Raw genomic sequence first — 72,089 nt, 5'->3', positions numbered from 1 at the left:
ACCACAGTGGGTCAGTGATAGTGTTTTGATTTGCAGCGCCGTGTCCAAGAAATTCTGTTTCAAACCAGCAACTCGTTTTGAAGGAAACACAATGTCGCCCCCGTTACGTTTTTATCAGCATAATGTGGAAAAGTTGTTAATTAACGTATCTGGCAATTGCAGAAATCAATCCAAGCTAGTAAAATGTTACTTAATAAGTATTTCATTTATTTTTTGGGCAAAATTCTCAAAGTCGCAACACAATATCTGCACGTAATGAATTTCCTTATTAAACCTTTTCATGGTTATGTTAAGGCACTGGCAGCACTAGATATATGGTCTGGTTTAGTACAAGCAGAGACTGGAGACACAACATCTTAAACCCATAACACTAGCTTGTGTTGCCTTAAGTTATGTGAAACCAGGACTCTGGTGTCAGAGTTATCGTATCAGTTCTCTGATCATAATCCAGCCACATCATGTTTCTCATTGTATATTTGAATTGTAAAAGTATTGGGCTGTATAAATATAATTTCTTTAAAACAGGGCTGGGATCTGGGATTTCTGTACTTTGGTTCCAGCTTTATCCAGGCAAATTTGAACGTTTCGCAAATAGCACACAGTGTCCACCCCCGCAGGAGTTTCCTCTCATTTCACATGATTCAAATACCTTTGAAAGACTGTGGTGTTTGATTGACACCTCCCTCACACTCCTTGTTCTCGTTATTGCACCTGTTAGGGCGGGACAAATCACACCTTTATCTACCTTAATACCAAACGACCCTCACATGATTCAAGTCTGAACAGATGTCTGTTCAGAAAGAGTTTCTGGAAACACCTGTGAAGGTGTGCAGAGCATTATATTTGTATTTTAGCCAAACATTGGATATTTTGGATTTGTTCATAGCCACAGTATTAGGAGATTTTTAATTCTAATTGGATATCAAAACATTTGATTTGTCTTTTGTCATTCTAAAATGTTCAATTTAATTCAACCTTACAGACCCATTTGGATTTCTGTCCTCTGCTGCACAGATTTTGTGTAGTATTTCTAGAGCCACAGTACTCATATGATTAACAGTAATATTACATATAATTACAAAGCAATCTTAAAACAAAGATAAACCAGAAAACAAGTGAAAACATAGACAGAAAAGTAATCTCATGAAACCTTCCTATTATGGCCTTGTTGCTTTATCACTCAGGGGTTTATCTAATCACCAGTTGTATATTAATAACATTCGTCTGTGCTGCTGAAGCTCTCCACCCTGTGACCTGTGGAGCTGAAGGTGCTGCCGCTCCTCTGGGGTCACTGGAGGTGCAGCAGGAGAACAGTGGCCTCTACTGGCAGGCCATGAAGAGGATTTGTTTACGTGTCTTAACAAGCCTTCACGTTGAGCAGCTTGAATCCCTCTAATGCAGCAATAAATGAAGGTTTAACAAGCTCAGCCTGAAATGCTGCTCGTGCAGGAAACGTGAATGCAAATTCAAATATACAAATGTTCTCATTAATGACCAATTACAAAAACAGCTCATTCCTTAGGACAAAAAACATAATTAATATCATAATGAAATGTCTTCAGTAACCAAAACTGTAAGTAAATTTTTAACAAAACATTTCACTGATGAAAAAGATCAGGTAAAAAACAGGAGATTTGGTTGGAATAATCTCTTTTCTGAGAGCACGTTTACTATTATATTAATGTTAAGTACAATGCATTTTACATTTATTGCCCAAGATACACAGGTACAAAAGTATTACCAGCAAAATGTACTTAAAGTTAATGTTACTTTAGGTTAAGGTTGGCATATCATTCATGATGCTTTAATATGTATGTTAAACGTTTCTGTTGGAAAACTCTGTATCATTGGCACATTGATATATTTAATATATTGATCCTGTGTTTTGTTTGCAAAATCTTAACGTGTAAATTAACTCCAGCTGTGAAATAAAGTAACAGTTAAGTAGCTTGACATTTTAATATTAAATTCCAGTAAAAGTAGATTTGTAGTTTGTACTGAAGTATAGTTGACCATGGTAAATGTAGCCTACTTAGTTCCTTTCAAGCGTTGAGATGTATATATTTAAAATCCAGCTACAGATGTGTCAAGAGCTACAAAAAATGCCTTCTTCTTTTTATGTCTTGTTTTACTTGCGGCTAAAATGAAGATGAAATTCCCTTCTCCCATCATTTTACATCCCAGATTGTTTTCTAATGAAGGCATGTTTGAAATCCAGAATTGTTTGCTTGACATTTATGTGCCTGTAAATAAATAGCGTGTCTCCAAAGCAGCCCTGGAGTCGAGGGTTATTGCTGCTCGGTGTCAGTCATATTTAGCTCTTGCCCAATAGGAATCGGGTGACCTCTGCATATTTTGCACTCAGCGGGGTCACCGGCTACGCCTCAGGGGAACCGTTCTGCTCTGCGTCTCCTCTCACGCTGGGAAGTGGAGTTCCCAAGCATTTCCCCCGACTGTGGTCCAGAACAATCCCATGTCGTCGCCCAATCAGGACACTGGACATCATGACGCATGGCCGAGACAATAGGAGGATACAGAGGCGTGCTGTATGGGTGCAGATACCCCCATTTGTCTTGACAACAGGGCTGTATAACAGTGTAGTGTCAATATCCGGAATTTTATGTTGTGACACCTCAAGCCAGCTGTTAGGAATGATGACCAAAGTATGGAGCTCTAACCCCCTAATATCTAAAATGTGTTGCCTGTGGATCAGATCCACGGATGTCACGCTATTAAAACTAACCAGAGAGCCGAGCGTCTCTGTTGCCAGTGTGTCGTGACATCTGTTGAAATCATAGCCCCGTTTTCAGCAGGACCCTGTCCCGCCCTGTTTGCAGTTGTCATGGTGACGGGTCAGTGTGCTGGGACTGAAGAGGAGGCGGCGGTTTGGACGGGATGGACCGCTTTCAGTTCCAGGGCTTTCCAGAACCTCCCAGGGGCTTCATTAAAACAAAAGGACAAGAATGAGGAGGAGGAGAAGGGGGTGGGACTTCCTGTTGGATATTACGGACCAACTGTGACCCCAAAGGACCCTCAACTTTTAATGTGGACAGAAGGTCTACAGTCACACTGCAGTAATATCATGCGGATCTATTACAGAGGTTCTCCATCATGCAACCGCCTGTGTCATCTATTCTGAGCAATTTACTGCAACTCAAACCTGCTGCCAGATAATCCTCTACTCAAGTAACACGTGACCAATACTGGCCACTACTGGTGACCAAGAGGAACTGCAAAAACATCCCATTAGCTGTCCCATTAGCCAGGTTTCCATCGAAATGTTGCCAAGATTTGACAGCACTGTCAAAAAACCACCCAAAGAAGATGCTAATTAATGCTTGTTTCCGTCCATCCAATATTAGGAGTTGGTTCATCGAGATAAACAGCTGTTTGTGGTAGTTCTTCAGTCGGTTGCCATTAAACCCGTGCTAATGGAAGGATGGAACGAGATGACAAGAGTTAAAAGATCCAAACCTCAAGCATGTAAATCCATGTTAAAACTTGATGGGAACTCCCCATAGATCTGATGTTTCTTTGTCTCATTAGTGGAAATGTATGCCACATGATTTGTTCACCAAGTCTGTTCCAGTTTTTTGCGTTTTGCTTCTACAGATAGACTTTCTATCTATCTTTAAAATGACATTCCCTAACTCACCATTCTGTATTGTCAATTACTGGATGATCCCGGCTTACAGAGATGTGAAGCATGACAGAGAAGATGCCCTGATGCATAGTGTAGTGGAAATGTCTTCATCAACATTCATTCAAGCTAGATTTCTGAATAATCAAATTAAGAAGGTAAGAATTTCTGATTAACACTATCTGCTAACATTAAGGTAAAATTAAGTCAAGGAAGGATCAAAAATCTTGGAGTGTACAGTACAGTTCTTCTAAGCCCAATTAAAGAGCATCATCTCTTTCTGATTGGACAAGGGAATAAATGCATCGAGCTGCTCTCAATTCTTAATAAGGAGACAATTACTCGAGAAACGACAACTGCAATGCTCTCAACCAATGAGAGATTGCAACAATCTTATAGAGTTAGCAAAGCTAACACTGAGCTATATAATACATCGTAAGGTCGTAATTGGCATAATGAATGTCTTTTATCTCAGTACTAACTTTTTCTGTTAGTTACAGTGGGTTTATTAGAGATTTCAGCTGCCTGGAAACAACCCTTCTGAGAGCGAAAAACTAAAACAATGAGCTGAAAGTCTCTAAGGCACTTGGTCAAGAACTGTGGTTCATTACTTTACAGATAGTTTATCCGTCAGTCGAATCGGTGCAGTCCATCATCCAGCAGGAAGAAAGAGTGATGTTCTTAGTCTGAAACAAGAGACCGAGGCAGGAGCTGGTGTGGGACGACTGCACTTAGATCAGAGTGTTCCATAACACTGACTTACATTCACATTTTAAAGAGTTTAAGGTGACACTCAAGAACACGCTGATAATGTTCCTGTGATCAGAGAACAATGAGCGAGAGACATTACAGGAACATAAATCAAATAATGGATATATAATGTCATATAGAGATTGTTGTAAGAATTTAAAAAAATATGTTCATGATTAAAGTTTTACAAAACGTTCGGATAAGACCACTTATTGACTTATTCTCTGATGTTCTAATATAACTAATAAATTGACTTTTTATACACAACAGAGTAAACTAAATTGAATGCAAAGATCTTCTGTAAACTCTAAATATTGTACTTTCAGACAAAGAGTAAGATGTTAACATAAACTTGTGATCTTGGCTTGGTAAACAATGTGCTGATCTGAATAAATAAGCTCTTAATAAATAAACTCATTTAAATTACAAATATTTGCCAAGTGTACAAACAACAGCTGCAGCTGTTTATTTTTTATTGTTCATTAATAAATAAAATCTTTCTGGGTAAGTTGCCCAAAACCATTTATAAACACTACATACTGAATAATGGAACTATAGAAAGTTACAAACTACACGTTACATGTGGCCTCAGATTTAATTCTGGTTTATTGGAAACGTGTTTTTAGAAATTGGTTAGAAATATGAACTAGACAAATTATTTCAATGCATTCTTTAAAAGTAAAAAAATGATATATGCAATATTTGTACAGTCCTATACATCAAAATGAAATGTATTGTGAAAATCTTGGTAACTAAGGAAGATGAATCTCTCCTTTCACTGCGAGGCTCTGCTGTACACCACATGTTAGCATGATGTGCATTTTTCATCTTATATGTTCTGTAGTTTTACAGAAGAGAGAATAAACATTTCAAAAGAGGATTTTTGGACTGCTTTCTAGTCTTTCCACTAGCACAAGCTTCAGTGCTGACAGCCCAAGGTTCACAAACTGAAACAAATCCTTTTTCTTGTCTTAACCGATCCACAACAAGCTTGGTATGGGTACAAAAATGAATCATCCTTCTTTTACAGCAATAACTTAGACTTGTAAGTTGTAACATAAATGGCTCGGATCTACTTAAGTGTCCAGTAAGCCATGACAGTTACCTCATTCACACCAGAGCCATATACTGATTCACACCAACGGTGTTTCAGGGCCGGTTCGGAGCTGGAGCTTGAAAAGCACCGGGTTTTCCTGTTCACACCGCAGCGGAGCAGCCTCTTAGTTCTGGAATCCGGTTCGTTTCAAGCACCAAAAAATTGTCCGGCCAGAGCAAAAGCACCGCATACGTCACGCTTACATAGAGGCGGGGCCAGGGGCGGGATCAACTCCTGAACAACAACAAAAAGCCCGCGTTTTATCCAGTTTGTACACAACGATGGAGAAACTTAACAAGCAGCAGTGGTCCACTGAAGAGACCAGCAACCTACTGGGAATCTGGTCTTCCGAAGAGGTACAGAGGAAGCTGGAGCACAATCGGCCATTGTTGTTGTTGTCGGTGTCAGCTGTGAGGGGTTTCCGCGCGGTTTGGCTTTATGAAGCAGGCACGCAAACGGTTACGTCATGACGCAAACGATGACGCAATGACGCAGCACCAGTCGGACTCTGGGCAGTGTGAAAAGAGCCGGAGCTAAACCGAAGAACCGGTTCTGAACCTGAAAAGCTCTAGCACGGAGCTTAAACCGGAGTTGCGTTGGTGTGAATGAGGTAAGTGAGCCTGCCATACCAGGACAGTCAGTCAATATTTCAAAGAACAAGAACTCAGTTTAAAATGTAATCGTGTATGGAAACATCATTTTATAGGATGCCGTAAGGTCCTGATATGAATATAAAAAGACTTTCTGCATGATTGGTTTTCCTATCCTATACTGGGGCGTAATGCACAATGATTTTCATTCTGAATTTATAATGTATACACATGTTTTTTTGTACTCCTTGTGATTTAAAATAGAAGGATCTCTAATCACAACATCCGAGGTATTTTTAAAAAGTGTAGATGTAAGTGTAAATTGCTGTAACCATGTGCTGTGATCACACAGCTCCATTTTCCTTCTTAATGGATTGTTACTCAACCGGGTCGTGTTTATCTTCCAGCTGATTGATCCTTTAGAAGACGCTGATTACAATCAACTAATTACACAACTCTAAGAGAGAGGGAAAACACACACAAACACACACACAAACAGTTAAAGGAGGAAAGAGTTGACAGCAAAATGGATTTCCATTTTTAACGTAGGCTAGGTAAAGTTTTCGTTGGGCATAATGGTCCCTTTCAGAAAGTGATATTGTTTTATGGAAAATCTTAATACTGATGCTTAACACATAAACAGTAAAGCTGCAAAGTAACATGACACTTAACTTAAGTTGAAGTACCTTAAAATTGTACATAAGAAAAGTACTTGAGTATTTGAGTATCACTACTGGACAAATCTACCTCCATAATGCAAAAACACAAATATGTGCACACCTGTAGAAAAATAAGCAAAAATGTGTAATTTAACACACACATACGTAAAGGCTTAACACACACAAAATACAAACATGCACAGTATCTACACACACACTCAGGCATGGGTATGTATACACAATGTCCTTGCCTTGTTCTCACACCCACACAAACACTAACACACACATTCCTGGGATCCAGCTCGTGTTGGGTGTGTTTCCATGCAACCATCACTTCGTGGTCTGGCACGAGGCATCGAAAATGATCAGAAAACGGACCAACAAAAGGCCCGGGCCAAGCCGGAGAGTAATAAGTAATACATCTATCCCACATCAGCAGAACGTTTCACTGTAAACACACTCTTTAAAAAACAAACTGGTTGTGGTGTCCCGTGTGGATGGGAAGATGGCCGACATTCCTGCTGTTCTCCACAAGAAAGAGCAGCGATAGAAAAAGAGCCGTGAGTTTACAGGGTTTTGGCCAGTTTCTTTCAGAGCATCTGGTGGCTTTAATCACAACAAAACACAATTAGTCTTCGTCAAAGAGACCGAGAGGAGATGGGAGAATTGTGCAGGATTTACAACGTGTGAGAAAGAGGAGAGAGGAAGAGCGGCTGTTTGTACCCTGATGAACATCTGTTTATCTTGGGCCTTCAATGAGAGTTAATGACAAGTACATTTATATCAAACACACTGTACACTGACAACTTTCTGACGGAATCATCTGATGTGTGTGGTTAATAATAAAAAAAGATCAGAAACAGCATGTTGTGAAGAATCTACAGTAGGAGTCACTTTGATCTATGTTTGTGAAAAGTTTCAAAAACGTTTTTTTAATTCTTTTATTTCCCATGGTGTTGAAAACAGCAAGAACGAGAGGAAGCATGTTTTAGGCGGGGAAACACATTTTTGGCAAGCCAATGGCCCTTCCCTGCTTTATTTTCCCTTTTCTACTTTCCTAGGGTTATGTGATTCTTCACAATACAAATTCAAATGAAATTGAGATTTGGAAAATATATGCAACTATTCATACATGATGAACATGTTTTTATCTGACAGGTTTCTATCTACCTCCTTTAGAGCACCAATATAGCAGAATATGCTGTGTTAAGATATAGTGCAGTAATATCACCCATGCAACCGCGAGGCAGTAATTCAGATTTGCAATACAAAATTATTATTGTAAATGTAAGCTTAATTAAAGGGGACCTATCATGCAAAATGCACTTTTTGATGTCTTTTATACATACTCACGCAGCGTCAGAAAATAAAACCCTTTCTCTTTTCCTCCGTACCCAAATCTTTTAAAAACGGGGGTACAGCAATCGGATACAGATTTGCTGCCGATATGACGTCAAATCGGGGGCGGACCCACAGAAAGTTGCTATCAGAAACAATGACGTAATCTCGTCTTTGTTTACATTGGCAACCCTCGCTAACACTCAGAGCTAACCTGTACTGGATAGCACATGTAATTTTAAAAAAAGGAACTCACCTTTTGATAAAGAGAAAAAGCATTTGAGCTCCATACTGTTTCAAAAATAATCCTTGATGTGGAATTTAACTTTATCTCCGGTAGAATTCTGATCAGGCATTAGCTCCGCCTCCTCTTTTTTTTTTTTTTAAGCTAAGGACCCAAAATCTGCGTTTCTCTAACAGGGCTGCAAAAGAGGGGTATGAGCAGTATGAGGCATGGCTACAATGGGTGATCTGTTTGGTATTTTAAGCAAAAAAATTCACAGACATGTTTTGTATAGGTATGGCCCTACAATATATGTTTCCAATATAGCATAATAGGTCCACTTTAATGCAACCTTCCAATCAAAATCACTAAAAGTAATTTACTTATATTATTTTTTTAATGATCAGTGTTTATTGTGACCTTTAAAGGGAGACTATTCATAATACTGTCAGAAATTCGATGTTTGCTTTTGTTGCTGCTAATCTTCAGAAGAACCTCCTGCAAAAGCATTTTTTTAATGTCAAACATTGTCTAACTATTGTTTTAAAAAGTACTAGTTTACTTCATACTTTAGTCACTCGGATAACATATAACAAATAAATGTTTCCCCTGTGTGTCCCCAAAGCAGATTCCAGAGGTCGCACATAAGCATAGCGATCACTTTACTGGTCAACATCAGGTCCATTTTATAGAGAAGGGAAGAAGCTGGGATTTGTGGGGGAGTTTGAAACTGATCCGTCTCTCCCTTGTAAAAGTTGCACACTTAACTGGACGCATGCACGGAGGTGAAATTGATCGTAGCAGAGTGGGTGTGAAATATATGCACGGCTCTCGGCCACCTGGAGGTGCACGTGTGTGCATGTGCATGAAAATGTGTGTGACATCTAAGACACCATGTAGGTCCTACGCACCATTGAAAGCTGGAGGTAAAGCGAGGAGCAATAACCCCAATAACTTCTACGGCTCAAATTAGCACTGCTTTTTAAAAGAGGCCTCCCACAAAGCCTTCACCACGGTCACCACCAAGACCCTCATCATCAGCTCCGAGACCCCGGGTTCACTCCGAAGACTGAAGCTCGTATGCCATCGGCAGACAGTCGGCCACACCTCCCGCTTAAGAATGAGAACACTATCATAAAAGGCCTTGATGACATAAAACAAAGCGATTGGCTTTGACATAGGAGGAGACTTTAGCTCATTTGGGATTTTTCAAAAAAGGGAACCAGTTCTGAATTGATCCTGTGCTTTATGGCCTGCTTCCCCCTCTGAGCTAGGTCGCTGGATTTATTTCTGCGTCTGCACAGCAGGACATAAATCATCCTCGGACTCGCTTTCTTCTGCTCCTTCTTTCTTTTTTTCCCCCCTCTTCCCTCTTTTTCTCTCCCTCTGAAGCGAGGGATGTGGCTGTCTGCAGGACAGAGTCCGGCTCTCTCCCCTCCGGAAGAATTAGACCCGCAGACATTACCACATTGTATTTTGCGGTGCATAGTTTTCAAAAGGGGGAACCAGTCCTGGCTCCGCTAGAGTCCCACTGCTGCAGGCCCCTCGGGCCTCTTTCCCTCACTCTCTAATTAGATTAGCCAGGTCCCCAATCTGGCAACCCAGGCCTCCAATCTGGCAACATGGCTACCTTTGCGGCAGAGCAATATCTGTTCTTAAGGGGAGGAAATTACCTAAATGTTGGTCAGTATGGTATTCTGTTACGCTCAATGGTGTGCTGACAAAACGACTTGGGTAATGAAGACGTTAGAGGAGAAGGAGAGAGAAGGGAAAAAGAAAATTTACAGCCGAGCTCTACGAAAAGTGCTGGGCCAACCGAAAGCTTGTGGTCGGGGCAGCCATTTTGGGAGGAGTGCTGGCAGCTGAGGGAGCCATCGCAGGTCGGGTCAGTTCCAAAACAGCCAATTAGGCGCTAAGGGGCTGTTGCATATCAATAAATATCATCCAAGCATGTCGCTACTTGGAGGCCGAAGTTTAATTTGCAATAGAAGGGTAAAAGTGGATCTTTCAGTCAGGATGAATGCTGAAGTCACTAAAATATTACTGACCACTTTCTGTCTCTCTACTGTCTACTCTTGTGTTTCAGCATTTTCAAGTGTCTCAGCAGAAGGCTGTTAAATGAAACAGGAAGTCGTCAAACATACCGATTAGGCCAAAATTCAAAGCCAACGTTTTTCAAAACAGTTTAGGAGCCTGAGAGTCTTACAGGACGCTGTATTTCTGTCAGTACGAATGCCTTACTGTCTGCCAAAGACATGATTAAGAAATATAAAGAAAACACAAAGTCAGGCTAAGCATAAAAAAGAAAAAATATGCGTTAAAACTGAACGAGGACGGTCAAACGGGATCAGAACTTCCCGCAGCGAAACACATGTGCAGACAAGAGTAATCCAGCCGTGCACTAAATTCCACAGCCAGCCATCTAGATGGGACGTGACAGTATAAAACAGAGGAGGACGTCTGGAGATTTCACTGACAGGAAGTGAGCGCTGTGAATGATTCGGCCTCATAAATCATTTTTGGGGGAAAGACGCAGGGAGCTTCCAGAACCCTGAGTCTTTTCATGCACAACTGATGAGTTGATCCCTCAAAGGTTGCTGCTGAAATCTGTGTGTGCGTGTGTGTGTGTGTGTGTGTGTGCGTTGCAGCTCCCACGCTATCACAAATCAAGATGTTATGGCAGGTTGTGATGACTAACTTGCTGTTGTTGTGTTTTAGGTTATCGTTGTGGAGAAAATAGCTACAATGCTTCACCGTGGCTCAGAGGGAGCTGAGGCTCGGGCCGGAGTCCTGAGTCAGATTCATGGGAACGATCAACTGGGGATTTGTCTCTACGGTGTACTTAGTCTGTGAATGTGTGTGCGTGCGTGTGTGTAGTGAAAAAGGCAGCAGAGTTTGAGTCTATATTCGCAGCAATTCAGTTAAATTTGTTTTGGCATTCACATTTTCACCCAGCCTTGTCTCATGTTGAGGTTTTTTTTTTCAAACACTGATATGACTTTTATTGTCGACCTTCACTTCAAGTTCTTAAATGGATGCTTGAGACTGGATTCATTAAAAAGCTTAAACAACATTCAAGACATCTTTTTGCATATTGCATATGCATATTGTTTATTATTTCACGAATTTTATTTGTAAAATTTCTTATCTGTTTTATTGCTATAGTAGTTTATTCTTGTTTATTTTTTGTATTATTTAGGGTCTGATTCTTCTGCCATGGTAAGCACTTTGTTTTTGAAAATACATTGTATTTTATTATACATCACACTAAATGTAACATGTCATATGTTCATGTCTAGAGACTCCTAAATAGGCAGCTTTTATCACACATTCCTGCAAGTTTACCAACCAGCTGATGTACACAGGCAGTCACCAAACTTATATTGACACAAGGAAGAGGATTGAAATGCAGACAAACACACAGAAAAATAACTAGATTTATGGTCAGGAACAGGCTTAGAGGTTGGCAACAGGTGACAAGGGACAGGTAGAAGGCTGGTAACGCCATGTGTAACACTACATTTACAATATGGCAATGTATGTGTGGAACTGTACTGGTATACTGTGAGCCTAATGAGAGAGATGGAGAACAGGTGAGAAGCAGGGGGGGATACATTTCTGCAGTGGAGGAGGTGGGAATGTGGCTGACGGGAAGAAATGGCAACAAAATAACCCAACTGAGGCAGATCCTGTGACACTGCAGCTCTGGTAAAGTTTCAACAGAAAATAAAGTACACTTGGTATGACTCACAATTATCACTGAGCACATCGTTTTTTTTATTGCACAACATCTTCTAATTTCATTCTTTGCATTGAGCCTGGTTCGCTCAACTTTTGGAATAAAACAAAACCGATCAACAGTAATAGAGCAAAGCTAATCAAACATGTATTCATATGGAAATGTTGCAGTTCATTTATTTTGCAGACCGGAACAGCAGTCCACAGTGTTTGTGTGGGTGTGAGCTGTAATGTATGGACGTCCTGTCTCGCCTGCTGGAGGTGGGCTGTGATTGAACGGCGCCGGAGGAGTTGTGGAGCAGAGAAAAGAAGAGAGAAGCAGCCAGAATGGACGCAGAGAAGAGGTCTGCTGATATTTCATCGTCTGACTCAAACAGAGCTGCAACATGGACCCACGTCCAAACTCACAGCTGCTTCCGACCAGCTCCTCTTTCTGAGTTTCAACTCTATTCAATAAACTTCTTTGGCAAGAAAGTTGAAGGAAAATATTTCACAACTTCAGTGTTTTAAAAGACATCAGTGTTTTAAATCTTAATTTAATCTTCTATCAGTGAGTGGTTCAGTAGCTGAATGGGGCTTCTTTCTTTCATCATTAATGTTCGCTACACGTCCACTTTCTTCGTTTGATCTTTCATGTTTACACTTCTTCCTTCCTACTTCCTAAATTCACTTGTTTATTTTCTTTCTTTTCTTCCTTTCCTAAACCTGTTTGAATCCCTCTTTCCTTCCTTTGCTCATGTATCCCCCTTTGTCTCTCTACAGTTTCCATTTTCAAACATATTGCAGAATAAATGTTTTTCACATTCTTTCTTCACTTTAATGCTCCATACTGTCTCATATGATGTGCTTTTGGGACATCCTCTATTTATAAAGCCTATTCTGGCATAAACTCAAAGGAGAAACCTCACACAGACACACTTTCACCTCCAGATGAGTCATTCCCTCCTGTTCTCCTGCGATGATGGAGCACCCATTAACCCACAGCACCCGGCCGCCTCCAAACACAAATAATCAGCTCTGATGTGCCATCGTGTCCTCCCTCTGCCATAATTGTAGATAATTGTTGGGCCTAATTTGGACCAATTCATCCTATTACTAAACTCTCTCTTACATGTAATCCACTTCTTTGGCACCGGTAATGTAGACAAGGTTTGGATCTCAGTGCTGCTGAATGGATGAGTCCACAATAATTACAAAACCAGGAACTCTTCTAGTGTTAGACTTTGTATGCAGAGGTGAAAAGTACTGTAATCAATTACATTAGTCGGGTTTATTTTTTAAATATCCATCATTAAGTATTGTTATGGTAGCATTAAATGTGTATCTCGTAATAACTGACCACATGCTCCAAACAAATACGGGGCAGCTTTTTATCTCGACTGTTGGTATACTCAAGGTTATCGCTATAGCAACTTGAATTCAGCAAGCGGTATCCCCTCGTTTCTGTCCCTTTAGATGAAATCCATTAAACAAACTATCAAAATGCATACATGTAGCTCCACTTTTTGTCCTCTCATGTTGGGCTAACGGCAGACTGGACGCTGCAGTGACTCAGTATCGCTTCTTGGGGAACAAGTGGTATTTCAAGACAGGACATGCCTCATTTTAGTAATATTTATGCTAATACATTGACGTCTTCACCACAAGGTCAGCTTTTCTGGCCATATCTTACAAATTGCACTATTAAATATGATGTGAAAGCATTCAAACCCACTGTTTATCCTAGCTTTAGCTACTTTACGCCTGTTGCTTTAGTTTTATTGCAAATGTACTGTTTTGGTTCAGTCTCAGTCATCAACCTTGTCTCAAGCAATATCAACTGTTGTTAGCAACCACGCATTGATAATAAGCATTACCAAACAGCGGACAGACAATGTTAGCAAAACGTTGGTTAACATAAAAAATGTTTTTATATATATTTAAAAAAAGGCTGGTTGATATAAGTGGCTATAAAGAAAAACACATGACAGATAATGCTGTCTTGTTTCTAATATATTGATGTGTAGTTATTCTGCCCTCTTGTGGCCAACAATAAATTAATTCTGCTTTAAAGTGGACCTATCATGCTATATTTGAACAATATATTGTAGGGCCATACCTATATAAAGTATATACATATAGTTTTTTTTTCAAAATACCAAACAGATCCTGCATTTTAGCCATGCCTCATTTCGCTCTATTTACTCTTTCCAGCCCTGTTTTTGCAGGGGCTGATTCTGTGACGTAGCTTTAATGCAAATGAGCTGCAGCTGACCACGCCCCCCTGCAGGAGAGGACAGCGTGCTTTGAGATCAGCTGCTGGGCTGTCAGAAGAGGGGGAGAAAAAGAGATCTCCGTCCTCTGTGTTTTATTCTTATATGAATATATAGTCATTATTAATTTGTTTTAAAGCTCAATAAATAACACAGAAGACCTTTGACCGGCACTTTTCTAATTTTGTCCGGAAGATTTTAACTTTACGGACATGTTGACCGGCAAAAACAAATCTAAAAAAAAAAAACTGAAACTCTGCCACACGGTCCCCTCGTTCCTTGGAAGAGGCGGAGAGGTGGGTGTTTGTCATCTACTGGTGGCAAACCGGAGAGAATTACAGTGCTTGCCTCGACGGGGAGGGATTGCATTGAATTACAGCAGCAGGAGGCGCAAACGCTTGCCTCGGGGAGGGAGAAAAAGAGCCACAGCGGAGAATAAACAGAAGGGCAACCATGCGCGGGAAGTCTTCTTCGCTGCTTTTGTGGCAGACTACAGCGTCACCTACAGGCCTGGCATATGCACTACAGCGTCTCCAGCGCTTTCGAGCGGCAATGGCCGGCCGTGGCCCAACCCCACATTTGCCTGATAGGTGGAGAGTTGGCCACAGGGGCGGCGGGTACTGTAGGCTAGGGAAGGCTAAGGCTTCCCAAATATTTTTGTCACTGCATCCTGGTAAAATAAAAAGTAATAATATGATGATAAGTGCGACACGCTGGCGTCTTCTCTGCATACGGCAGTTTAAACTGTATTTCCTTTATCCTGTAATGTGACTTGATATATTTAAACTCCGCACACTGAGCTCTGATTGGCAGGGGCGGTTATAGGGGGGGCCAGGGGGGGCCAGTGCCCCCCTAACCAGTGGCGTTTTCTCCTGGAGGCCAAGGGAAGCCAGGCTTCGCCTGTTTTTTCGGATTGTAGTTATAATTTTAATAAATAAATAAAAACACTTCGTTTAGTTTCGGAAATTCTTTGTTGTGTGTTGCTGCTGGCCCGTCAATTTAGTGTTGCAAACCCGGAAGTAAGCTGCGCTCGGTTTCCCTCGACAAAAAAGCAATGGGATTTCTCCATAGGATTTTGCAAAATAGCTCGAAATAAGGTCAGTAGAAAACGAAGCTGTTAGATAAATGCACGTTGTGTTCAGTCGTATAATATCCACATGTCTACCCTACTTTTATAATTTTCGAATCATAAATCTAATCGATAGAAGATAGATAGCGCCACTGCACCACTCTCACCGCCGTTAGAAAGTAGCAAGCAATTGAAGCAAGTGCAATTATGGAGGATGGAGATTTGGAGTATTTAATCAAAAATAATTGTACTAAACTTCCGCTACAGCAGCAACAACAAATAAAATCTGATGACAGGCTAATGCCCAAACTAGAGCTGTGTACAGCGAGGAAAAAAGGAGCGAATCGGACGTAAAACGTTAAAGGTCTCCTGATTTAGTTTGTGAATGAATACTTATTAGAGGTTCGGCTGGAGAGTGCGTGCGGACCTGTCGGTTAGATAACAGGCGTGTGTAAGTACAAATGTGTGTAAAATTATACCGGGTGCTGTAATCACTCATCTGGTTACGTTATTACATTGACCACCACACCCCCGACCCAAAAAAAAGGACGTATTATTGGCTTCCCCTAATTTTTTTCCCACGCCACGCTTTTTTTTTTTTAAATGTATATTTTCTGGTACTCGGTTTGCCAAAAACCGCAGGATTTTGTTGCTGTAATGTGAGACTGTGCAGACACCCTTATGTAAAGTAGAGATGTAACTGTTCATTGCCTTTATTTTTATATAAATATGGTGTTAGTGCAAACATTGCACTATAACTTAAGCTGAAGCTAACAGTAATAACTATAAGATTTATCTGAATAAATAATAAATAAATAAGTGTACTGAAACAAATACCAATAACTGTATTGCATTGTTTTCTTATGCGCAATTACTTAATACTGTCTAGTTCTCTTTTTCGTCCTGCATTTATTGTGCCCCCCTCAGAAAATAACTGGCCCCCCAGTGGCCCCCCCAGTCAAATTGGTCTAGAACCGCCACTGCTGATTGGTCAGCAGGAGGTGCTTTCACTGAGTTGATCTCCTTTCTATAGACGCCGGAGGCGGGCAGCGTCAGGTAAAAATAAGTTATTTAGCCTTCCAATACCTGAGTCTCACGCGCCGCCTATGGTTGGCCATATATGCGGAGCTCCTCGTTCCTGACGTCAGATAATTTTCAAATCTGTATCAGCCTGTATCAGATCCGTTGCAGCCCCGTTTTTAGAGATTTGGGTATGGAGGAAAATAGAGAGGGTTGTGTTTTCTGACACTTGGTGAGTTCCCTGACACACCGGGCGGGGACACATATTCATGTATAAAAGACGTACAAAAGTGCATTTTGCATGATAGGTCCCCTTTAAGTAAGTTAGTTTAGAGATATTTCACATGGTCATTTGTACTTTGAAAGACGTTTTACTTATGTACTGTGCTTTTTTACATTTACTTACTATATTTGTCTGGCAAGCTAGTTACTTTAATTCTCATGTATTTTTAAGTGGATTCTGTGAATGTTTATTTCATTTGAATTAAGTAAGAAACCATAATGAAAGACCGTGACATGTAATGGAGTAGGCCTACTTCATTTATGGTTGTATCCCTTCATGAGACAAAAGGGTAATATAATAATATAATACTTCCTCCACCACCAGACAGCAGGACATTTCATTTGAAGCTACTAAATAAACCCTGCCTTCATTTGCTACGACCTGCAGCATATCTTCACAACAATGCCACTCAACACAAGGCAGCACATTTATACAGTCTATGGGCAGCACCCACACAGCTGTGGTTCACCACCGCACCACACGGAGGCCCCGGGGCCGATGAGGCTTCACACTGACTGACTACCTGACTGGCCGGTCGGTCGACTGAATCTCCATTTTCAGACGGAGCTGTCAGCGAGAGTCCTGCTGAGTCTCATTTATAAGGAGAGCCTCAGCTGTGTGTGGAGCCGTGACAGCTCAGGAGGGGAGAAATGAGTAATTCATTTGGCTCGTTGGGGATGGAATACATATGTGGGTGTGTGTACGGGGGCCGAAGAATACGGAACAATAATACATATTTGATTTCTACAGTTGTTTGGTATTTGCACACAACCACGCAATACTAAATGAAAGTTATTCCCAACAGTGTTAATTCCATCTTCTACCCTGCACTAAGAAGTATTTCACCCATGCCTTAAACTAGAAATTAGGCTATATGATTATAATTGCAAATAAAAAAATATACTCCTGGATTCTGTGATTGTGTCATCAAATCCCCAACATTTCTTCCAGCTTGTCTCGTGGTGGAGATATCTTGATTTGGGGACTCGACAAAATCACTGGCATACAAAGAAGCCAAATATACTTTTAAAGTCTAACATATTCGTAGTAAAGAACTTGATTTTATCCATACAGGTCATATTTTGTGACTTTATAAAGACACCGGACCCAGACTTTTGCTTATTTTCACTAAAGGTGTTTTAGTTATTTTTAGCTTACTCTTGTTTCGTGTGTATAGATATATTGTACTATGTGTTTCTTTCTTAGTTTCGTTTTGTTCGTAATAGACATTCTTTATTTGTTTGAAAAGGAAAGGACTCTGAATAAGCCTTTCAGAATTCCTTCCTCCTATACTGTAATTTATGTGTTTCCCCTTTTATATGTATTGTAAAAGTGTTTTATGTGTTTCTCCTTTATTGGGTTAATAAACTAAACTTATGAAAAGTAATTGTGCATTTGGTGTTAACATTTTTTTAAACTCACAGCAGGATGTTACATGAGGTGTGAAGCAAGAGGAGCATGTGTCATTACATTTCTCCCTTCTTGGATTTTCCCATACTGACTTGCTCTATAAACCTCATCCAGACCACCAGAATCACTCCTTAAACCCCCCCAAATTCTGTATAAACTAATTTCTCCAGACACTGACATCATTTTCAACATGTTTACACTGCAGCTTCTCTGGACTGTTTGCTTCAACATCCATCTGTTGTTGTAGTCTCATGAAGGGGAAGTTCAATCTGAATTTTACAGCACCTATTATTGCAGTAATTGTGTCTGAATGTGTGTCAGTTGATTTTGTGGTTTGACTGTTGAGTATTTGTTTTAAATCCACCATGAAAGACAAGCATAATCTCCACCAGATGGCACCATTGCCACAGATGTTCCTCCTTGAATTCAGAGGACAATTGTGGGGCGCTTTAATCAGAAGAGACTGCAAACATTTAATTGTTAGCATTGGTGGGAATCCATGAAAATCAAACCCTGAAAGCATTTGTGCTACATCGACACAAACAAACTTTAAATCATTGATGTCCAACAACATCAGAATGAGTTTCAGAATCCAGGATAGCAGACAATGTGGGCTCACAATGACTTCATGAGGTCAAATTCCTGGACACCTTCCCTCCTGTATGCATGGCTGCGTTATTGTACTTGGCATCCCACCTCTCAGAGCTTCCTGACCTGCCCAAAGTCCTCATATTCTTAGTCTGCTCTTTTGACCTTCTCGCTGTGTTTGTTTTGTAGTCTCCAGGAAGAAGTGCTTTTTTGTGGATTCTCTCAGTTAGTTAGGCGTTGCTGGCATAGACGTTCAGCTTTTATTGTGATCCAGATTTGGGAATCCTTCGGCTATGAAACCAGGGGCCTCAGGGATCTAAATGTAGGGTTGTCACAATGGTTTCAAACCCAAGAAAACTACAGTGAATGTGCTTGTATGGAAAGGCACACACTCCAAGGCCGTAATCAGAGCTGTGGTTGGCTGGTCGGGGTGACGACGTGCCGTCTGAGTCTGGCAGACCTACAGACAGTCAAACTGTGGGATCTGGCTTCAGTCTCCTTCCCTGCAGCACCAGCTGTGGCACTATCTAAACAGGACCTGGTCTGAGGTATTATCCAAAGGCCCGTGGCTCTGGTTAGCATTAAGCTAGGTTGGCTCAGAGTAAAGACATTGCAGCAGCTAGAACATCCAGGTCTGGACCATTTAGCTGCACCTACAACAATAGCATTTAAAAGAAGAGTAGGCTGTTCTTTTTTTGGCTCATCTGCAAAAAATTACATAATAATCTTTCAGCATGTTGCAATTCAAGTGCTCTGGGAAGACTTCTGCAACTCTTCTTGGCTCTGTTTGCAGGTCTAGAAAAGCTAGCCCATGACAGGTTTTGGCATATATTTCAGAGAGAGGCACATATTGGATGGTCTCTAAATGCAGATACACATGCAAATCCCTTGAGAGGGTGAAAACCTGAATCAGAGGCAGAAATTCCTGCGAAAAAGTTTCTATTGCAGTTTTGAAACAATTGTCTACAATGCAACGCAAGCCCAAACGAGTGAGTTATCAAAAAGAATCCCACGGCAGCGGTTAGCAGAAGAGACACCATTTTTCTTCTCTCATTCTGAAACACTTTGCTCATATTGTACCTCGCCAGTCTAAATTAAACCTCAGAAGGCTTCAGGGGCCTACGGGTTTACAAAGAAAATGAAAAGAACGGTAACTCTTATTATATTCTCATAGAATAATAATCGTTTTGTGAACATGTATGCATTTATATATATTCAGCATTGCAATTAATTGTCCTTCTGTAAAATTATTCTGTATTTTATTGGAAAGTGTGTTGATCCATGGTGATTCTTAACACTAATGGTATTTCAATTGTTTATGAAATGAAAAGATAAAACCTAATTGGCAGATTGCTTTTAGCCCCACAAGTATTTGAAAGCCAATTAATTCAGGAATGAGTTTTACAAGAGAAGCATGTGAACTCAAAAGTGCTACAATATTCAGTATAGTTACTACGCATACTGTTGCATTGCATCCATATTATATGTAGCTTTGGACTCAATCTCACCAAATCATTATCCAAAAAAAACACAAGGAGCAGTAGAACTTGCAGTCCCTGTACAGACCGACCCATATCCAATATAGCCACCTGGTGGAGAAAGAATGAATATCACTTACACCAGATATATTAACCATGATGTCCACTAGGTGGCACTGTAGTACAATAAATAAATCATGCTCTCATCTTCACCACAACCTCTCTCTGTGAATTAATCCAGGCAAGTGGATAGCATTGACAAAATTCTTCCATCCAGAAATATATTTGAATGTATCAGTGAATTGTAAGAATCACGCCAAGACTTCTTGGAAACCTAAAACCTGTATTTAAATGATGTCCTAGTCACAACACCGGTTTCACCCGAGCCTCCCCCAGTGTTTTGTTTTGGCTGATGCACCTATGTTAAAAAACAAAAGGAAACATCCGGTTTTCTGCATTCTGTCCTGCTTCCACAAATTCACTTTAGAGCATCACATGTTTATTAATTGGCTACTGAAAATAGTCCTTGATAAACATTTTACATTATAATACTTGATCTTTCTGCCCAGTCATTTAATGATGATCTGTTCTGTTCATCTTTAAATATGACAGAAGGGGTAAATCAAAGGGAATGAAAAAGAGAATAAGAAATCAAATACATTCATAAAAGTTTCAGGATATTCAGATGAAATAAGAAGAATCCTATGTGAGTGAATACAAAAAACAACAAATGTATGCTTGCAATCACTTTATATTATAAGTTGCTTGCAGCGCTCATCATATACCACTGTGGGTTACGTTCTCCAGAGAAATCCCTGAAATATAAGCGTATGTGTGAGGAGTTCATTTCAGGAATCTGAAGATGCCCGAGGCGGCTTTCTATCAACACTTGGAATTCCACTGAGCTGCAGAGGACCGCAGGAAACTGGAGATGTTGGAAGTTTGAGAAGTGTACACAGAGCGACAAAGCCTTTGTGGTCATCTTAGGAATGTTCCGGCATCAACACTTTTAAGACTCTTTGATGTGCACAACTGTTTTCCCTCCTTTCCTGTGACAAATACACGATCCTGGGGACGGAAAATACTTAACAAAAAGGTAAACTTTCCCAGACATTTGGTTATGCTTCACCAGAGATGGAGAGGACAGTTCTGTTGTAATTTCCTTTCTTTGCCTAACAGAGAACACATATTTCACTGTTATTCTGCAACTTAATATTTAACATTAGATAACTATTGCCGTTGGTTTTGGCCATGACAAACTAAGAAGGCAAGAATGTATATGCAAGAAGATTTCTAGTAAGTAAAGGTAAGTAAGAGTTTGGCTGTAGCACTATAACAGCTTAGCAGTATAAATCACCTAGCAGAGAGTGACTGAAAGCTGTCCTCTGTGTGTAATGAGACAGATGAAGATGAAGATGATGAGGGTCAGCAGAGACAGGAGAATGGTCAGGTGATCTCCAGAGGAGGGCTACTCACAAAAGGAGAGGAGAAGCATCATTGGAATAAGTCCAGAGCCTCATTCACAAAAAACAAAGTTTAAGTTGAGAGCAAATTTTCACAAAAGTAATTTTACTTGTCAAATGAGGAAGAGCACAGGTGTAAATTATGAAAATAGGTTTGGCTGTATTCTATAGTTGCTTTGATTTAAGGGTCCTACCACCATGAATACAAAGCCATCATTAGAGTAACTGTTTATTGTTTTAAATAAGCAGATTTTATAGAGTAAAAATATATATAAACCATTTTATAACATATTAGCGTCAGTCATGAGCAACTTTATCCAGTGGTACAAGCAGTAGTTATCATGATTCATGTCACAATACAGTAGATTAACTCCAAACGCTTCACATTCTCTTAACTTGAAGAGGCACAGGTTGCATTAAAGCCTTCTGTGAACACCGCATACAAACATCATTTTTCCACTTTCTGGTGATTATAAAAACATGGTCTCTAGACCCTCTAGCCAAGGGACCCACACTTAGGACTGTTCTGCTTACATTTTGTCATTTCTCTTTTAAGGTGGTCCTGAAAGTCCCCATGCTTTGTGAAACAGCTGTACTTAATGGTGGGAGTATCCCTTTAAACTCGCTGTAATTGGTAAAGAAGGCTAAAATAAAGCCAACTGTCTTATCCCTGCTATGTTCATGAGTCATGGTGAGGGGGTTTTCTGTCCATGCTGCTTCTCTTCATGCCTGCAGAAGCTGTCCCACCAGGGCGGGGCTCCTGTCCCGGATCAGGGCTGACGTGATCTCAGCGACCCTCGACACGGACCTCTCCCAACGCTGGGTGTCCTGAGAGAGAGAGAGGGAGGGAGGGGAGGAGGAGAGACAGGGAGGGCATCTGGTAAATGACATCAAATGACAGACTCTCGTGAGCTCAGTAGTAGAGGATCCTGCAATGAGAACAACAAATCCCAGAGCAGATTCACATTTGTTCACGTTTATCTTTCCTCCCACTAGTCACGACTCCATCTGAGTCATCCTAATGTTTGTAAACCAGCAGGACCGCCAGCAGCATCTAGTGAGTGTTAGCAGCCAGTTCAAACCGGCTGGAATTTAAAGGTTGCTCCACTTATAGTAATGGCAAAAGCAAGGAATAGGCCTGATGTGAAGGAGATACACAATCATTGGGTTGTGGTGGTCGTAGATGTACTCAGATATTTGACCTTTACCTAAGTATTATTTTATTGTGTACTAAGTATAAGTAGCGATACCACAATGAAGAATTACTCAGGTAATAGTCCTGCCTTCAAACTCTTACTTAAGTCCAATTACAAAAGTATAAGCAATTATTATGCATAATGGTCGGTTTCAGAATTATACTTAATGATTGAATTTACTAACTACAACTATTTACGAAGAAAAATGTTGCCATAATACTGGCTGTTGTCTGGATTTAACAATCCTAAAAGGTTTGTCCTCATCGAGGAGAATCTAGTTGGAGTCAGCTGTGAAGACAAATAAACACAGCATATAATGAATAGCAATCAAAATTCATCACATTTAGTTTGATTGTAAGAATCACAACATCTGGTGGAGGATCTTCTGTTTACACAGAATCCACAGAATTAAACACCACAAATGTGTGTTGATTTCAAGTCCTCTGAAGCTTGTGAATCAATAAGGCCTACAGACAGATCTATGCTAAACCACACGGAGAGACCAAACGTTCTCTCATTCAGTCAGTGCGTATCATTTACTGCCCAACTCCAGTGGTGTGGTTGTTTTTGCTTCGGTGATTCCTCTTTTCTGTATCTATTTCTTCTTATTTTTGTTCTGGAAACTGCCTGCAAAATGCACTTTTAATGATTTTCACTCCCTAACTCCATTCCTCACTCTACGGCAACTTCCTGCTTTGATTTCGTTTCTTGATGAGGCCTCAAAATGACCTGATGTTCATATTATTAAAGGCACTGAAGCAAAAGGAGCTAACTTGTTCCTCATGTAGATGTATGCTTCATGCTCTACCTGATCTTCTACATTCATCCATCGTGGACTTTCAAGAAGCTTATGACACTGCTTTTGATGTAGCAGCATGAAGGAGAACATGTAAAAAAATCAATTCTAGAAACGTTTATAAAGGTATATATTATATACAACTTAGAACACAAATAAGGATGTTTAACTACAGAAAAGAGAACAAATAAAGGCCTGGGACAGTTTGGTTCCTGCAATAAGAATAAGTCTGTTTGTATATCCTGGATCTTACTTTTATAGTTTTGGCCAACCTGATTGGTTGCTAAGCCCTACCTTCCCTTAGTTACTGTTGCTATGCCTGCCAATATTTTAGTTTTTGCACAGCGCGATACATTTAAAATCAATATGGTGGCATGTTCACTATTGAAATTAAATGTTTGAATCTGAACATAAAAGGATGAAAGAACAGCAGTTCAGATGTGATGCAGGTAGACTGAACTGTGAGTGTTTTTTCAGCAAACAGTTCAGGTAATAATTTGACAGTTTTTTTCTCTTTCTTAACCACCTGTAAAACTTTTCTTTTGTTGCAATATTTTCATAATCTTACATTTTTGGCAAAAGCCTTCAGGGCCAAGTCACAGGAAGTGCGTACGTGTTACTAATGACATTAACGATTGTTCTTTTCGGTGTTGAAGTTAGCCGTGACAGTGAGCAAGGATTCACAACTGCAACACCTAATATGAAGTAAGCTTTTATGACTTGTTCTGCCAAGAGAAATCTAAATGTCTGTTGTGAAAAAGGCCTTCAACTTTGGAAAGTATAATGTAATCAAACAGCCAAAAACAAAGGTTCCAAGTAAGTTGTAATAAATCGTAATATCCTTTAAAACAGAATTGGATCTGAAGTGAATTAATTTATTGTCAAATAACGCTTTCTGTTTTGGGTTTATAACCAACTTCATCAGCCAGCTCTCAAAGGGCAGGTTAGCTTGGAGGGAAATCAAACTATTTAAGATGGCTTTGCACAAAGATTTTAATTTCCTAGCATCCACAAAGAGGAACATAAAACTATATTAAAAACATTTCCCACTTAAATGACAAAAAAACATGATTTGTGATCTGGAACTTCCCATTTAACATATATTCAGATCTGGCTTCCAAAGGCATTTAGCTAACTATGTGTCAGCAGTTAAACACAAGTGAAAGATCAACAGGAGAAAAATAAGCTTTCTTTTACTCTGTTCTTTATCTCAATGCCTAGCTTCACCGGCCAGCTCCTCTCAGCACAGTTTGTTCAGGATCTGGACGGGAATGTGACGAGGTGTGAGAGCGATGAGCGTGGAATCGGGCCTGACCGTGGTTAATGGGAGCGAGGGACCCGGCATCAGAGCTCCGAGTGCTCCTCTCTAATCTAAACCAGCGAGGGGGGAGTCAGATGACATGGATTTTCCACACTAAACCAACTGAAGGGGGGATTGGGGTACAGATCAGCAACTCCAACCTCCTCATTGATTAAAGAGAGTCAAAAAAGAAATGATGAAATCCAAATATGATAGTTTTGAATGAGCTCCAGAGGCATTCTGTGTCAGCTTCAACAATCTTTCCTTAATATGCTTTTAGATCTAAGATTGGATAAATCTTTGAAGAATCAAAAGGGAAAGAAAAACGGTGGGGCTTTTATGTTTTTCTGGGGGGGGGTTGTACGATGTACGCAAGTCATTGTTCTGTGGTTTAATCACAACATCTGTAAGCAGTCAGCAGAGAGCAGCTGATAGCACAACATTTTTCACATTTCCTATATGTGTAGCTCCATCAATGATTAGCCAGGAGCTCCTAGAAATCAAAGATCCAAGTACAAATCTAATAGCATCTTTCATTGTTTACACCATAAGCAATCAGATCAAAGCATTCCTCCAATTGTTATCTAAAAGCAATTACATCTTTGCACGGAAAGTATTTGAGACGTTACATGTGTTCAGAGGAGCTCAAAGGCTGCGGGGAAGATAAATGTGATGAGCGTGATCACTGGTCTGTTACTATCCAAGTGAGTTGACAAGTTCGATGGGAAAGTCACGAGAACTCCTGAGGCCTGTACTACGAAGCCGGATTTTTGCTTAGCGAGCTAACTTCAGGGAAAACTCTGGGTTTCCGGTCCTACGACGCTGGTTCTCTTTTTAGCAGGCTAGATCTCCATGGTAACTTATGCTAAGCGGCTAACCTGCCCCGGAGCAGGTTAGGTTGCAGGCTAAGAGCTCAACTCAGTGAAAGCACTGCCTGCTGACCAATCAGAGCTCAGTGTGCGGAGTTTAAAGCGATCAAGTCATATTACAGGAGAAAGGAAATACAGAAAAGCTGCCGTCGCAGGAAAGACGGCCGGCAAAAATCACCGACTGTGTGAACGTGAACATTAATAGAATATCACCTCCCATCTTCAGAGCAATCTGACTATTATAACATTAGCGTTAAGAAAGCTTACTTAAATATCTGCCACAAGTTAACATAAGTAACCCGAGCAAAGTAACATTACGTACAGTCCACGGCACTGTGAGTGCAGACGTCGATGTGACATTATCATTCATATCACATCATAATGTATCATATATTTCCTTATCTGAGTCAGCTGAGCCGTATCTGGCCCTGCAACACTCAGTGTCACATACTGTATGCAGAAGTATTATTTTAAGCAACACATTAAGTTGACGAAACACTCGAGTCAAATGTAATTAAAGTGAGATCGTGTCTTAGACGGGGCAGTGATATCATAAACCTGTTAATGTACGCATTCAAACACTTTTCCTTTTGCCAGCTGTATTCACCTTGCAGGTGCAGCTATGTGGTTGAACTGGATTCGTAGTACAGGACTCTGGTGCCTCGGCATATTGAAGACAGTCATCAAACCACAGCAAATTATAGACTGGTCTGTTTTGCTTATAGGCAGAACAGAAAAACATGAGAAAATAAGAAAAAGAAAAGAAAGTCAAGATCACCAAGGAAGATCAAAGTTTTAAGCCTGTCTAAGTTCTAGTGTTGAATTATTTCCACTCCAAATATGCAGCCTTTGAAATATGAATCATGCTTCGTAAAACAGCATTAATAAATCAAGTAGTGGCCTGCACAGTAGAACATAAATACGACCTGAGCTCTTCATTGACTCGTGGCGGAGCTTTGAGTAGTCACAACTGCCCCTCAAATGCAGTCGTAAAAAAAGCAAAACAAAAGGGTAGGATTTCTTTACAGGAACACACTCTGAGACATTTGCATATCTAACTGCTTTAAGGCTGAAATCTATATAGCTTTAGTGAGTAGCATGTTAACGGATTGATTGTCGTCCCGGAAAAGATAACCAGCAAGTAAGTCATGACAGACGAGAGCTGGTAACTCTGCTGACCCGGGCTTTGCTGCCGCTGGCGGGGGTGGCGCCCCGTTGAGCTCGCGTCTCCTCTTTCCACTAAAGACCATCCAGGAGGAATAAAGCAGCTGGCTAATGAGCAGCACGCTGGCTCATTGTTACGAGTACGCTAATATCCATGAGAGGGAATGCATGTGTTTACACAGATAAGAGAGCAGGCACGCATACGACAGACAGACTGGGTTTTTACTCGTACATGTGCACCCTGGCATGAGATCCTGGAGGGATTTGCCTGTCTCCAGATTTTTTTTTTCACCATCATCATCATCAGATCTCATGTCCTCCAGCATTTCCACTGACTCTGTCCTGGTGTCTTTTCCAGCAGAATATGGAAATGGAGCTAGCGTGCGCACAAGTCTGACTATTTCCAGCTAGGGCAGCGTTAAAACAAACATGGCTGGTTGTTTTGACAGACATGAGATAAAACATGAAGAAGAAGTTTAACTCAGTCTTGGAGATCACGACCACAAACAGATTTATCTGATGAGCAATAGGCATTCTTCACCCGTTTACAGAGCCAAATAATATTCATACTGTTTGTTCCAAAGTCAGAAAGTACCTCATGAGCTATGTGCAGTCACAGGAGGGTATTTTATTTTATTCTATTATTAAAGTTCCCAAGATTCACTTTACTATTATTATTATTATACAAAATGGAACCCCACTTTCCACCTTCCAGACTTCAACTCCCAGCCAAAAGTATCATCATTTATTCACATTAGTGGAAGGACTATCATCAGTAATTATGTCACATTTAATGGAAAAGAGACATTTACATTTTTAACACAACACTTTTTTTCCACTGACAGCAGAGCCTCTGTTACATCGATTACTGATGTGTCCAATCCCTTGGTGGCCGAGATGACATTTATATAGCTTTATATATATAGACTGTTGGCAAACAATGAATGGGTACCAAGGGGAACATTCCATAAGATACATAGTTGGAGAGAGGTCTGCAGACTTCAGGTTTGTTTAGACTTTTATTTTTCCTTTGTGGACCACGAGCGTACAATGTATTCAAGAAGACAAGTCATATTCTAAAATGTAGTGACAGCATTGTTTTAAAACATAGACCATGCAATATAATATAATTCTACTGGGCAGTAAGTAAAAGCAAAATGCTTTAAATCACTCCCATGTGTATGAATGCACAAACACATGCAACAGCCTTGTTATTCAATACTGCGACCGCAAGTTTACTGAATGGATCTTCAATCATTAGCTTCTATTTTTGCTTACTGTTTAAAGGGAGGGTTTTGACAAGCGGTGAGGCGACAGTTCTTTGAAACGCAGAGCAAACGGGGGAAGAACGAGGGGGGAGAGTATCAGCGGACCACACAATAAGCAATCCTCAAACTCCCTTCTCTTAAATGCCACAGATGCAATCAACCTTTCCTTCTGAGAGAAGCGCACAGCAGTACTTCTGCCACACAAGAAGAGCCTGCTTTGAAGCCTAAAGGTTTCAGGCAATTAGGACCTTTAACTGAGACAATTTGTATGTCTCTGTCATTCCTCCGAGATCCCCAGCCCCGAGGACTGCCGCTGCTGCTCCTGCTAAGGGCTTCCACTTCTTTTCCCTTCATGAAATGCCAAGTGCGCTGTGTCCTAATTGAAAAACAGCTTACGGAAAAGCTTGGCGAAGGACCAAGAGAACTGGAAAGAGTTGTAAGAGTCACACCAGCTACCATAACCAAGGTGGCCAAGAACATTTAGAAATGTTTATGGCCTCTTTAAGTGTCACTGTATTCTCGCCTGTGAAAGGAGGGTGTTGCAGTCCCGACAGTTGTAGTATCCACTTGAGGGCAGTATCATTATTAACAACAAGATCAGACAGCATTACCCACTCTAGGACTCCTTAAGCTAAACGCAACTAATTTGAACTTCACACAGCATTTCTTTTCAGCACCTATAATAGATGGAGTAATTGCTTGTACTGTAGAAACTCTCCCTAAATGACCCGCGTGTAGAATGCCAGAGATACAATACTGCTAAAAACACCCAGTCTTTTGGTCTGGGGTTGGATAGTCTTTCAGGGCTTCTGACAGCTCGTCCCCGAGTAGGTATTGTGCTCCTACTGCCCTCACTCCCCTCTGTGTATCATGACAGTAGCTTGAGGCTAAACTGCAAGGAGAAAAGAGGGCAACAGGTCCGATTACTGGCCGGTTCAAGTCTGATTATAGAACCAAATTATTAAAGAGATTCATTTAATAAAATGAGAAATGGTGGAAGAATGACTTAAGTTGAGTTATACAATTAAAATACAAGTCTACATTTTAATCTTTAACTTCTTACCATTGAATGTCACCCTTTTTATTTTCCCTTGAGCAGCTCTAAGATTCATGATAGTTTATTTGCGTCAGTCTGACAGTATTATACTGTTTCTTTACTTGCTGGTTCCAGCTTTTCATTGGAGATATATGAGGAAGCTTTAAACCCAAGTCTCCATGTTGTTGATGGCTGGAAATATCCAAGAGGTCTAGCGCATCATTTTAAAAACACTTTCCCCAAAGTTTATTCTGACATGTTTTGTATCTTTAGAAACGATGGAAACGTTCTTCACTGACATTTTAAATAAAGTTCTGTGGGTTTGGATAATATTGAGCTACCCGGCAAGCGCTCGTTATGACCGAGCCAGAAGGTCAATGTGACAATGAGAAGTGAACTGGTTTTAGCCAAGAAATGTCCTGAAATATCACACATAAAAGTACTTATTGTGAAGAAGAGCATTGCCGCCTTCATGACAGGTGTAAAGCTTTATTGATTTCTAATGTTGAGAAGAAGGAAGAAAAAAAGAAAGGACATTAGAAAATAAACTCAGATTGCAAGTGTTGTGCTTAGTATTTCATTAAATTATTAAACGAATTAATTGTATAAAGTGTAAGTTCTGCTGCTCTGTGAAAATCCTTTTTCTTGAGTATAGTAAAATGGTGTTCAAAATATCAATTGAAAAATGTGCAATACAGGCAAAATACTGTAAAATGTTCTTTGTATTTCATAGAAATGATCTAGTTCGGCCTGAATAATGTGGCATATTTTGGTATCTTCTGAGTTATGTTTGCCTTTAGTTTGATTATTGTGCTAATAGATGTGTTCAAGTAAGATCTGAAGAAAGATTCAATTAAAAAGACAGGAAATAAAAAAGAAATGGCAGAAATAAAAATAAAATAAAGGAGTGCCTCAAAATGGTACAGCATTACGTTTGGAACCGTTTTATGATAAAGGTTGGCTAGTTGTTTTGCTTGGTGGAAATTTGTATTTCCACTCATTGAGATTTGCATGCTTTCAGATCGGTTGAAAAATAGGGAAAAATGACTTCACTGCAGTATTGCAAATGTTAACTTTCCATTCTTCACTTTATAATGGGGTTATACTGTATAAAGTGTGACAGGATCAATAAAATAAGACCAACAGCCTCGTTGGCACCTGAGAAACATTTTAAGTCATCAGAGGAACAAAACCTCAGAGCAGGGATCCAGTCAGTTTTAATATTTCCTGCTGAGCTCTGTCACTAAACAACCTTCAGAGTACACACCATGCTTAAACTGTAAGTTCAGCCATAAATAGACTTAGAGCTGAAGTTGAGAAAGACGACAGCGATATGAACATTTCATACTTCTGACAATGTTTTATTGAGTTTTGAGGTCTTTAGTGTCATTGCCTGAATGTCTGTACTTTAGACACCTGTGTCGTTCCCACTCTGCCTCACTTCATCTGAAAGGGATCGTAGGAAAATGAAAGTCTGTATCCCACCCTACTTTAGTGAGTTCCCTCAGACTTTCCATAGAAAAGGAAAACTTTTGTATTGATAACTGCTTTTCAGACCCCATTGAGAGAACAATTGCTGCCACACAACCCTTTCACGGTACACTGGTAAACCTCTTTCAACACTGGTTTCCAAAATATCCTGTCTAGGGGCGTCGATTGGGCAAACATAGCAATTTGTTAGTCACTTCTAATGTACGACTTCCCTTTCTGCTCTTCAGGGAAAGAAAACTCTGCTAAGAATGGGACAACGAGGGGTCTGTATTTCCACTGCATCCCCTCTGACATTTTTGTCTGATGAGAGACAACTTTGTTTGAATTCAACTCACCGAAAGACATACCTCAAAACATTGAGCAGAACAATGGCTCTTTAGTTGAGGAGGTATGAAAGCATGAAGGCATGGGTGGGATTTATGAACTGGGACATACCAAATCCCACATGTGGTGAGAAGGAGCCCCAAAAGCACACACACCCTCCACGGATGCCTCATTTACTTATCACACTGTATCACTTACACCAAACTAAAAACTAAGGGAAGCCAAATACCGTCTATATCCCAGGCCATCTGAGGTCAGGTCAGGTGCAGGAGTATTTCACAGAACAAGACATTTATTACAAGCCGGGTTATCAGCAGCGCACAATCTGGGCAAGACATAGTGCCTTCACTTCCATCCTTAATACAAGCACAAGATTGCGATCGCAGTAGGCCGTAAGCCAAACATACAAACATAGGTGCAACAGTGAGTTTTTGTACTGCTGTCAAAATATCAGTGTACCGCAGACTAAACATCAGGGGGATAAAGCCGGCCGTGTGGCTTGACAGATATAGTGTGAGAACAAAAAAGGGACCGTTGCGAGAAACTGTAAAGGAAAATCATTTTCATATGAGAATGCATGACTGTGCTATTCATTTAAAGACATTACATACAAGAACAGACTTAAGTTCTTGAAGCCTACTTTGCAATCTAGTTATTTAAAGCTTTATGAACCTCCAGTAGGTGTTTCCATCAGAGCAGGAAATTAGATTTTAGCCATGATGCCCAAATCCCAAAACTCACCAGTCCTTTTTCAGTTTCTTTGCCGGCTTCCAAGCAAATTGGTTGCTATTATTACCTACAAAAAAGTTCCAAAGGTTTGGCCATAAGCCAAACAAACAAGAGCTTGATTCATGGTTGTGCATTAAGGGACTTCAGTAAAGCAGCAGAGGCTTGATTGTATCCACAAAGGTTTTTGTTGATGATTTCAGTTTTGTAAAGATTATAGCCTATAGATAGACAATGCACATTTCATTAAATCAGATTTACACGATAAATTGTTTTTTGGCAACTTTCATAATACTTCAAGTTTGATGTTAGATGTACACATTTTGGCTCGCGGTTAATTGATGGAGCTACCCATCAACACAACAGATAATTGGCCATATCTCTGGCCATGGCTTTGAAACCTTTAGAAAGCCATAATATTCTTTTAAAGGTTTTAGGTAGTCCCTAAACGTGGCCATGAGCAGCCAATCATCAGTATGTAGATAATGCAGATTTAAAAATGTTCCATTATTAAAATGAATTTGATTGTTAAGTCCACTGAGTAACTGGAGGAGCAGATACATTTATCAGCCTTAGCTCAAGTTCTACCAGCATTTTGGGGCATCTGGTGGTATTTTCCCTTGTCTAAATACACTTTGTGCTATTCCACAGCTATTTTCCACCCCACCCAAGCATGTGTACAAAGAGGTCCTTGCAAATAAAAGCAGAGGCAGAGCAGGAAGGTGAGCGCCAGAAAAACAATCTTTGATGAGCCCTGTTAAATGAAAGCGTAATCCCTACCGTGCTCACCCATGATATAAGGAAAACTCAAACCAGGACTACTGTGGGTGGTCAGAAACAGCTCCAAACCAAGTGGCAAAACAAACAGACACGCATGTTTTTCCCTTACTCATAGTGATTGAATGTTTACAAACTAATTGTGAAGAGCTGGCTTACATTAATCCTGCATAAGAACATACCCTCTGTTTGAAAGACAAATTCTCTCTGGGAATGGTCATTTCCGAATTGTCTAAAAGAGCTGGAGTCAAGTCACATCAGCCCAAACAGCGTGCCCACTGGTCTTTTTAATCTCAGAAATCAAAGCTGAGTAAACATCGCTTTGGTATGTCTAATTCCTTGAGCCAAACTCTGGCGGTCAAGTTTCACACATACCGACAGACATCTGGAGAGCTCTGTGCGTGGAAGATCAGGCTCGATATCCTGCACATGTTGCGGCAGTGCATGTTTCTTCTAGGCTCTGACCCTAACACTCGACAAATACATCACTAAGGAGGGGAGTGATCCCTGGGCTTCTGTCTGTGTGGAGATGTCATGATTTCAGCAAGGGAGCCAAGTGCTCTCATACACATTTCCAGGGGGATCTTACATAAAGTTTAAAGACATAATTGTCAGACCAAAGACAAGTACTTAGGCAAACAGCAGGGGAAAACTGTGTGAAGGCTCAGGGTGGATGTTGGACGCAACATGCAGTGGATCAATAGTAAGACTAGCCAAATCTGTCAGCCCTCCCAAAAATGCAAAACAACTCCATTTAATTTTTGTATCTGTGCTGCTTTCTGCAATGTTTTCTACAGGAACTTATCAAATATTTGTTTTGTTAAGCGTTTTATCCTTATCAGTTACAGTGTCCGCTGAGCTCCAAGACTAGTCTAGTTAATGAGCCAATGCAAGCAATTTGATGATCATTTTCGTCTCATAATAAAAGATAACTTCTAATTTTTAGACATTGGAATGATGATAGTCTCTCAGTCTGTGTCAAAGGTTCTAATACTCTTTAATCACAACAAATATAACACCCGTCACTTATTCATCCGAGGACAATTGTTGGATTGACTCAGAGAAAGGTCGGGAGTGTGCTGAGACAGCGGAGAAGCCAGGACTCCTGATCTCCCTTGACCCCGCCAAGGTGAGAATACATGGGTGTCACAGCAAAAGCTTCAGTTGCATGTGTTGGGTTTCACCTGTCTGCCCAGTTGGACCTGAGCAGGATAAGCTGCGTATGTCGACTGACAGATATAGTGTGAGAAGAAAGCGTGGACAAAGACCTCTGGAGAAATCATTTTCCCTTGGCGCTTCATTTAGGGACTTCTCCAGGACTGTGTAATTCATTTTAAGGGACTCAACTGAAGGACCAGCTTTCAGTTATGGAACTTTGCAGTCAAACCTAATTGTTTATGACTTTATAAGCTTTGGCGTACTTTAACACTCTTTTTAGCCAGCTCCAGGAATGGAAATGTCAGTTCATTTACTTTCAATCTATTCCATGGATTGCTATGACATGTTGTACATATAATCATGGTCCACAAAGGATGAATTATACTGACTTTGGTGATCCACCAGCAGGTCGGATTTTTCACTTATACATTGAAATCTCTCCAAAAGGTTTTAGCAAATATCTTTGGCACCACCATGAGGTTGACATTTGAGACTTTCAGTAGAATGTCTTGAAAACTATTGCATGGATTTGCATGATATGGTACAAAATGCATGTCCCCCTCAGCTTGTAAAAACTGACTCCTTCACTTTTCTCCTCACAGAGATTAGTGTGAACTCTTCAATCTGATCATTCTGTACATGTTTTAAACTTTAAGACTTGTTGTCTTGTGACGCCTTGAAATGAATCAGTGTTGAATCAGATCAAATGTTCTGCCATAGCTTTTTGCACAACCTTACGGCCCTTGCTTGTTTTCATTTCAAGCTGTGCCTGCCGATCAAGACTACTCATTTGTTCAGAAGAAGACAACTGTTGGAAATAAGCCTGAGAAAAGTATGGAGTGTGTTTAAACCACAGCGGCGACAGTCTCCCTGATGTCCCTTGACCTGATGAGGGTACAACTCCAAGTGTGTCACAGCAATAGCTTCACTGGGTTGTGTTCGGTTTCACATGTCTGCCTTTCAGACGTAGATCTGAACAGGTGGAGGAGAATAGACCTATAGAGTCCTCTTTTCTTCCTACTTCCCCTCCCTCCTCTTATTTCTCTCCCTCTCTTTTCTTCCTGGCCAGCTAATCTCTCCTCAAGTTTAGGATTCCCGGACCGGGCTCTTTGAGGAGGAGGAAATATGGGGTTGGGTAAACATCAGGGCTCTCATTGCAGGGATTACGACACCCATATATCACCTTGACAACTCTCTTTTCAGCAGATGACAAGTCGCCAGGACGCTGTGCAAGGAGGGATCAAATGACATTTCCTATCGCCACTACAGACACTGATGGTGTATACATATTCACAACATCGTGTCAGTTTATGAGGATCCGGTGTCTGCATAACCTCAGCCAACTTCTTTAGGTTTGATGTTTTCACTCATTATCCCACCTGATAGGCATCCTCAGAGAGGTAACAACACAAACGGAAAAAGGCTCTTGAGAAGTGCTTTGATCACATGTCCTTTCAGTGCGACTGCTGTTCATTGTCCGTGACTCCATTTCACTCTCTCCTCTGTACGGAGTGAAGTGGCATGCACTGCAACACGCTGCTGGATGTATTGTGCAGCAGTGGATCAGCGTTAGTCTGAATAATGTGAAACTACGGCCGGGCCTCATTTGAGAGAATCCAATTTTCATCCAAAAAGACATCAATAAAAAGGTGGATCGTTTTCCCAACCTCTCTGGGACCAACACAACAATTCCATGTGCTCATGCATTTTAACTTTTAGAGGCTTAAATTGTATTATCCAAATGTCCTTATTTTTCTAGGTTGGTGAATCCAGCAATTCCTCTGAGTGAAGATGTTCTCAAAGGTTGTTCTTTTCATTTGTACACAGTGATGACTTTAAACCCTTTAAACCTCATTTCAGAAAGAGCAGCATACACTTTGTAATTTAATTGAGACACAATCAATATGAATATTCAAGATTATTACTGATGTCTTTTCTTAAACCCACCTTGCCTTTATTTTTCACTCCTCTGGTGTTACGGCACGTCCACACAGCGGTGTGCGTTGAAAGCTTCACCATTCACTTTAAATGGGGTGACGTCACTTTTCGCCGAACTGCATTGCGGGAAGCGACGCGGAGCGTTGCTGGCGTGGCTCGCTGCAAAAGTTGAGCAATGTTCAACTTTTGAAGCCTCGGCAGAAGCATCAGTCAATCAAATCATATGCCAGTACAAGCTCTAGCCAATCAAACCGCTGCTTGTGTGTCAGGGGCGGGAGATTCATGTGATTGGTCGTTGGTCGAGTTTCAGACGCAAGCTTCGACGCACGCCGCTGTGTGGACGGGCCGTTAGTGTCAGTTCAGGACACCAGCACACTAACTGTTTTCCCTGGCCCACATTTAAATAGCTTTGATCATTCTGTGATGTGAAAACACCAAATTTCCACAGTCAGAGAAAGCAAAAGCGACGTCCTGGTCACAGTTATAAAAGCTAACGCACATCAGAGTGCCTCTCCTAACGGCTGCTGACAGCGCTGTCAGGCAGGAATCATTCACACTGAACAGTAGAGGAGGTTGTACCAGCGCTTGGTTCAAATCTGCAGTTCAAATATAGTTTAGCCAAATTCCCTGACAGTTGTGTTGCCCTGCCTCATGCTGCTCTGCGTCTCCGTCACCCGGCTCAACTCCACAGTTAGTTATGTGGTGAAGTCATTTTGAGACTTAGTTTTAAAGTTCATAGCCTACCTTTAATCCGGCATTACTCTGTTTACAATAATACATCTTTAAAAAGGTCTAACTGACAAACTGACTTGATTGCACCTGTTTGGTCAATGTTGGATAAAATGATAAACCACAACATTGTCGTGATGTGGACCATCGAGCCGCTTTGTACAGTACTGTATGGAGACAGCAATAGAGTTTGGTCTTTTTCAATTTAAATCTGTACACACACACGTGCACAAAGCCACATGAAAGAAATTCACTTACAACTTGTATAAGATAAAAAAGCACTTTTTAAAACTGCATTTAAGGCAAAATCTTATAAATATGAATTGAGTAAATGTGATATAGAGTACATTGTCAAATGTCGCAGGAAGAACACATGTTGGAAACAGCAGTAGAACGTAATGCTTTCAGTATTTTTCCTTACTAAGATATGTTTTTGATTTCCAAACAGTAAAACTTGACCTTTCTTTGCAGGGAACAGAACATGTATTGCAGGCTGTTTTGTTGTGGGCCAAACAACTCAAGTGAGCTACCATTCTGAAAATGACATAATCCCTCTGGATGTTAAAAGTGTTTAATTTCATGACAAAGATGCTTGAGTTATGCCCGACGCTCGGTTATATGGCATATTATTTAATAACAATGGCATCTCAGATGTTTATGTTTTCATAGCGCTGTATTTCATGTGATAATGAAATCAACAATCACAGAGTACAAAAACGAAATAGAAAAATATATCAGTTTTTAAGCAATCCATGCAGATGTATTCATCTTTCAATAATCAAAGTGATTGCCTGAACATGTTCACTATGTGTACATTATTGTCTGCCCTCAGATATTTTGTATTAAGGCAATATAAATAAAACTAACTGAGAATTGATGTGCAATATTCATTTCTACTGTATGGCTGACAGGCGCAGTGATGGCAGGCACCTCTGGAAGTATGAATAAGGCCATCTGGGTAGAATTATCGTCATTATAACGAAAAAGCTAACAATGATTTATACAAGGCTGTATTCTTCTGTTCCACTATCTCACAGCGATAAGCATTTTGTCATGTTGACGCATTATCTCCGTTCACTCCCTTCCCCTTTTCTCTTTCGAGGCAGGATGACAAATTAACAGCATCAGTTCTATAATTCAATGGAAAACCATGATGTACAACATCCGATAGGGGAATCAACCTCATATGTGGCCCAGCAGCGTATCTCATGTTTTGCTCAAGAATATGAAAGCATCTTGTTTTAATTAGGCATCACTGTGATGTCAAGGCCCCAAGACGAACAATGCGAACTGACCACAGAAGACCAGGCCTCATCCTTCAGCCTCACCGTTCTCTTTAGCAGGAGGGAATAAAGCAGAACTGCTCAGTAATCCCTACAGAGGCTTTTACAAATTGATTTGTGAAGCCATGCGCCTGCCAACAAACCTAATTTATCACATTGCTGTGTCAGTCCTGACCATAAATCAGGATGAATGTCATATTTAAGGCCAACATCACCATGAATATTCAGCATTTGTCTTTGGTTAACCCTGCACATCTGGCATAGATGTTGTAATTTGACGGCTTTGGTAGCATGAATCCTGACATATCTCACTGTGCTGGATCAATAAGTCTACCTTATATAATCCTACATTTACTAAGCAGCTATATGGATTTCAGCTCAACCGCATCCACCTTAATGACTCCTGTGCAAACATGGCGGGCATTGCAGAAGATTCACTTTACACACAGCTTAACTGTGGAGGTTCAAACTACTGATCAGTCATTAATCTGCTTTACACCTGAAGCACCTCTGCAGCCTTTTCATCCCTGTGGCGTTCAGTTGAAAAACACATAAAGCGGAAGGTGAAAAGTTGATATCCTTTATCACAATAGTGGGCAAACATTTATTCCTGTTGCCACATAAAAAACACCCATCCAAGTGAGTGTGCACAATCACATACTGTAAAATATGTGATAAAAGACAGCAACCTCGCCTTAAGCATAAAAGCATGACACTGGAACAAGACACCTAAAAGACGTTTTCCATTCTGTTTTGTTTGGCCTCTCTTAGATATGTATTCACAGCGCAGGAACTCTGGGCTCACTTCAGGAAGACATAAAGAAAGAAGGGGAAAGATTAAGGGCTTACCTTTGACTGATGAAGCTGGATGCCATAGAGAAGAATATTTCGGAGCTTTGCTGCTGAGGCCAGGTCCATGATAGCTTCTGGCTCCACCGCTCTCCCACTGACGGACAGCTCATCTGAACCACTCAATAGCACCTATCAAAACAGAAGAGACGGTGCCAAATCAGAAAATGTGATCTCTTACTTTTTTGGGAGCAATAACAGCTCATTGTTCAAGCAGGCGTTTCAACATGTTGCAACTCAATTGTCCTGATTTTTAAAGGATGTGTTCAGGGAAGATCTTGGATCTGTGGTGAGAGTAAACAGAGGTTGGTTGATGTACAGTCCTGTCTCCAGATATAATGATTCTCTTATTAAGCTGTAAATCTTCAGGGCCTCTGGGTTTTTCTGTCCAATTAGAGGAGCATAATCCAGACACATTGTTTCACATTACTATGTCATCCCTAATGCAAATCTTAGCCAATTACCATAACCCTTCCCCTGACAGAAACTTGAACCAAGATGTATTAATTGCAATTCATTCGTCATATATCCTTACAAACTGCGGCAGTGAGACGTGTTTATAGTTATGATAATCGGTTGAATTGTGTCAAGACGCCTGCTCTAATTGAGCAATTATTAAATTTATACTCGAGTATCAATCAGGCGCTTGCTGTCACCTGGTTCAATTTGAACAGTGGCGAGCCGTCAGGGCCCTCTAGGCCCTCTCTGAGGGCCTAAGATATTCTAAAAAATAATATTTAAAAACATTTAAAAAATATATTATTTTTTTTAAATATATATTTTTTAAATATTATTTTTGTTATATTTTTACCGAAAAAACTTGATTTAATTGTATTTAAAATAAAATTTCCAAAGAAATAAATCCTTCGAATCTGCCTGTTCAGTTTCTGTTTGAATGTGAAGGGTTACATGAAAAAAGCTCGTCTGGCCCTCTATGCGATTCACAGAGGGACCGCTATAGTAAAACAACGAGAGAGTAATGTCAAGTGACAGTACAATTGACCAATCATATCTTCCCTCTAAATGGGAGGGCTTTATTATCGCGGACTTTATGACAAGTTCCGCCCGCTGCGCTGCCAAGTTTATGCATGTGATATATCAACGGGTCAAGCTAGGCGGAATTAGCATACGTTCATTCACGATGGCTCACGTTAGTGATAGTGATGACATCGTTGCGAAACTACTAACCGAGTCTTTTTCAAGAATGAGTTACACGGATAAATTGGAGTTAATTACCAAAGGGCGACCAACACCACAGCTTAATTTGGTTCAAAAAACCAAACGGTTCGAGAGGCATTTTAATATCGGCAATTACGCCAGATACAACTGGATGACCGATCAACCAGGGAACAAAAGCTGTACTGCTGGGATTGCTTGCTTTTTGGAGCGGACAGTGGGTCATGGGCCAGAGATGGATATTCTGATTTAGGAAGTTTATCCAAATCAGCACATCGCCATCAGAATGCTTCAGGTCACCTCAGAGCTACTATTCGGCTTAAAACATTTGGGGACACCAGGATAGAGCTCCAGCTGGATGAGCAACAACGCCGGGGTGTCATCCTTCATAATGAAAATGTGAAGAGGAACCGAGGAATTTTGAAACGCCTGATAAATTGTGTGGTGTACTTGGGCAAGCAGGAGTTGCCGTTCCGAGGTCACGATGAGAGTGTAACTTCATCAAACAAGGGGAATTACATAGAGTTGCTGGATTTAGTGGCAGAATATGACAGCGACCTGCACACACACCTCGCCACATCAACAGTATTTACCGGCACATCTTCAAGGATTCAGAATGACCTGATCAGCGCTGTCGCTAGTGTAATGACGGATAGCATGAAAGAGGAGCTGAGGAAGGCACCTTTTGTCGCGGTCATGTTGGATGAAACGACAGACATTAGCAACGTGGCGCAGATGTCATATGTGCTTCGATATGTCACTGACGATGGGATAAAAGAGCGTTTCTTCAAGTACGAAGATGTGACAGAGGACAAACGAGCAGAGGCCATAGCTACACGGCTGCTGGAGTTCCTGAGGGAGAGTGGCTGTATTGACAAAGTGGTCGCACAGTGCTAAGATGGAGCAGCTGTTATGGCCTCTGGATTGAATGGGGTGCAAGCGAAAGTTAAGGAAACAATTCCACAGGCCCTTTTCATTCACTGCTATGCTCACATCTTAAATCTCGTTTTCTCAAATGGAGCTTCCAAGATAAGAGAGTGTAAGGTCTTCTTCTCCCACCTCTCTGGCTTGGCCACCTTTTTCAGCCGCTCAGCAAAGCGCACCAAGCTACTGGATGATATTTGCCAGCATAGGCTTCCACGGGCAGCTCCTACTCGCTGGTGCTTTCATTCTTGCTTGGTGTGCACAGTGGCAGATAAGACCAGGGAATTGAGAGAGGTAAGATAATAATAACAATGAACGTAATGGAAATATTAACAATAATAAAGAAATGATTTAGTGTTGGAAACTACCCACTCATAAAAACATGAAGGTAAAGAACTATGCTAGTATTACATTAAATGAAAAGCTAATCTTAGTGTTTACTGGAGGTCTATAAGTTGTTTTTTCTAAACTAAGCATTACTCTCGTAGGTGTTCGAGCACATCGTAGACCATCACACAGAGTTTGATGACGAAACTGTTCATTGCTCTGATGGATACATCACCCTCCTTACCAGCTTCGATTTCAGCTTTTGGTTGAAAACCTTCCACGCTATCTTCTCCTACGCGGATGTTGTTTTTGAAATACTTCAGAACAAAGGTTTTGATATGCAGTTCTGCCTGGCCAGAGTGGATCAGCTACAGCGACAAATTGAACAGGAGAAGGGGAACTTTGACAGCGTCTACGATGAAACCCAGGCTTTGGTTGGTCCTCCGCGCGGCCGTGGAGCTCAAGGAGACGTTCGTGCACGGTACAGGGAGCTCCACTGCAGCGTAATTGACAGCCTGCTAACCCAGATTTCCAACCGCTTCAGTGACCACAAAAAGCTGGAATTCCTGGCCCTTCTGGACCCGCAACAGTTCGGGCATTACTGTAACTATTTCCCAACTGCTGCCTTGAACAGTTTGATGGAGAGCTATGGCGGATATTTCGACCAGCCTCGACTGCACACGGAACTCGCCGTGATGTACGGCATGTCTGACATTTTGGGGAAAAGCCCAGCCGACATTCATCAGTTTCTCCTCAAAAAAGGACTGAGTGAAAGCATGAAACAGGTGTACACCCTCTCATGCATCATCCTGACAATACCTGTGTCCACTGCCTCTGTGGAGAGGTCCTTCTCTGCGCTGAAGCGCATAAAAAGCTACTCGAGGTCCACGACTGGGCAAGTCCGACTGTCAGACTTGGCCTTAATTTCGATCGAGAAGGAATTGCTGATTGCTTTAAAAGCAAAGGATCACCTGCATGACGACGCCATCAAGTTCTTCATCCAAAAAGACAGGAGGATGGACTTTGTGTTTAGGTGATTTGATCATCAAAGGTAAGTCAAAGTGATTTTCAATGTGGGCCGCCGTGCCGACTTAATTCATTTGTAATTGTTACTTGGCTGTGGGTGCCCTGTCATGATAGGTGTTTATATAAATGGTGTTGTTTTGTGTGGTAGAGGGTCGCTGTCATTGATGCGTTTTGCACCCCGGGCCGCTGTTTTGATATTCCGCTGAAGTATACTATAGGCTGTGACGTAAAAACTTTTTCTTTTTTTTTTCCGAGGGAAGAGGGGGGTGGGGTCAGAGGGCCTAGGTAGAAAAGTCACGGCTCGCCACTGAATTTGAATAGTGATTATTCAGCACATTAGCAGCTAGTACACCTCCAGGCCAGAAGTTCACGAGGGGACTGAAACCCTCACAGTAATGTTTATGCCAACAATATGAATACATATGTTCCAAAATAGAAACTGCAAACACTTTGGCATGAATTCATTAAGCAAAGTGTGTCTTTCATTTTGGTAACTTTCTTAAAGCCAAAAAGTTTTTTTTTTAAAAAGATAAATTATTTACTGAAGCTTCATTCAGTTACACAATAACATGTTGAACTCATGTCTACCTTTGGCCACTGGCTGGGTTTATAGGGCTGTCAAGAGAGAGATCTCTACTTTGTAAACCTTATACTTCAGATATAAAATACTTTGTACATTACATACATTATATTGCCATTTACAACGACATTAAAAAAAAATGTAAAAGTACCTACTAGAGAGTTAAGGTTTTGGGTGATCTAAAACATGAGCAGTCTTTTTCATCACGAGTGGAGTTATTCGATCATAAGTGGAGCCCGATTGCTTTTTATAGCCTCAAAAGACGTCCACCGCAGAAGGATATAATAAACGCACTTCTATCAGTAACCTCAAAAGACCAGAACGAAATGCATCAACAAGAAATGTCTATTCTATTTTTAATAGGAGAGCTGCAGGTGCTATCTGTAATACCCTGATTAATACAAAGTGGTTGCTTTATAACCACTGTGGTTGCAAGTAGGTGATGGCCACAAACGTCAGTGGACGAATACAAGGCAGGTCAATAAGTGGTTATTTTGATTTGATATAAAATGGTGCCATCACCTCCTCTTTATTTTGTCATTTAATATCTGTCCTCGCAATGAACAACAACAACGTTTTTTTAAACAATTGGTTTCGCACAAATTTAGAACTGAAAGATGTTTGTGCCCATAAAAACGTAGTTCCTTTTTCAAATTAAATGCCAACGTGGTGTAAAACTTAAGAATTGTTGCCAAGGGGTTTAACTGTTATCCAGGAATAGGTTTGAGGTCTCCCGACCTGTGATGTTAACCGCCAATTACTGAGAGAAAAGTGTCTACTACATAACACAAAAAACTCCTGGAACCGACATCAATCATATATTTATGAAACTAACAACATGAGACATAAGGTGCTAATATCAACAACATGGGGCTCTGTCTTTGAATACAATGCTCAAGGCTATAGCACCTCATATTCACAGACGGATTGAAACGGTGACCTCCACCACGCAGTCTGCCTCTCTGCCCTCGAGGCTACCACCTACACTTCAAACTCAATTATCCTGCCACTGATCACTACCATGTGATCAAAGCTGTGATAAATAACGGGGTGTGTGTGCAACCTAACAACAGCCGCCTGCAAAAAAAAAGGTAAGAAAAACACGTTGGTGCTGAGCTAAGCTTCATCACTTATAACCGTGAAACTCAGAGGCTGCTTCACGTTTAGTCACAACTTCCCAGACACTTCACACACATTCTGACGTGACCATGAAATCAGTTTATAACGGGAGGGAAAAGTAACATCTGTGTGATCTGTTATAGTAATGGATCATTGTCCTTTAAATGCTTTTTGTGTGAAACGTTACAGACATGGTAGCTTTTAATAAAGTCTTTGTGGGGCTGCAACTAATTAATGTTTTTATTATCCATTATTTCCTCAACATTATACAATGTCAGTCAACAAACATTCAAAGGGCAACAATTATTCAATTTACTCAGAGAATAAAAAACCTCACATTTAAGAATCTGTTTGACTTAAATTACTTTTGAATTCTAACAAAATTGCTGTTAGTTTCTGTCGATTGATTGATCAATAATTTCAGCTGTAATTTGTTTTAACTAAAACTAATTTGACAGGAATTAAGGAGTAGCATAGAACCGAACACAATATGAGTGGACTATATTAAAGTAGAACAGAACAGAGGGAAATATAGTCAACTAAAAGCAGTAGAACAGAATAGATTAATAGACGAAGAATATATCAGTAGCAGGATTAAATAGAACTGAATAGAATAGACCAACATTGAGTGGAGCGGAGAACAAGAGAACAAAAATATGATGTAAAGAACAATACTGAAGAAAAGCAATTTTGAACGTTGTGGAATTGTGGGAACTCTGACATGCTTTTGTAAGGAGTCAATCCCACTTAAACCCAGCTTCAGTGTGTGTGTGTGTGTGTGAGTGTGTGTGTGTGTGTGTTTCCATCTGAAGTGAAAACTTGTTACAACAAATACAAGCGGGGGTTCCAGTTAGGTAATGCAGCGTGACATTTTCAGTGATTTTCGTTTTGTGGTAGCGATCTGTACGTATATTTTCTTATTATTACCTGCCGTTGTTTTGGCTCTTGTTCTGTGTGTTAGCCAAAGAGGTTCAATTTACCAAATAAAAAAAGTGGATTAACAGGTCTTTTACAAATATTTAGATGATTCTTGGATCGGATTTGATCAGTTGTTTTAGGCTTTGCTCTGTGTGAGCGCTCAGGTCAGTGTTGCTCTGTTCGCGGGCCAACAGTGAGCGAGACGAGTTGCAGCGCTCTCCTGGGAGGTGTTGGGTTTCCAAACAGCTAAAGAGCTCATCAGGGGACCCGAGGTGGACTACAGGTGACGTTTTTACAAGCGGAGAAAAAAACACAAGGTTTGGTTCCCTGTGTAGTACATGATTCTTAAAGAAACTGAATCTGTTCTGCACCAGATGTCTGTATTCACAACATGAAAAGAAAAGTTCATTCATAGTGTGGGAAATGATACTGATACATGTTTTACTATGCCTCTTAGAAATAACACAGACCCGCAGTAGCTCTTTAAACACGTTGGAGATTTTTTTTTAAGGATAGAAAGGCAGGAAACAAAAAATATCAAGCTTGTTAATCTAAGCATTTATAAGTGAATTCGCCTCTTAACAGGGTAGCTTTGCAAGACTGAAAATGTATATGCTAGGATGAATGGTCCAACAAGAACTTGAGTGTGTACTTAGTTTTTCATTATAACACAGTTGCAGATGTATTTCTTCTGCAGTTGCTCATGCTAATGATTTATTATTGGGCTTATATTCAATAAACTGTAAAATAAGTCCTTTTATAAAAGTTAGACCAGGATGACTGTGAAAACTGAATGTGTTTTGAACAATGTTGTTCTTCTTACTTGTTTTTGTTCATCTATATACCTTTTCAAGTGAAGAGAAGAAAAACAAGTAATAAGTAGGATTTACCCAGTTTTGTTTGTTCTGGCAACATGATGATTACATTACATTACATGTTACTTGTTAGACGCTTTTATCCAAAGCGACTTACATACTCAATACTGTGGGCAATCCCCACAGGAGCAATTTGGGGTGAAGTGTCTTGCCCAGGGACACAATGACATGCTGACTGCAGTGGGGTTTGAACCTGTGACCCCCTGATCCGAACACCAACGCACAACCCACTGCACCACACGCCTCCGTGTGATCCTGTACTCCTTATAACTTCCTGTGCAGTGGATACAGCATAGTTCCTGTAATTACTCAAATATATGCATTTATTCTTCTTCACTGCTTTAAATATCTGTCCTTAAAATCTAAGGTAGTCTAGGCTTGGCTCTAATGATTGCAATGACTATCTGTTTATCACTTTGCTCCAAATTGGAATAGCTCAACAACAATTTGGATACACTGCCATGTTATTCATCGCACATTCTACTGATGCCTTGACCCTTCCTCAAAAGCCACCATGAGGGTCACATATGTGGTTCTGAGAGGAACCAACAATATTTGTATCAATTGCCATGACATTTGGTACAAATGATCATGTCTCAGCCTTACAGAGTTGCCAGTGAGGCTGCGATACCCTTGAAGTATTTTCTGTAAAACCATGAATTGAGTGTCAGTGTGCGGACTTACCAAAATAACAACTAGCGGGTGGAGGAGAGCCTGTTTCGCTGCCTCCAGATCTGTCAGTAAAGCATCCACTTCCGACAGGCAAGAACGATTGACCTGGAGACCAAGGAAATTGAGAAGATAAGAAATGTTGGAGCAAAGATTACATTTTTCTCCACGATGACCTGCAAGATAACAAGGTCTGCTAGAAGCTTTTAGAAAACGTAGACCCTTGTTTGGCAGGAAAATATCATGAATATTTCAACAGACAAGTTTTAATTTCTCTGGAAAGTTGTGCTTAAAATGTAGACTTACAGAAACCTGGATGAAGTTCCAGTCCTTTAACAGATACCCGCCATTTTCTCCCGTCAGATCTGGGATGACTGCCAGCTCCTGTAAGACGGAGATAACCCTGATGTTAAATCTTCTGTTTATATTCTGCTTGTTACCGGATCTGCTTGATAACGATTAAAGCAAGAGCCGCAGTACTGGTGTCGTAATGCATTTAAATTCATTGACTGTTTGACTTCAGTGCTCAAAAGGTCAAGAGGCTTCTGGTTTTTGTTTCAGCTAATTCTTTAGTCATTTAGTGTAAGAGTACACCCAACTGTTTTCCTGCCATGACTGATTTTAGGATTATAAAAACATTTAAATACAGAATAGAAATATGCGATTGTGGCTTGTTTCCATTAACTGTAATCAAAAGCTCATTAGAACAAATGGAACATATTAAAAAAGGAAAAAACTGTTTATGGGCTCCTTTATATTTCTGAACTGGCATCCAAATTCTGCCTTATGCAAAAGCTGGGGACGGCGATCTGACACAAGCCAAGTTAAATTTCATTAGGCCACAAATTGAGTCAAAAGCCGTCGCACAGCCAAGAATCGTAAAAGCTTTTTTGCACAAAGAACCATGACATTAAGGCCCTGATATTTTCAGTTAACTTTGGCCTTGGCATACATAAGGCAACCGGATAGCACACCATCTCCGCCATGTTTCGTTCCACATTCATCTTTGTTGTTGTGACTCTAATTACAGCTTGGTACTACAATTTCACACATGCAGGAAATAAACACAGAAATAAACATTCACCCTCTGAGTTTGGCATTGCGATACAGTTGTTCATTCCATTAAAATAACAGAAAGTCATCGGAAAAGTGAAAGGGTTATGGGGAGACATATGTCTGAGGGTTAATTGGTCTTGAACAGGGTTCCTGCAGGTTTCACCAACTCAAATTTAAGACTTTTTAAGACCACTTTGAATAGAATTTAAGACCTATTTCACGGCAAGAAAGTATGAAGGAAAATTGCTACGAAAGAAGAAATACGTCCCATAATTACTTTCAAAGTAAATATATTCACGTTCAACATAAGAACGATGACTGAACATAACAGCACACAGAACTGTTAGCCATAAACCAGAAAAAAAAGAGAAGTGTGTGTGTGTGTGTGTGTATGTATGTATGTATGTATGTATGTATGTATGTGTGTGTGTGTGCGTGTGACAAGAGCCATCTTCTGAGCTCTGCTCCCTTGGCTACAATCTTTCATAGTTGCTGTTGTAGCCGATTGGTGTTTAGCTACGGTATTGAGCGTCCACAGGACCTCCACTTTAGGGTTGACGTAGACCAGGGGTGTCAAACTCAAGGCCCGGGGGCCAAATCCGGCCCGCGACCTAATTGTATGTGGCCCGCAAGAGCTTGCAAAGAATATAATATACAATACAATTGGTGTAATTGTTGAATATTTACTTTAAATTATTTTCCCTAGACTTCTGCTTTCAGACGTAGTTATTTAGGAAGATATTACCAGATCTGATAATAATCCAATGCAGGGACAACAATGTAATATAATACATTATTTAATATATATTTATATTACAACCGGCCCTTTGAGTGCAACCATAATACTGATGTCGCCCGGGATGAAATTGAGTTTGACACCCCTGACGTAGACCCAAGCGTCGCCCGGAGGCAGTGTTCGCACCGAATATTTTCCATAATTTTTTTTAACAATGATGGAAAAATCGGAAAGCAGTCTGTCATTTTGAGGGATTAGAACAAACTCGGAACGCGCAAAAGTTTCCCCGCAGCGAGGCTCCGGTGTAATGCCGTGTTATGAATGCCCTCCAAAAAGGAAATTATATAGTTTCCAAACCTAACTTTGCCGTACAAATCATTGAAATGTCTGGGAGTTTTTGCTTTACGCTGTGTGCGCTCCCGCGAGGTGCATGCATATCTCGGCGGGCATTCAACACCGGCGTAACGGTTCACGAGCGTGCTCTCGCTAGCTTGGTTGCTAGGTTACTAGCTGGGTGTTCTCCGATAAAGGGCCGGGGGGATACAAAGTTAGTGATTACTGGTTCAATGTTGATTTATTTCAATACAAATTGTTGGGGGAACTGAAAGGCTATTACCGTACTGGTTACTTTGCTGCCCGGACATTTCCCCTAAAACACATTTAGACGTGATCGCAACACAGAAGTACCTTTCAAATCCGATCATTTTTAAGACCTTTTAAAGTTTTTAATCATATTTAGGAACTTTCACATTTTTAGGATCATATTTAAGACTTTTTAAGGCCTTAAATTCTGATTATCAAATGTAACACTTTTTAAGACCCCGCGGGAACCCTGTTGAAAGATAACTGTCCATTGCTTCAGGAGGAAAATCATTTCAGTTCAAAATGTAGATTTGCAGGGTTTCAAAAAATGACATGATCTAAACCAGGCCGGGCATGAAATTCCAAAGTAGGGATGTTTATTTAAATGTAGTCATGGCCTGGAGAGCCAAGAAGCTGTGGACACTCAAAGACCAAACCACTTTTAAGGTCACAAAAAAACAAAAAGCTCAGCACAGCAGTGAGATACCCGAGGCATAATGAATTCTAAACAACTAATGAAGAGACAGATTTTTTGTCATTTTAATGTCTAATTTAAAATAATGCACTGTTAAAACCCTGAAAAAACATTACAAAGCCAATAAAAAAAAGAAGGGTCTACCTATTCAAGTGTAGTAATGACCCTCTGTATTGATTAGGAGATTTGAGTCACCTGACATGGAAGTTGTTGAAAAGAAAACTGAAATTGACCAATTTACTATCATTGTTGTGCTTCATTTTTCACTAAAATAGACAGGTTAGCACCCAGGTGTTGAAAATAAGTTTGGTTTTTAAAACCATTTATGTAATCAACTGACAACTACATTTTGCTCTGTAACCTGGATTCAAACTGCATCAAATGGATCTTCCAGATAAGATCCTGCTGATAGATGGATAAATTAATCATATTCCTACTGTGAGTGTTTACCTCATACACACGCATGCTGCCAGTTCCTTCACCTGCACACAAACACACATAAACACACACACACTACTATACTGTCAGTTTTTATCTGAACGGCCCAACTTTCCTTATCCCTGTATTAGATCCACGTAATGGCACTGGGACAAAGGTAATACTTCATCTTCCGCTTCTTCAACTTTGCTTTCATCTCTCCCTCCATTCTTCTTCCCTTCTTAACTCCCTGAAAAGGATGTATCTGATTCCGAAGCACGCGCACCGGAAAAACACATCCCCACCGGCCACCTGAGGGGAATGGCTCCAATCAGCCGATCCACAGAGACTGACACTGACCCCAATCTGTCTCTGGGGCCCAGGCCAGCGCGGGACAGCCAGATCCGCCCATTTCACACCGGCAGATGAAGGAGTTGGAACGAGTTTAAAGGAGAACAGTCTGTTTGGATCACGTTGGAATATGGAAAGACATAATGCAGCGTGCTCTGCCTTCTCCTTTCCACTGTCAACACCTCCACCGGGGGAATATTTATATATATACTTTCATGAAGATGATCGAGGAACCACGTTTCAATATATGAAGCCATGTATAGGTGATTTGCTCTGGATAGTAGTAATAGGACAGGCACATAAAGTATGAGCACATGAACACCTGTACAACATCTGTAACTTTGTTTAAAAAAAAATAGAGAACCCTTAAAGGCGTAGGTTTGGTGCTAGACTCATGTCGAAGTATATTAAACAGTTCAATTAAAAAGGGGAATGCGTTATCTTTCAATTGATATGCATTTATATCGATCCAAAAACACTACTTAACGTTTCCATTTTTATCACCAAGTGATTTATTGAGAGTTTTTTTTTGTATTGACAGTAAAAAAAAGTTGTTATTAATAAACAAGAATACAGTTTGAAAGGAGAGTGATTTGTAAAATATCCATAAAGAAAATGAAAATCTGCTTACTGTGCTGTTTCATATGGGTGTTGAGAAATGTATCCATAGATCTCTTAATGTTGCTCTCAAAGTGCACCAGATTGATGCTTTTAACGTCAACATTTTAAAAAAAAATCTTCCAGGGGGAACATGCCCCCCGGACCCTCCTAGAGAAAGTTAGGTTTTCCCCCCCCCCCCCACCCCACTTAAATCATATTCACATGGATAGGAAACTAAATTGCACACATCTTGTGTCCATATCTTTCTGTTTTGGTGGTCATGCCACAACCGTGCACATGCATGCGTGAGTCATGGTAAAATATCTGGATTAAGAGGTTGCTTTTTCTTTGCACAGCATGAAAGAAAGGTGAAATGAATGGGCTGTGATTTTAGTATTATTAAGCAGAGGTCAATAATTTGTACGGCCCTCGGAGGATGTTGAAAAAGTTGAAATGGCCCTTGAGAGGAAAAAGGTTCCCCACCCCTGGTTTAAGGCAAATGTGTTATATGTGATATTGAGCTATATAAACAAAATGTTGACTTGGACCAAACCTTTAATCCCATATGCTTTGCTAACATAGCATGCTTGCTAACAAAGCTCATGTTTATGACATCCAGCTTTAAAAAGAAGCAGGAAAGGTTGCTTGAGTTAATGGTTACGTGTCTAGCTCAAGGAAAACCCAACTGTTGTTGTGGTAAAGGAGAACATTCTACATGTGGAACCTCTGTGTGGTCTGAACTGTCCGATCTAATATAGCAGACTATCACTCTTCACTGTTTTGCATATGTTTACTGTTTTCCATTGTCTATTAGGAACAGTTTTACCAATTAAAAGGAGGATGTTTGCAACATGGGACTGTGATGCTCCCAAAAAAAACCTTAGGAATGAAAGGGAGGGATATGATCTGTGGTTGAAACTGGAAGCTTGTCAAGTCTGACTGAGCAGAAGTGGTTGAAGGATGATGAGGAGAAGGAGGAGGAAGAGGAGGTAAGAACTCATCACTAAACACTTTATTAATCAAGCAAACTCCCACTGTAGAGGAAATATGAACACCATCTGCTCTACTGCATGCAGGGGAGTGAGAAGAGGAGGTTGGGATGGAGGATGCACATGAAGAGGAGGAAAGCTGCAGACAGTGTATGTCCCAGACAAGCTCCATCAGAGGTTGGACCACAGATGGTGGCATGTCTCACCATCGGGCCCACCCAAGTGGAGCTCACGGGGAGATTGAGGAAAATATAAATGGCAAACTAATGGGGATCTTCAGTAATGCTGTCATCAAAATAGCCGCTTTTTAGTTGGGTTTGACTGACAAACACTTACCATGTTGAGAGCTCCAACGGCTTTCTGGAGGGCACCAGCCAGTGTGACGGCTTGTGCAGATCCACCTGTGATAGCACACGCCGACCGCGATAGAGTATCTGCAAGAGAAAGACAAAAGACTGTCTCAAAACCTCCTGGAACATGCAGAAATAACACTTCTCCAACACAGTTGTAAATATGTTATACTGTTTCAATTAACCGAGAAAAACGTTTACTTCCAGATCCAGGGGGGCAAATAAATAGCACCTTATGGTGAAATAAGAACTTAATGGTAAATAAACAGAACATAAATGAACAATCTCAACAACATATAACAGCCAGAGCTGCAAAAGACTGAGGACCAGAAGGGCTGCCTCACTCAAAAAGCCATCCATTTAGAAATCAGTTAAAAAGTGTTCAAATAAGCACACTTCTTAAAGATATACAGCCATGTGTAGGCCTGCACAAGCACTCACATACAGCCCACAAAATCACAAAGACACACAAAGTGAAGCACACAACAGTTTCTCATACTGATAGATGTGAGAACTTTCTTCCAAAAAACATACAATGAATTCATTCACATCAGAGGCCCTGTGAATTATCACTGGCACCTTATGTCATCATCAAACAGGTAACTGTTGGTCCAGGTGCTGGGGGGGTGAAATATGGGGCTGTGTTTATTTACTTGTCTGATTGTGTTAATATCCCTTGTCCTGACTTGCTTTTTGTAGTATTCCCAGACTCTTTATACTCAACAAGTTTTAACCAAGCTGAACAATGCTTCGAAGAATGCACTGCTCTCGTACAGTACAGTAAGGGGGTAATTTGGTTAATTCAACAAAAAGAGACTATTACTTTTTAACTATTTTCTGACCATTTAATCTATCTGACATTATGTTATTAAGACGGGAGGTGACTCACCTTTGATAATGGACTCTGCAGCAGCCAAATCTCGTTTGTAGGTTACCTGAAGGAGAAAAACAACCTGGGTTTAATGGATCAGTTGCCCCAAATATAGTAAAAACATTTGTATCCATAGGAGGTGTCTGGCAAGGGCTTTGGTTTTATGTGCCAGGATATTAACAAGATATCTACCTCCAAAAAAGATAGCACTACACTAAAACACCAAAGGTGGAGGGAATTCCATTTGGTTTTCTCAAAGCGTTGAAAAAGTGACACGATGACAATAGCTTTCACAGTGTCTAAGGACAAGGGAAAAAGGAAACACATTTTGTTTAAAACATTTTTTTTATTATTTGTAATTTTGTATTTAGTTTTGGAAAAGTATTGCCTCCCAAAGCCTCTAGAAAATGTCAAATGAAAGAATCGAATAACATGAATCCACTGCAAGAACTTTTCCAGGAACCATTTTAGAAGCTCAAGAGCCTTAGTTTAGACCGGAGTTCCCCCACCATCTTTACATGGTTGCCTAGCTTTGGTTAATAATAGGAGTGAGGTGCAAGATTCGTGACAGGCAAGGGGAGGTATGGCAGGAAAAACTATATTTTCTTTATCCCCTGCAAGTGCCATTTCTTGCTTTAAGTCACGAAAAACAATGCTGCTCTTTTACTCTAAAGCTCAGTTTATAATGGACTATATGTTTGGGGGAAAAACAACTAGAAAACCTCATTAAAAGCTAAAACCTCCTGCACTGATCTCCTTAACCAAAAAGTATTTCCAGTAGGTGAGAATAAATCTGTCATGGACCAAAATGTCGCCAAATCAACAATCCCCAACCCCCCTGGAGAGCTCACCTTCCACAGTGTTGGCGGGCCCTGGATGAGCTTTGCGTTGGTGCCACAGTACTGCAGAGCCAGATGGAGACACTCTGTGCCGAACTCAAAGTCTGACTCACTGCACTGCAGAAGGACACAACAGAGAAGAGCAGCTGTGGACTATTGTTGACAACAAAACATTTCCATCACACTCTGTGAAACTGTGTTAACCCTAACCCAGTGTTGGAACTGCACCACAGGCTGCAACAAACTCATTGACAGATGTATTGAGAATCTATGGTATAATAATATGGTATAAAACACTTTGTATTTAAGAATAAACGTCAGAATTGTACACATAGATGGATATATTCTTGATTTTATTCTTAATAGACTGGAAGGTGAAAACAATTGTGTTAGGCTAGATTCAATTAACTAAAAGACTGATATTTAACATGCTAGTTCTGTGAGGCTAAACACATGCTGCTGTTTAGTCTCACTTACGTGTGTTACAAATCTAACATTTGCTTTTTAACACTTATCACAGCTGAGGCTGACGAGAAGGAGAAGTGATCTTAATCTGAAAAGGCACTAGAGGAAAGTTTGGCGATTATTAAGTTATTTCAATTCACCCTGTGAAGACCGTGAATGTCTTCAACACATTTAAAGGCAATCCATCCAACAGTTGGCAAGACATTCCCCTCAAAACCACAAATGTGAACCTCATAGACTAGAGATAGACTAAAAGTCAGTGGATTGTTGAAGTGAGTGGGAATAATGCTCTGAGGAACATGTCCTTTACTTGGGAAATTGAATGTTGTACTATCATTTCTTGGCAATCGAAGCTGAATGGATAATAATATCTTGAGATTGAGTTTTTGATCTGTGGGCGCTGCAAGGGAACAACCCAGGAAATAACCTAAATTAAATGCGAATGTCCTTGCTTAACTTCAAACCTGTCTGCAACTTAGATTTTTAAGTGTCTACATGTACATGTGGAAATCATACAAATGGAACAGTTAATTCATTGTAAGAAATGTAACATTCAAATTAGGTGCCAGTTTGACAGATTGGTGCAATTGTGCCTCAGCACCGAAGCTTTCAACAAACATCGCCATTCAGAAGAGGCCAAAAAGTAAACTTAAAACACCTGCTTTTAACTATCGCCTAACATTGTTATTTACAAGAAAGCAGACAATATGACCTGCTGTCTGATTAACTCTTTTGTGCCGACAATCCTGAGGTGACGGGGTTCTGTGCAACATATTGTCGTCGCCTTGAGAGTTCTCAAATTCTTCTTTAACTTACTGCAAATATTTCACTCAATATGTCCAAAACCTTTCATACTCTGTATCGAGATTGCAGCTGCTGTCTGAACAGAACAGAAACAGGCTCATAGGATGATACTGCAGCACCACATCTTTCAGCAGACACTTCAGGCGATATGGTTTCCATTGGCAAATGGACTGTTAAAATATCTTATCTCTCTGAATTTGTTTTTATCAGGTTATAAGAGCTTTCCTCACGTTATTCTGCAAGTTGTTTTTTCTATAACTCTGGATGCTACACAATGTTTTTCCTACATATAATAGAAATGGACAAATGTTTCCCACAGCCTGGTGGGTCACTTGATTCTTGTTCACTTCTCAATCTAAAGGCTAACAGTTTTACCCATAGGAATGTATTTGTGTTGGATGCTGAAAAACATTTCCAAACATACAGTATAGTAGTTTAACACATTTTATCCTAAAAGCAGCAACTTGTAAAATGGTCTTTAACTTCACTGCACCTATTCCACAGCACAGATGTGACATTGTTGATCTAGTGCCTTATTTTCCCTTGTTCAAGTTATTGTTCCAATGCTCATTAGTAGGTAAGGAACATGTGGCTCTAGTCAATTTCATTCAAAGGGAATGCTACACATGAAAATGTGATGCTTTTGTGCACAAAACAGCTCAAATAATGTGTAACCTGTTACACAAAAACATGCATGACTGTAGCTGCATGTGCTACAAATGGGAGGAAGGGTAGTTCTGTCCTAATTCACGGAAAGTCAATGCAAAAAATAAAATAAATAAAGGATGAAAAATGTATTTGTGAGCCGAGAGAAATTAAAGTCTATTAGAACTGATTAGAATTGATTTCAGGTGACTGCAAATCTTGAGGTGCATGTTAATGCAGAATCTGGGACAGAAGTTGGAAAATAATGTATACCTTTGCTTTTTCAGGGTACAATAATCCATATAATAATAATAATTTGAGTTTTCAGGCCTTTATTTAATGTTTAAAAAAGATTAATTCATGTACTTTGATTTGTACCAGTGAACTTGGTATTTGTGCTTTTACTCACAGCTGGGAAAACTAAGCTGGTTTAGATCAGGGGGAAGTTTGGAGGCAATGAGCTAATTTAGTTTATTTCAGTCCACAAGACTGCTAAAACAAATCCATGCTACCTGAGATTATAGCTGGGTAATATTTTATCAAGGTATAACTGAGAGGGGTCTTTTATGCCATGTACGCTGGAACCGAAGAGAGAAATAACAGCAGGAATACGCTCTCCGTCGTGGGGTAATTTTACCTTTAGCATTATCTCCTGGTACAAAAGCTTTCCCTGGGGACCGGATAAAGTGTCTCCCCCTTTGTCTTTTCAGTGCTAAATTCTTCTGCTCTCAAAAGATGTCAAGCTACAAATGTGCAACTGTCCTACAGTCCTAACCTGACACTTTTCCTATTTTTTGAAAGGTTGACAAGCAGGAGAGCAAAAGGGAGAGAGAGAGGGGGTCCCTTGTCACCCCCCTAGTTTGTCCAGCCTTGATTCTGCAGCATTTATGAGAGCTAAATATATTATTATATCAAATCCATGAGAGCTTCCAAAGCAATCTACACATAGTAAAAAAAGAAACTTGAGGCATATTTGAGCTCTTGGCTCAACATTTTCTGCGTCCTTCAGAGACGTGGTTATCGGAATATCCATCTAATGAAGTCAAGCAGCTTGAAATAGCAAGCTCAAATAAATAAGGTAAACTTCTACAATTTTAGTTTTAATATTAGGTTTGCGTGCATTAGCCTGCCAAGTCTCAGCAATAAGCCCCTGCTTTCAGCAAAGAATCAACGCATTTACAGTTTACGTCAGCGGATAAATTCTTTCCATTTTTCAGGTACACATATTAAAACTCACTCAACTGCTGAGACCATTAATCCAACTCCACCTAAATGTGCCATGTATTTTCAGGGCTCTTTCTCCATTTTTCCAACTTAGCCTTTGTTCACATTTGTTCCACAGACTAATCTGCTGGAGTGTGGCTAAAAATATGAACGTGTCGTTTCTCTCCCAGACGCAGCAGAGGCCAAGAGAAAATGATAGGACCCACGCCACAAGCTTTTTAGAGGGAAACCCTGCAGGTTCTGGCACACCGGCTGAACAATGAGGGACTGTGAAGGCCTGTTATGATGTATGAGAACCATTAAGTCCTTTGTTATCCAAATGGTGTAATCTTTTAGAGCATACATCTCAATGTGACTGTTATTTCATAAGACTAAAAACTATTTTTTCTGCATTCATTTAGGAGTGGGTAAAACGCTGCAGAACAGGATTTTTCCAACTTGTGATATTATGTGTTGATTTTGCAAATATATAGCAGTTGCAGAAATCCACTCAAAGTCGTAGTGTGCTGCCTAACTTCTTCAGTTGCACAGAATGAACGCTCTTCAATTTAACAATGCATGTACAACAAAACAAAACAGTAATAAAGGACTTACATTAATGGATACATGTGACCAATGTGCTCTTCCCCTGCAAGTAACTGCAATAAAATAAGGGAATATAAATTGTATTAGCTTTCTCATGTGTTCACTTGTTGTTTCTGCTACTTTTCAAGGGTATTAGCTACAGCCATAACTTTAACAACCTAACAAAGAAGCATGCTTAATTGAGATGAGCAGGATGCTTTAGTTTAAAACATGAAGAGGTTACAGGGAACAGTGTATACTTTCATATATTGTTTATTGGATAAAATTCAAAGTTGCAAAAACAAGAAAATGATGCTACGGGCAGACTACATCGCCAGGAGGAAAATGTATCGCAGCCTCAGGAAACGGACCTTCAGTTTGGGCCGTGACAAAATCAGCCAGGACATTCTTTTATTCCCGGGCAGTGCCTGATCTCCCCGCCAGTTCAGCACTGCTTTTTTCTTGCTTCTGCCAGTTTGGATTTAGTCCAATAAACAAAATATCAAAACGTATCCCTGGTTGTAGCAGCACACGTGGCTAACATAAACTATGTGCGGACACCACACAGCAAGGTAAAAGTTTCAGCAATTTGGTTTAAATGTAATATACTCTTGTATTGTATGAATCCAATAGTAGATGAGAATGCTGCCTCCTATTAGTTTGGAGCATTTGGCCAGGTATTAGACATTGCACCTTTAATGGCATGTCCATGTTTCTTTTTCTTTCTTATCCCGTTTACACTAATTGTTGTCTTCATCTTAACGTTATTGTACCCACGTTAATAACAGATGAACACCCTGGTGTGTGTTAAATGTGAATGAAATGACAGACTCTACCTTCTGATAGGCTTGATAGATGACATCATATGTGAATCCCTGAGGCATCTCACTGGCTCTGTACTTTGCTCGCTCGAGAGAATGGTCCAGGTAGCCCTCTGATGTGGTGGCTATCACCGTGGAAACGAGAGGTCGGATAGCTCCTGCTGCCTGGGCGAAAAACAAAAAAGTATTTAGTATTTGTTTAAAATACAATAAAAGATAGATATTTTATCACTAAACAAGCTCAATCTGTGTATTCATATACAATGATTTAATCAATTATCTAAAACATATTGCTGACTTGGCGCTTGATGGGTGTTATGATACAGTCAGCTCACAGATCAGCTTTTATTAACAACACATACATGTTGATATTGTCAATTTATTTTTTAATAAAGTTTGACAGTAAACAAACTATGAAAGTCAAAATTCATTTATCTTAGTTTTCCTACCAGTTTTTGTTGAGTAAAAACATAACAATCTTGTTTCAATAAATGAAGACCTGCAATCATTAAGCAAATAATGGATTAATCAATCGAGAGAAAAATAATCGGTACCTATCTTGATAATAATTTTAATTCATTTTTCATTCAAAAATGTCATATATATCCGGTTTAAAGTTCTCAAAGATGGATATTTCCTGCGTATCTCTGTTGATATCATACAAGACATCCTGAGACATCAATATGGACTATAATGGGAAAATACATTTGAATTATTTATACATTTATAAAAAAAAGATATTATGAAATGATTTGCAGACTAATCAATACTGGAAATAATCAATAATTGCAAATCTGCTGTGTTTTTTGAAAGACTAAGATCCTGCACAATATCATATAATCATGAAACACATCGGTCATACTTCGAGTCAGCAGCCATATTACACAGTAATGTAAAAGCCAACAGCTTTAGTGCACACTGCTTTTACTTCTTGGAAATAGAAAATAATCCACATTTGTGAGAGAATATTTTTCTCTCCCGACAGCATGATAGATGGAAGGCAGTTTTCTAAGAGTTGACGGCAAATGAAATGAAAGCAAACATGTGTTCTGCGTGTTACACATGCTGTTAAAATCAAAATGAATCTGCTGCTTTTCAGTGGAGACGGGCTCCTTGCCATGAGCGTGGACACTGGCAGGATAATGAAGACCAGACCGCCTGCTGTGAAAGTTCATCACAAAGCACACACACACTCTCAAACACACCATTAATGTTGCCCTCACGTCAGGGAGCGCTTGCTTTCTTCACAACCTTTGTGACCTGCATTGAACAGAGTCTCAGTCATGAATCAATATGAGACTAATCTGCAAGTAAGGTCGTCACAGCGGGCGTGACTTCGGCCTGAATGTTTTCCATCCATCACTGATGAAATAAACCTCACCACCGGGAGCGATGGATCTGTCAAACTGATAAACAGTTTCTCTAAAAAGATGGAAAGACCTTAAGGTGTAATCACAAGAACTGTTTGTCTTCTTTGGTCAAAGCTGACAAGAAACCGTTGTTGTACTTTTAGTGTTTGGTTTATTTATGTTCACACTGCACGTTGAAAAATGAAGCACGGGTTTGCACAAACAAATAAGACGTGTTGCAGTTGGTAACTTGTCATCCCATAAGGTGTGAGTTTTGATTCTTTAAACTGCAGCTGACCATGATGGATTTTGTTTGAATTGTTCTGTAATTGACCTTCTCTGGTTTTCAGCAAAAGTTAGATGAAGAAATAAGCTACAGTCTAGATTTAATTAGTTTAACTTCGCTTTCCAAGCATGAGGAACTACTGGCATTTTGGGGTTGTCTCCTCAATTTGTAGACGCATTACGATGAGGAAACACAGGCTATTCATAAAGGTTACACATTTACAAGCTATGTTTACATATAGGAGCATTGCAGATCATTATAATTATGATCATTTACAAGTTCTGACATTAACTGAGCTTTAAATGCTTCCTCGTGGCAGCATTGAACTAATTGCAGTGAGCAAAGGCCCAATTTCCATAGATTTCTGTAGAAAGAAAAAGAAAAAATGCTACACCCTCTTGATACCTCTGCAAGGTTTAAAATCACTGACACAATCTGGAAACTGGGCTCAAAATCAGCATGTGTTGTCATGCTGCATCTAACAATTATTTTCACGATTACATTTTGAAATAGTAGACTATTTTGTCTCAAATGTCTAAAAATAGTGATAAATGCCCACTTTTCCAGGAGATTGTGATTTCTTTACTTTCTTGATAAATCCAGCTAATGGTTTAGAAAACATCTAAAAATAGTAAAAACATATAAATTCCAGTTTCCATAAGTCCAAGTTGTTGTCTTTAAAAAGGTGTCAACAGACAAAAACACAAACATATACATTTTTATATTATGTGAGGTATACTAGCTGTTATCATACTGACTCCTTGTTCCTTGGCAGCCATGGCTATCTTGTACAGAAAATCCTCCTCCACAAAAGGCCGCACAGCATCGTGGATGAGGACCACCTTCGGTTTGTCCGCCACCGGCCTCCCCTCCCCCAGAGCCAGGACTCCGTTATATATCGACCTGTGGCGAGTCGAGCCGCCTGGCACCACTCGAACCTTCGTGTGCTGGAACTGCTGGACGATGTCCGTCATGAGGTCCATGTGTTCTCTGGCAACAACGACCACAATGCTCTGGATCCATGACACCCTGCCAAACACAGAGTCCACTCAGCAACGTTTGTTTTGTCAGGTGAGAAGTCATAATAACCAAGGAGGGTAGGTAGAACATAACACCTACTATAGTTTTTTTACATATAGGAATTATGGCTGTAACTAATCTATTGATTTATTTGCTTGTTTCATCTGAAGAATGTTGAAAAGGCCTGTTTAAAGTTGAAAATGCTTGTATTGGCCAACCAAGAGTCCAAACCCAAAGATATTTGGTTTAAATAAGAAATACAACCGAGAAAAAGTTAAAACCAGCAAAAGTACAATACAAAAGGTGTTTAAAAGTTGTGGTTTTGTTGTTCTACTAAACTAAGCTAAGTGTCTGTTGGCTTTGACATCATATTTAGTATACAAACAGGAGAGGGAAATCAAATTAGCGCAGTTCCCAGAGTGCTGAGCTATTCTTTACATAAATTACTTTGCCTAAATAATCAAAAAGTCTCAACATTGTTAAATAATAATATATTATCATGCATCTAGAGCCAATTACAAACCCATGCAGCCCTACTTTTAATTCACCCAGCTTGGATTATGGATCCAAATCAACCACTAATCAGTACTGACACTGATGACCTATGAACTTCTTGTAAGCACTCAGGCCACACAGATGCAGGGAGCATCTGCATCCTGCTGTCTAGACCCAGGATGTTGCAGGAAGTAGTTCATTTCCCGACAACATGTGAACACTGTCAAAAAGCTAAGAGCAGACACATCGGATTATCAAACCGGTTGTTATTGTAATGTTGTAATGAAGGACAGGCAATGATCACACATCCATCCTCTCCATCATTATGTATCAATGATTTGATACATTGTTAAATAAGATTGATGATAGTACACAAAAGTAAGTAGGCTAGTAAGATTGATTTTCATAGCACCTTACAAATCCTGAGGTACTTTAGAAGTGCACATAATAAACATGAATCTGATGTTTAAGAATAACGCTGCCCTGGTTTTCTCTGTCTACCTGCAGATGGGCAATATGAAGATATTATAAAAACCATAAAATTACATTAAAGTGTAAATCCTGAGCTTTGTCCATCCCATGGTAGGTATCACTAATCTCTCAGAGTAGGCTATGAGACCATTTTGGAAACTCAGTGCCAGGATTATTACAAATCTTTGCCAAAAGTATTTGTCATTTTAAATTTAAATGTAGAAACAGACATTTGTGTATGTATTGATGTGTGTATTGTAATGTACATTTAGTTCATATATCATTTATAAAAACAGACAATGAAGGGGGTTTCATTTATGACAAAACATCATATTTGATCAACTTTTCATGCACAAACTTGCATAATGTCCACTCCGAATTGTAGTGGATAGAAATTGGTGTGCAAAGAGAGTATGAGTACCTCTTATTTGTACTCAAGTACAGTAAAGTTACTTGAGTAAATGTACTTACATTAAGCTAACGGTACACACAGACACACACCGGCCGTTAGAGAAAGAGATGGACCTGTTGTCACCAACGTTACACCTGTAGCCTACCTGCAGGTTGCATATGTTCACAAAAAGGGATTATGACATTTTAAATGTACGCCTTTTCATTCTCCTACCTCTCGAAAGCCTGTATGGTGTAGCTTATGAGCGGCCGACCCATAAACAGGCAGAACTGTTTCGGTGTCTGTAGACCGGTTCTTTCCCCGGTGCCTCCGGCAGGGAGAACGACTGACACCGGGAAGTCCACGCTGCGTTCCGCCGGCTGGTGGTCGCTCCTCCCGGCCTCACAGGTTGGGAAAGTCCCGGGATGAGTGGGCCTGTCTGGGTCACAACTATCGCTTTGCATCTTTTTGTGGTGATCCTCCATCAGCTGGTGGGTGAGGGGTCACGGCAGGTAATTTCTAAAACAGTCCATTCCCCGCTGATGGGGAGGGGAGGCAAAATAGCGGCAACGTGGATGGATATTTAGAAAAACAGCGCTGTAAAGCTGGAACAGTTTAATGGAGTGTTTCCGTTGAATGCTTTCAAAATAAAACAACAACTTTAGTCTAGGTTTTGTTCGTTTATTTGACCAAAAAGCTTCTAAGGTGCATAGATGGGCATTGGGCTGACATATGTGTCTATAACATAACTGTTTTCAGATGTCTTAGTTCTAAAGGTGAGAAAGTAAAAGGCCTAGATCCCCAGAGAAGCGAATAACTAAGTACCATAGAGCTTTTTTTCTTCAGAATAGTAAAATGCTTGCCCCGGAGATGTGGGGGGAGTGCGTAGGAAACTTCATATGAATTGACAAGTATATTGCCAGTTCATCATACTGTATTGTAATGAAAAGAAAAGTTAAGTTTAGATTGAAGTTTATTTTGAAATGCTAAAAAAAATTCATTTCCGGTCAAATTCAAGTGAATGCAATCTGGAAAAGCTGCCATGCTGCTATGGATATAACAAGCAGCTTTTGTTCTGGCATGATTTCAGTAGGTAGGTTGTCGTTGCATGTCTCTCGATAACTTGTATATCAATCATATTCAATTAATACTCAATTATCAACTATCAGCATTTGAGCATTCCTGCAGTATAACATTACCAACATTATATATTTTAAAGGTCCCATGTCATGGCCATTTCTACTGATCAAATTCCATTGTTGAGGTATAGATTTTTATTGTGCAATTTTCCAAACGCACATTGGTTTCTCATACGGAAATGCTCATACTCTGTAAAGTATGTGTATTCACTCTCTGTCCTAAACGGCTTGTTGGAGCTCCTGGGGGGGGGGGGGGGGGGGGGGGTGCTGAGGGGGCTGCAGCACCCCCATCTGCGAGGCTCCACTAGCACCCCCTCCCCCCCAGCGCGTCACAGTTTAGCCGCTGAGAGAGTGTGTGTGTGTGTGTGTGTGTGTGTGTGTGTGTGTGTGTGTGTGTGTGTGTGTGTGGTGTGTGTGTGTGTGTGTGTGTTTGTGTGTGTGTGTGTGTGTGTGTGTGTGTGTGTGTGTGTGTGTGTGTGTGTGTGTGTGTGTGTGTGTGTGTGTGTGTGTGTGTGTGTGTGGTGTGTGTGTGTGTGTGTGTGTGTGAGGAGCTCCACGGATTGGTCCATTTGGACCAATGGGTCCATTTTGGTCACGTCACTGTACCCAGGAAGAAAAAGAGAAATCTCCAACGAGGCGTTCTGGGGCAGCATAGACAGGTATTTTCTGTGTTAGAATTGTACTCGCTACAGGGTGTACTTTGAGGGTTTGTGACTTTGCAGACCGTTTACATGCATAAAAACCATCATAACACATAAGGGGACGGGTAATAACCGGAAAAGGATGACATGGGACCTTTAATATATACAAGTGTGCAACTAAATGACAGTTAGAATAACAGAAAGATAAATGAAATTATCTATTACACATAGTTTATATGAAGAACCTAGTATCTCAAATCAAGACTATTCCTCTGTAGATATGTTGTAAATGTACTTCTAATTTTCACCAGTAAGTCTAACATAAGAACTTCATATTGCTTTGCATGGTTAACTGAAGTGTCATACCTGGTAAAGCCTCCAAAGACAACAATACATGTGATACAAAAAGGGATATTTATTTTGTATAAAGTTACTACAAGACTGATTGATGACAAAGCTTTTCCAGGTTTTACCCACATGCTGAAGTCAATTAAGCAATCATATTATATGTTGTCACAGAGAATATATTACATCAAAAAAAATCATAAATCTTACAAAGTAACATTTTATACACATGGCCATTCTTAAAAAGGCAAGTAAGAATTTGATATATGTACAAGTATTTACACTGAATTTTATTTGAGATGTTTGGTGTTTACCGGTGTTGGTGCTTGAACTTTAGCTCTCCATCTGCACATACACTGAATATATAGGAACCATAGATAGGAACGCATGCATATGGCTACATTCAGGGACATTGTATGTTAGCTTGGGGCTCCAGAAAGCACTGCAGATTGTACACCCCAGTTCTGTTCACATTATCTTTTCACCTTTTGGATACAACAACAAGAAAAGTCCTTAGCATGCCTTTTGGAGTTCTCCCATCATAGTAGGGAACCAGCTTCACCTAAATTAAGTCCCAGTCACATTGAGAGATAATCCACAAACTCTGGACATAGTGTCTCAATGTCACAGAGCCAAAACTCCGTAGGGTCATAAGGATTCAGAGTGAGTCTCAGGGCTCAGCTTCGTGCCAGTTCTCACTCAGCCGGTTCTTCGCCAGCCTCCTCTTGCTCTTGGACATGTGCTTGCGCAGGAGCTGCGGTGGCAACAAAGCCGGCTCCTCGAATTTGTTGCCCGACTCGTTGTGCATCCTCGAGTACCTCTTGCACTTGCAGGAGGTGACAACAGTGATTTTGTATGTTCTCGTGCTGCCATCCTGGCATTGCAGCTGGATGCGCTGGGTGCGGGTCTTGTCGTTGACACACCGCCAGTCCTGGTTGCTGCTCCGACGACCCCAGAGCTTCCTGCCATAGGCGCCGCCGATCCAGTTCTGAAGCATCTGAGCTGGGAGACACTCTCCAGCGCACACCAGCTCCTTGATGGGGTTAATGCTGGTGCAGTGGCCATCAGAGATGTACTTTGTGGACCTCAGCTCTCTGCATCCAATTTGGCCTCGCTCTGTGGAAAGACACAATGAGAATTATGAGAATCTGACAGCTGGATGTATATCGGAGAACATTTCTAAATCATGCATTTAACAATTTTTTTTTGTCTAGAAAAAGGCAGTGAGTAGTGAAAAAAGCTTGTTAAATGTTCACATATCCTGACGTAACATCTTTAAATGTCTTGTTTTTTCATTCCAAAAATCTATATGTATGAAAAAGAAAAGAAACTAATCCTTACATTTGAGACGCAGAAATTAGATAGTGTTGACTTACAAACAACCAAAACAATATTTTGAATCTTTTGATAGTTGTTGGTTGATTTCCACGAACTGGCTAATTGTTGCAGCTCTAACGTAAGATTCAGTTTTCCGAGCACTAATTGAGACAACAAAATGACACACCAGTGAATACATGTCATTACTTCATCATGGTATTGAAACGTTAATAACGATAATAATGGATAACTTTCCAGTCCTTTATCCTGTACATTATCTTGGTTTTGAGCCCCTTCTTAGCCTCTGGCAAAGTCAAGGACCACAATAGCATTTTGACCTTTGCTTCAAAAAGCAGAGGAACTTTGGCATGTGAAAAAAAAGTCTCTTTTTTTTATCAGTGGATTGTGACTGGATGTATTATTCTGCTGCAGGCTACAAACACTGTCCCCCTGCTCGCCCCTCCACCACTGTAACACAAGCTCAGGTCCATTCATACAGCTCAGTGACAATGCCCCCCCCCCCCCCCCCCCCCCCCCCCCCCCCCCCATGTGACAGTGTTTGATGAATGAACTCCCTTGCTCCCCTCCTTCCTTCACCACTAGCTGCTGGGAATGCCTCAGAGCAAAATTAGGAGACTTCATGGGAGAACACCTCTATTCAGCCACACTGACACCCAGTGGGCTATACCTACCTGGACCAAAGCCAACTTTATGAGCTCAGTGTGCTTTGACACAACCCCCCTGCACAAGACTCTATCCAAAATGTACTGTTACCGTATAGACATTTTTTTGATATTTTCTAAATGTTTCATACCACACTAATTTGATAGCCTGTATGCTATTTTTTGCAGATTAGCTATTTGATATTAGGTGTATCAAGGTGTAACGGGATTAAGTGCCGCATTAAAGGGTCCCTTGTTTGACTAATTGAGATGTAGAGACAAAAGCGATTAATGAGCTTTATCAAGAGTTTATTTCTGCATGCAGCCTCGAATTAGGAAATTCAGAAAGTGGAATGGAAAAAATGGAAAACGGTTGCATTTGCCAGTTCGGTCTAAAGATGAGAGCTATTGGATGAGTAATCTAATAGCATATCTTGGAAAGACATTATGCAGATATCAAGACTGTTTAATGGCATGCAAAAAACTCAACATTAGAAATAACACCAGAAAATAAAATAAAACAATAAGGCAATATTCCTAAAGAGTGCTATCTTTGATCACAACAAGGTTACTGACACTTTATCAATACCACACACACACACACACACACACACACACACACACACACACACACACACACACACACACACACACAGTCACACACACACACGTCTCTATACAAATATGTTTGCAGTTTATGAGGAATAAACAAATAATAAAGCGGCTCCGGTTCTCACCCCCTCTGTCCTGCCCTGCGCTGCCCGCTCCTCTCCCGCCGGTCCGGGCTCGGTTCAGGGTCACATTGCTCTGAACCTCCGGCACCGGCGCGCTCACGTGCGATAACAGGAGCTCCGTGGCGTCGTTTTGTAATGCATGGCAATTCCTCAGCAGGATGCAAAGTACGACCAAGGAATGGCATGACGTCTCATACGCGCTCAGGTGCATCATGATTGCTTTCTGGGAAGAGGGAGAGATGTAGGTCCGCTTGGAGAGAGAGACTGATGCTGGAGGAACATGTGAGACCCGAGGTTTTATACAGCCGGTCCGCCTCGCGCTTTGGCAGCTCCTCAGGTGCGTCTCTGTTATGAGGCTGTGATTGGTTGCAAACAAATGTACGCTCTTAAAATAACCCCTCCCACTCGCTTTTGGTTGAGGGGTTTAAACTTTGTTTCTGGATTCATGATGATGATAATGATGATGGGATTAGATGCCTGAGTGATTGGCACATTAACACTTGTTTTTGATGTGTGATATAATGATAAGAGAACGTTTTTTTTCTTTAGTAAAAGGATAACATATTGGAATCATTTCCATTGTTTTCAATTGTTGTACCGAACTTCATCAAAAAAAGAGATAGGCCTAAAGACTTAGGCAGTGATAAGCTTACTCCTTTATTTTTGGAATTAGTTTGAATCAAGAACATTACAAAAAAAAGTAAATATATATATATATTCTAAACAGAGAAATTGCAATTCAAATATTTTTTTGTTTTAAAATAAGAATACAGATCTGGATATTATATAGATTTGCAGTTAAACACCAGCTTTCCAAACTGTCCTAAATAAGATTCCTTTCATGTTTACACAAATCTTTGGCCAACTGGTTTTTAAGTAATATGTATAGGCCTACTGTTGCTCTACAAGGATGCTGTTGTTATGCTTATGTTATTATAAACAGACTTTGCTTTCAGTGACCCCTGCTGTTCTTGGACTGTATTTGTAGTTTTCTGGGTGTTCCTTTTAACTATGGAAAGCTGAGTTTGGTTTGCTTATGTTTGGTTTGTAACACTGCATGTTAACTCTTGTCTTCTTTCTGGATTTCATATACAAATATGCATGGCAGTAGTCGAGTTGCTGTGACCAAAATGTTCCTGCTTGTTTGAATCACTTCCTTAATTAGTTTAATTTGAGAGGAAATTAAATGTTCCCTCCCTCTCTAAACTCAAAGCTGCAGCTGCTCTGTGAGGTGTGTGCAGGCCCGGACTGGCCATCGGGAGGACCGGGAGGTTTCCCGATGGCCTGGCCTGTTAAGTGGCCTGCTGGCCTGAGGATTTTTTTTTTATGTATGTATTGTGAACGCAACGCTGCGCAAATGTGGGTCTGACTCTGCCTCACAGTCACAGAGTGTGACTGTCTGTATACATGATGTGGCCTGCCCACATGGCCACTTTCATACAGATCATACTAATGCCCTCGATTGGTCTCTGTGTGTCATTCAAGCTCGGGAGGGTGTGTGTTAGTGTATGTGTGGCGTGAGCGAATGAGATAAAGCATGCGCACCGGTTACGTGTATTGTTGTTGTTAGCATCTGGTGCTAGCTGCGCTAACGGATATAAGGAGCTTTTTCAACAACAAGGTGGAGGGAGAGTCCTCTCCAGTCAGACTGAGAGACTGATAACTACAGCTCAGGTGAGGTAAAGGACTCTCTGAGTGTTTAGATAGTTAACTTAGTCTAAGTTATCTCTGTGGGTCTCAAACGGTTTGGTCACCATTTATGTAACACATATTTCCATTTGAGGGGGGAGTGATTAGTAAAATATGCATGAATAATAAAAAAAAAACGTTAACTAGGTGAAAAAAGGCAAGATAAACTATTAAAACTTGTTGAGATAAAAAAAAAATCTTACCGGGGGGGGCATGCCCCCGGACCCCCCTATAGGATTTGAGGTCCACCCCCACTTAAAATATGTCCACATAGGTTCCTAATATAGATTTGCAAATTTTTTTAAATAGTAACCCATGTCCATATGTTTATTTTTGAGTAGTAGATTTAGAGGGCTATCACTACGGGCAGCAACGCTGTAAACATTGACAAATAAATCCAGCAAAATGGCACAAAAAACTGGTAGTGGCCTGGCTGGGTGTATAATTCCCGGCCTGACTTATTGTCCCAGTCCGGCCCTGGGTGTGTGTGTGTGTGTGTGTGTGTGTGTGTGTGTGTGTGTGTGTGTGTGTGTGTGTGTGTGTGTGTGTGTGTGTGTGTGTGTGTGTGTGTGTGTGTGTGTGTGAAAGTGTGTGTGTGTGTGTGTGTGTGTGTGTGTGTGAATGTGTGTGTGTGTGTGTGTGTGTGTGTGTGTGTGTGTGTGTGAAAGTGTGTGAAAGTGTGTGTGTGTGTGTGTGTGTGAAAGTGTGTGTGTGAAAGTGAAAGTGTGTGTGTGAAGTTGTATGTTTCATCTAGCATTTTGCAGCACTTTGGAAAACGAGAAGGCGGATAAATGTAAGATGTTTCTTGATCCGCTGGATGATAAACAAAGCTGTTGATGTACAAAATCGTAATTTTAAAGTTTGAGAAATGAAGGTACTGTACTGTAATTTCTCTATAAAGTGAAAGCCTTGAACCTTCACATTGTATTTTTAGATCAGCTGCAGAAGGAAAGTGAGGACAGAATGAGGGAAAGAAAGAAAAAGATGACATCGTGTTGCATTCTTGCACCTGATGACTTCTCCATCTGCAAGCCATTTCTCAAACAGCAGAGAGAATAAGACTGGTCAAAAAGTTGATAAATGAATGAGAAATGTTGCTAAATTTCCTCTGAAATTGTCAAAAGTCTAAGTTATTTGGCATCGGTAATGTTGTCCTTAGTTTAGAATAATGTATAGACATCATTGCAAACATTATTTGACTGTGATCCAACCAACAGCTGCTTGTTATTCAGAAGTGATGGAGCATTAATAACCACATATGAGTACACATCTGATGGTACCCACTCAGGTTTTACCTTCTGGTTAGTTTATGTTTGGTTTCCTCCACGTTGCGACTTGCCTCTCGTGTTTTATTCAGGAATGAAAGCTGATATGGTCTGTGTGTAATACGCTGTCTGTCTATGCCTGCCTCTTCCCTGTCAGTTGCACATGTAATGATTTGAGTGCTCAGACTAACTGGAGTCTTTGTGTGTCCGCGGAACAAAAACCAGAAGAGGTGTAATTACTTTGTGGGGAACATTCAATCCAGTCCTGTCTTAGTGATTTGAAAAGAGGCATCGTGAGGAGTTTCTAATTGTTGCTCATGTGAATGAAAGGTGATACTCAGATCACTTAGCTTTATTCACTTTTTTTGGGCTGTGGTCTCTTTTCAGGATAGAGAGTGGAGTAGGCCTCAGGACAATTCTTTCCTCTCCCAAGAGAAAGTAATCACTCTTTAATCAAGTAGTGGGGATACAAAATGTCCACATGCATCCAATGTTGCAATTCCGATCAGAAATAAAAGAAAGAGATACTTCAGATAAGAGGCAGTTACAACATGAAGAAAACAGCAAGGTAGGAAGAGGAGAAGGAATGAACAATTTAAAAAGGAGGAATTAAAAAAGGAAAAGTTGAAGAATGAAATGAGGAGAAAAAGAAAGATGGTAAATGAAGGAAAGTGGGAGGGATTACCAGTCAGTAGGAATGTAGGTCCAATTAGTGATGCGCTATGGCCAACAAATATGGACACCTGTCAACTTACATGTTTCTACTTTTGGTCAGGGACATTTTGTTGTGGTTTGTGTTTGGCTGTTTCTTGCTTCAAAATGACAGTGCCTCCATGCAACAAAGCCAGCTCCATAAATACATGTTTTTCTTTCAGTTTGGTGTCAAAGAACTTGACAGAGCCCTGACCTCAACCCCATCCAACACCTTTGAGAGGAACTGAGACAGCAACTATGATCCAGGACTCATCATCCAACACCAGCGGTTCACCTCATGTGCTTTGTGGCTGAATCAAACCAAACCACTGCAGAAAGCTTCAATGGATTAATGAAGGCTCATCCAATGGCAGAATGAATGCTCACAGTTTTGGGACGAGATGTTCAACAATCTTGTTCTGGTATAAAGTTGAGTGGACCTCGTACTATTGGCAATGGAGGAATAAGTTATCAGATTAGTATTAGACCTTAGTGTAGAACTACTAAGTTAAAAGTAAAAGCCCTGCATTCAACATTTTACTTGAGAAAAAGTACAAAAGTATTAGCAGAAAAGTATACTTAAATACCAAATCTAAAAGTACTCATAAGTGGCCTTTTTTTGAAAAATATTTATTGTATCACTGGTTAATGATAAGTGATGTATTAATGTGTCTTCTACCAGAATGTAGTGGAGTAGAAGTAACATCAAATGAAAATACTCAAGTAAAGTACAAATACCTCTAAAATGTACTTAAGTGCAGTACTTGAGTAAAATAATGTGGTTAATTTCCACTGACTTTTTGCCCTGCAGTTTATATGTGAGTTAAATAAATGTAAATCTCCTGAGCAGGTGAAGCTGTCCGTCATTTAACTTCACTGATTCTGTTATTGTTTCCTCTCTCCTTTGTTTGTCCTCAAACAGGAGCAAAGGATCATTCACTTCCCAGCTCTTCTCAGAAGGTTACACTTCACCGCCCCTCTGAGCCTCTTCTTATGGGACTGAGTTAAATGAATGCATAAAAGTGAATATGATAGACTCTCTCTTGTGTGCGCTCAGCAGCAGCCAAACTCTGCAGCAGGAATTTGGTAGCCCCTTACCCTCATGGGAAATGAAAGGTGGCTGGGTTAATAGCATATTGACAAGCAGCATGGCAGGAGTTGGTGCATGATCAGGAAGCACCCACATGCAGGAACGGGAGGTGTGGCGAGGGTCGACCGGAGGGGAACAAAAGGAATGCACAACACCTGGAACAAAGCCAAGAAGGAAAGGTCACGGAGGATACAGAGTTGGAAAAGATCCCAACGGAAGACATATGGAGGACTGTGTCTCATACGTCATAATTAATTATACTTTATTATTAATATTTTACTAATACCAGTTTAGTTACTCACCAAAATACTTATGGTACATTTTCACCTGCTTTTTAAAAAATGTTTTAGCATCCCTTATACAAACCAGTGGTGGAGAGTAACTCAGTACATTTTATTGTAAGTACAACTTTTAGGTACTTTAAATTCAAATATTGTAGCGGCAAATGTTGTACATTTAGTTAATTTGCATATTCAGATTTCTAATATCATCAATTGTATTGTATTTTTATGGGTAAAGAGAAGACTTTATTAATCCCTTAGTGAATCAGTCTCCCAATATTATTAACAAAACTGTTTTTCTTTTTAATATGTGAGTA

At 40.3% G+C, this 72,089-nt stretch overlaps 3 protein-coding genes across 3 annotated transcripts; 1 reads left to right on the top strand and 2 right to left on the bottom strand.

Annotated features, from left to right (window-relative positions):
- Positions 1–20,869: 20,869 nt before the first annotated feature.
- crppa (CDP-L-ribitol pyrophosphorylase A) lies at positions 20,870–62,522 on the bottom strand. Its single transcript, XM_034211482.1, has 10 exons — positions 62,151–62,522; positions 60,298–60,568; positions 57,920–58,069; positions 53,394–53,498; positions 52,561–52,606; positions 51,658–51,755; positions 46,422–46,499; positions 46,131–46,223; positions 38,502–38,633; positions 20,870–22,425 (listed from the first exon to the last, which is right to left on the bottom strand). Exons 1-10 carry the CDS (start codon positions 62,399–62,401, stop codon positions 22,321–22,323), a joined length of 1,329 nt encoding a protein of 442 aa, XP_034067373.1. The 5' UTR covers positions 62,402–62,522; the 3' UTR covers positions 20,870–22,320.
- LOC117543304 (zinc finger MYM-type protein 1-like) lies at positions 40,090–42,151 on the top strand. The gene is made up of 2 exons (XM_034211483.1): positions 40,090–40,895; positions 41,090–42,151. The coding sequence occupies exons 1-2, from the start codon at positions 40,590–40,592 to the stop codon at positions 41,963–41,965; spliced, it is 1,182 nt and encodes a 393-aa protein (XP_034067374.1). The 5' UTR covers positions 40,090–40,589; the 3' UTR covers positions 41,966–42,151.
- A 1,569-nt stretch (positions 62,523–64,091) lies between the features above and the next one.
- Positions 64,092–67,046, bottom strand: sostdc1a (sclerostin domain containing 1a). The gene is made up of 2 exons (XM_034211475.1): positions 66,758–67,046; positions 64,092–65,157 (listed from the first exon to the last, which is right to left on the bottom strand). Exons 1-2 carry the CDS (start codon positions 66,966–66,968, stop codon positions 64,712–64,714), a joined length of 657 nt encoding a protein of 218 aa, XP_034067366.1. The 5' UTR covers positions 66,969–67,046; the 3' UTR covers positions 64,092–64,711.
- Positions 67,047–72,089: the final 5,043 nt, after the last annotated feature.

The sequence above is a fragment of the Gymnodraco acuticeps genome, unplaced genomic scaffold, assembly GCF_902827175.1.
Source record: "Gymnodraco acuticeps unplaced genomic scaffold, fGymAcu1.1, whole genome shotgun sequence".
Classification (NCBI taxonomy): Eukaryota; Metazoa; Chordata; class Actinopteri; order Perciformes; family Bathydraconidae; genus Gymnodraco; species Gymnodraco acuticeps.
This window is presented reverse-complemented; position numbering and strand designations above follow the sequence as displayed.

Excerpts from the sequence above, each read along its gene's own strand:
- LOC117543304 (XM_034211483.1), top strand. The coding sequence starts at position 40,590 with ATGGCCTCTGGATTGAATGGGGTGCAAGCGAAAGTTAAGGAAACAATT. Across the intron at positions 40,896-41,089 it reads AGACCAGGGAATTGAGAGAG|GTGTTCGAGCACATCGTAGA; the intron begins GTAAGATAATAA and ends TTACTCTCGTAG.
- crppa (XM_034211482.1), bottom strand. The coding sequence starts at position 62,401 with ATGGAGGATCACCACAAAAAGATGCAAAGCGATAGTTGTGACCCAGAC. Across the intron at positions 38,634-46,130 it reads ACCCGCTAGTTGTTATTTTG|GTGCTATTGAGTGGTTCAGA; the intron begins GTAAGTCCGCAC and ends CTGTTTTGATAG. Across the intron at positions 22,426-38,501 it reads TCCAGCTTCATCAGTCAAAG|GACACCCAGCGTTGGGAGAG; the intron begins GTAAGCCCTTAA and ends TCTCTCTCTCAG.
- sostdc1a (XM_034211475.1), bottom strand. The coding sequence starts at position 66,968 with ATGATGCACCTGAGCGCGTATGAGACGTCATGCCATTCCTTGGTCGTA. Across the intron at positions 65,158-66,757 it reads CGCAGGGCAGGACAGAGGGG|AGCGAGGCCAAATTGGATGC; the intron begins GTGAGAACCGGA and ends GTCTTTCCACAG.